Raw genomic sequence first — 69,827 nt, 5'->3', positions numbered from 1 at the left:
TTAAATGACATGGACTAATAAGGGTTAACGTTACATAACCGAGTAGGCTGTGTAGCTCGGTCAGTGTAGTTGCTGAGTGTGCCGTCTCTGTCCAGGTCTTTCCATAGTGATCGGAGATCTCCTGCAACAGATCCCTATTGCAGTGCTCTTTGGGATCTTCCTCTACATGGGTGTGATGTCCCTGAATGGGATCCAGTTAACCGAACGCATCCAGCTGCTCCTCATGCCTCCAAAATACCACCCAGACCACATTTACATACGCAAGGTCAGCACTCGCACGTCCTGCAAAGTGCATCACACCCCTTCACATGCTCTCTACAGAGAATGATGGCCACATGTTTTCTAAGGGGTTTGCCATGTTTGTAATTGACCTTGCTCTTTGCTCAGTAATACACTGAACATTTTGTTAGTAATAAAACTGATCCGCTCTGTAATATAAATTGTATATCTATTTTTATACACAATTTTCCCACTTCAAGGGAAAAAAAATGTAAAAGTTTAATTAAATAGCTAAAAAATTGCTTTGTACTTGGTTGCAAGCATTCAGTCCTTTGATCAGGCAATCAGTGCCTGTCTGCAATCTATGGACATCTACAGACATTGGGTTTGGTTCTGTAGACACTGGGTTTGGTTCCTGGTGTCTTGTGAGTTTTGTCTTTAGTGAGTAAACTTCTTGTAGGAGTGTAACAATTTGATTCTGTTGCTCTTTAGGAAACAATTCGATGCATCATGTAATATCAAATGTAAACACAATGCAAGCCAATGCAATAATTATTTATTCTTACATTCCAAAAGTGAAGTTGAATCGCTGCATTAAAATCATATTTAAATGCAGTACCTTTTCCATGAGAAGCCTATTCATGTTTTATTCTTTTTTTATGCCAAAGTCCAAAGTGCCCCTTGAATTGACCTTTGATCTCTTGTGTGTGGCCCAGGTGCGGACCCTGCGCATGCACCTGTTCACGGCCGTGCAGGTGGTGTGTCTGGCCACCCTGTGGGCTGTCATGTCCACAGCAGCCTCACTAGCCTTTCCCTTCGTCCTCATCCTTACTGTGCCGCTGAAGATGTTCCTCCTCCCGCGCATCTTTACCACACGCGAGATGCAGTGTGTAAGCATGCTGAAGTTCTTACCACCAAAGAACAATCAAACGCGTTTACATACTTCACAGATACTTTTAATGTCAGTCTTTTTGTTTCCATTCACTTCCAAACCAGCCAGGAATCAGGTTACTTACATGACAAACTTCCATCATCTTAATATCCATTGTTTTCTGTAGTGTGGGTAATGTGGGTGTCACTGGAAAACTGCAGGTTGAAGCAAGACTTATTTGGTACTTATAATCCGTGTAATCAGTCATACAAAAATACCAACAGGAACTGGTGGTCATCCACGTCCAAGCTAACTTTCACTGAAAAGGTGTGTTTTGTTTGTTCGTTTGTGAGCAGGGTACTGTTGTTGCATGTTTGGCCTCACGTTGTTTACTGTGCCGCAGCTGGATGCCGATGACACAGAGCCCACCTTTGATGAGAAGGAGGGACAAGATGAGTACACAGAGATGCACATGCCGGTCTGACCTGTGCTGCTGCAACACATCCCCCCTGCTGTCTATCATTCCTTTTATCGCTGGTGATGTATTCATATTTAAGCCATGAATTTTCTATTTTATCGGTATATCTATGGTGATCAATGATCAGTTAACGGTGTGTGTGTTTGTGCTCAGATCAGTAGCTTTGCCCACAGAGGTGTTTGATGTTTGTAGGTTTCCTGTCTTGAAACTGTTTATAATCTCGACACGAAGTTCTTCCACTGTTGAAAGGCTCATATTTACTCTGATCGACAAACTTGAAATCCATGTATGAAATCTCTGTCCCATGTAAATGTTACAAGAAGTCTGGAGCCAGTACTGCGTGTTACTGAGTGGATTTTGCACAGTGTTGCAAATCTGAGCGTTTTTATAGCGGATGATCACATATGTGATCATTAAATGATGAAAGTGGTTTATAAATGGGCCACTTTGACAAAAGCTGAATTCTATTCAGCCGCATGACACGACATTAAAGAAAACCATTTATCACTGTCTGCATCTACCTAGAGGAGTGTTGGCTTGGTAACTCCCCTCCTGTAGTTCTTCACTGGATCTCTTACAACAGCCTTCGTAAAAAAGATTTTAAAAATAGAAAAATTATGCTTGGCTTTCCTTTTTCTGGTTTTTCTGCTTGCTTGCCTTTTCACAAACCGCTATTATGGCTATTAGTTTTCTGAACTACATTATATAATTTGGTCTACCACGGCTACACTGCCATACAGATGCATCAAACTATGACAGCCAGTAGCATGGTCGTCATCCATACTTAATTTAATTTTCATTGAAAACAACACGACCTGGCTATTGGCTACCTGCACATTGAAGGTAAGAGTTGCCAAACTCCAATCTTTTTCTTCATATGTGACTCAGTTTTGGCACTTGTACAGGTGTGACAGAGCTCAGTGGTTAACGTACTTGCCTAGTAATCGGAAGGTTGCTAGTTCAAGCCCCACTATGCCAAGGCCCTTGACCCTGAGTTACCCATGTTGTATTCAGTCATAGCTGTAAGTCCTTTTTGGATAAATGTGTCAGCTAGATGCCATAAATGTAAATATGTAGTATTGAGATCTGCAACATATCCAATTCATGACATGCAGCCGCTGTGGGAACAGTCAGATTGGTTTTCCTGTGACTTTTACATCAATGTATCTCAACATTTGTCATAACTTCACACTTGGCAGGAAAACAATACAACAGACACATCTAGATATTCCTCTCCTGTGAAGTAGCTGCTCTGATTCCACAGAGAGATGTCATTAAAATCTTCAGCCTTTATGCCTCATCACCCTCATTAGAATTTGTAGACAGTCTCATCAATATGAGCGCTAGATTAGTGTCTGATTGTTTAAGTTTCATCTGCATGAGTGTGTCGTGTGAAGCACTGTTCCTTGGTGCACGTGGATTAGCTCAGGTGCAAGATCTATTCAATTTAATGGAAGATATGGGCCAGAGTAGAAATATATTGTGAATGAGCAAAATAAATAAATAAAAATCACATTTTGTTAGTAAATTGGATTTAAGCCACTTTTACCTGCAGTGTGAACACAGCTTTTTAGGAATATCTGTGGAGCAGTGCACTTTTGTTCCATGTTTGGCCTAATGATATATACATACAAAACAAGGAATTGTTGAAATTATGCAAAATGTAAGTCATGACTGTTGTAATGTTATAATTGTTGTTCACATTTAGCATTCCAACAATTAACTACATGAGAATAAGGTAACTTGGTCAGTAGCTTCTATCTCTGTTTAATTGAATGGTTCAGTTTAACATGCCATTTTTGAAATAGCTGTTCCCTTTGAAATGTGCAATTAAGCATGGTAATGTATAATGATGTAAAAATAATTTTATTAATCATGTATTATTGAAGAAATAATTTTATTTTTGTATGATTAGTGTCATCACTGGGAATTTTGTAATTCCCAATACATTATGGAAAAGCACCAAGTTAAACTCCAAAACACTGTTAAAAAGGGTAATGGTATCTCTGTGGTTAAGATACTTGACTTGTAATCAGAAGGTTGCTGGTTTAAACCCCACTACTGCCAAGTTGCCACTGTTGGGTCCCTGAGCAAGACCCTCAAGTTGTACTCACTTTGGATAAAAGTGTCTGTTAAATGTAAATTTCCAAGGAGGTGAGGTTATGTTCAAAATAAGTAGTATTTCTCACATCACTGTTGTTATTATTACTATTGTTTTTAACATAATAGAGACTAATGTTGAAAGACTGAAGTGAAGACCTTTAACCCAGTACCCTGTGGGTCTTTCTGAAATCTGTGGTTTTGGGGCTTTTTTTTGCCCCATCTTTTAACAAAATTGTATTATTTGTAATGCCTCCAAAGACATTTAATTCTATACTTGTAACACTTTATAAATGCTGCAGCATCCACAACATATAGAAACTCATACTCTAATGTGATAGTGTGCTATTCCTGTACAGACTGGGGATTCAGGGTAGCTTGTAACTATCCTCTGTTTTGTTATTTATTGTTTTTCAACGAATCCTCAAAACAGTAACAGTAAACATTAGATAACATTAGTACAATTACTAGTTGCTTTCATTCCTGTCACAGTATTTTTATTTATAGACACAGTCTATATACAGTTTAATCAACTAATACTAATTTACTAAAACAGCATCTGGCCACAGCACACACACTGATTTGGCTGAGAACCTGGCTGGAATATTTATCTTTTTATTTATATATTTTTGAGGGTAATCAAAAAATTCTTAAATAACATGAATTACTTATTTGTAAAATGGTATAAAACATGGGTTTAGAGTAATACAATTATGATGTTGCTTAAATAGTAAATTAATATTGCATTTGCCTATTATACCTGCTAATGACACACTGAACATAAAACAGTACTGTTAAGAGAGTTTTTTGTCATTGATCATGACATTATTAATAAGAGTAAAATAATATATGTTTCTATTCCTTTTTCTTAGAATAGTTACACTGTTTAGTACAGAACATGGATCAGAAATACATTCGTGAATATTCAAACATTGTATTCATTGTTTTGAGTTATTTGGACAATAAAATCACTTTATTCAGGGTTTTTTTTTCAAATTAAAAGTCTCTACACACTATACTATTTTTAAATTGAAATCCTCATATTCCACTGACAGATGGAACTGGCTTTGAAACTAACTGGAATCTGTGCCACTTTCGGTCTCAAACTATCATCAATTTAATTGGATTTACTCCTTATCATGCCATAGACTAATCTGCTCATCCTTTCACCTGAATCATACATTAACTGAAGCAGACTACTTTCACTTTGGAGATCCAAATATCAGACATTTCAGTCAGGTAAACAACTTAGTCACTTGTACTATTAATGAAAAGAGGCAAAGCCATGAAATGTTGATACTGATATAATTTCCTATGGAATAAAAATGTTTATCTAGCTCCCTATCAAACTATTAAAATTTGTTATTATTTTAATGTATAATTTGGTCAAATATTTACTGCTAATCTCAAGTCTTGATGTAAAATAAAATAATTTTTTTTCATATGTTTAAGTTTGTTCTTATGGAAGTTTTAAACAAACACACCGTATCTCAGGCCAATAAATAAATCTAGTCTGATTTGAATAACGCTATAGTTGATTTTTAATAAACCCAAGAGAGATAATATCTCGTTGTCATCATACACGTAAAAATAAGCTTCAGTAAATACAAATTCATCACAATCCTTACATCCACATCAGACGCTAGGGTAGTCCAATCGCCAGAGACACAGACTCTTACTTTATCACTTAGCAGCATTTTAAAAAGAATACAAATAACAAACAGTAAGGTTTAATAATAACTTTTACTTTCTTCCCTTACCTTATTTGATGATGTAAAAAGCCCTATAAAATATTTTGGCAATTTTAGACTAAACACACACTCAAGTCTAAAGCTTCCTTTATTTCCATGCTGGGTAGAAATAAATATATTATTTCAATATATATTATTTAATTATATCAAATATATTAATCTTTATTATTCTAAACTATCCATCACTATCTAAGACTGTTAACCAATTTCCTCATTTTAGTAAACACTCAAATATCTAGAGGTTAGTTCACATCTGATACAAATACCAACTTACAAATACAAAGCACACATATGCACACATATTAAAAAAGAAAAGAAAAATACTAGACAGCTATCTCCATTATTATTATTATTGTTATTATTGTTATTTTATTGTTATTATTATTATGGTGATTATTTTCATTATTATTATTGTTATTATGATAATGATGATGATGATGATGATGATTATGATTATTATTATTAGTAGTAGTAGTATCATTATTATTATTATCTCCATTATTATTATTAGTATTATTATTATTATTATTACTATTGTTATTATTATTGTTATGATGATTATTATTATGGTGATTATTATTATTATTATTGTTGTTGTTGTTGTTACGATGATTATTATTATGGTGATTATTATTATTATTGTGATTAATATTACTATTATTATTATTATTATGGTGATTATTATTATTATTATTATTATGGTGATTATTATGGGGATTATTATTATTATTATTATTATTATTATGGTGATTGTTGTTATTATTATTATTATTATTATTATTATTATTATTATTATTATTATAAACTACAGCGCTCTCGCCAGTGCAGTGCCAACCCGGATTCACGAACGCTCCCCGCCAACAAGAGTATTATACAGTGACCGTCGACAACCATCTCTGCTACCGTGGGAAGAAAGACGAGGACCTCTAGTGGTGATTAGAAGGAGCAGCGAGTAGAGCGATGTGACGGTTATAAAATGATTAACCATAAATACATCCACATATTTTCTCATTTTAGTAAACACTCATATCTACAGGTTAGTCCACATCAAATACAAATACCAACTTATACATACAAACTACACAAATGTGCACACATAAACACAAATCGCATAGAATAAACTAATAAACTTTAACAATGTGTTTCATGTTAGAAAAAATAATTCTTGCATGCAACCCATTTTTAAAACTACTTCTTTCTACTTAATTATTAGGACAACAATGCACCTTATATTATTTTTACTTTAATTTGCCACCCATATGTATGTATTTGTAAATGATTGTGCAAGTACAAAAATATAAAATATAAAGTAGCAAGCCCATTAGAGTTTAATGCAATAAATCAAAAGCGTGAAAATAGTTAATATTTTCCCCATTTTACAGGATCATTAGTATTCTATTTTTGCAGGCGGGCTTACCTATGTAATGTTCATTTTCAGATGTAACAGGGGAAAGAAAATAAGGCGCATGTAGGATCAGGAGGATGAGAATCATCTGAAGAGCTAGCGTTGGTGTCAGAATCATCTGAAGAGCTAGCATTGGTGTCAGGATCATCTGAAGAGCTGGGGTTGGTGTCAGAATCATGTGAAGAGCTACTGTGGGTGTCAGGATCATCTGAAGAGCTGGGGTTGGTGTCAGGATAATCTGAAGAGCTGGGGTTGGTGTCAGGATCATCTGAAGAGCTGGGGTTGGTGTCAGGATAATCTGAAGAGCTGGGGTTGGTGTCAGGATCATCTGAAGAGCTGGGGTTGGTGTCAGAATCATCTGAAGAGCTAGCGTTGGTGTCAGGATCATCTGAAGAGCTGGGGTTGGTGTCAGGATCATCTGAAGAGCTGGAGTTGATGTCAGTATCATCTACAGAGCTGGGGTTGGTGTCAGGATCATCTGAAGAGCTGGGATTAAGTTTCCAGATTAAGGGTCAATAAGTGAAACAAAATATTGTAGTGATTACTGCCGTGTAACTGACATACTAACATTCATTAATTCTGAATTAATGCACAGGTATGACAAACACAAAAATGAGTATTATTTATGGACTGAGTGAATCAAAATAAAATGTGCTTTGTATTCAATTTTGAATGAATCATGCAAGATAGAAATTTATGGTAATAAAAAAATATGAGAAGAGAGTCCAAAGTGTACTTAATTTTAACATGACTTTTAAAACACCTTCACAGAGCAACCAAAGCAGAAAATCTCCATTTCTGAAGAAAGCTCCTCCCAAGTTGAAGAAGGTGGAAATATCTAAATGTGTAAAACTTGTGGAGCTGTAAATCAACAATACATAGTTCAAGTTCAAGTTTGGTTTATTCGTCACATACATAGTCATACACAGTATAACTCGCAGTGAAATGGTGGAGAGTGCTCTGTCCAAACAGGAAGAGAAACAGGGAGAAAAATATATATATGCAGATAAATATATATATTCTATGTATGTACAAAATATATTAACAATGTATGTACAATATATGTATATTATGATTATATACACAATGTACAATGTATATGGTTGGGTATATATGTACACAATCTACAGAATGTACAGATCCATTTTATATAATAACATATCTACAGTTGTTGTGTAACAGGGTAATTGAGTATAAATCTATATATACAGATGTACAGATATACAGTCATGTTACATGGTGGTGGTGGTCCCCACAGTTTATCAGTTTCCCAGATTCAGGGCCCGAATGGCCTGTGGGAAGAAGCTCCTCTTCAGCCTCTCTGTCTTGGTCTTCAGGGAGCGGAAGCGCCTCCCTGACCTCAACAGAGTGAAGAGTCTATTGTTGGGATGGGTGGGGTCCTTCACAATTTTCCTGGTCTTGGTCTGGCACCGCTTGTAGTAGATGGTCTGCAGGTCAGGAAGTTCCGTGTGAGTGATGCGCTCTGCTGAACGCACTACCCTTTGGAGTGCTTGTCTGTCCTACTTGGTGCTATTCCCAAACCAGACTGTGATGTTCCCCGTGAGGATGCTCTCGATAGTGCAGGTGTAGAAGTTCCGCAGTACTTTGGAGGGCAGTCTGAAGTCCCTTAGGCGTCTGAGGTGGTAAAGACATTGACGAGCCTTCTTTGCCAGGGAGTTGGTATGGCGGGACCAGGACAGGTCCTGCGAGATGTGAACTCCAAGGTACCTGAAACTATCTACTCTCTCCACCGTGGTTCCACTGATCCTCACAGGTTGGTAGTGCCGCACCTGCTTCTTGCTGCAATCCACGATCAGATCCTTTGTCTTACTGATGTTTAGGAGGAGATTATTTTCCTGGCACCAGTTTTCCAGGTGTTTAATCTCCTCCAGGTAGGCCCTCTCGTCGTTGTCTGAGATCAGACCCATGACAACAGTGTCGTCAGCAAACCTGACAATGATGTTAGAGCTGGAAGTGGCTGTGCAGTCGTAGGTGTACAGTGAGTAGAGCAGGGGGCTTAGGACACAACCCTGAGGAGCTCCAGTGCTGAGGGTGAGGGTGGATGAGGCGCAGTTGCCCACCCGTACTGATTGTGGTCTGTCTGTTAGGAAGTTGGAGATCTAGTCGCACAGGGATGTATGCAGTCCTAGATCTCCCAACTTAGTAGTGAGTAGGGAGGGGATGATGGTGTTAAATGCTGAACTGTAGTCGACAAATAGCATTTTAACATAATTTCCCCTCCCTTCGTCCAGGTGAGTCAGTGTAGTGTGGAGCAGATGTGCAATTGCATCATCAGTGGAGTGGTTGTGGCGGTATGCAAATTGCAGTGGGTCCATGGAGGCTGGCAGTGAAGATGTGATGAAGTCTCTGACTAGCTTTTCAAAGCACTTCATCACGACTGATGTGAGGGCGACAGGGCGCTAATCGTACACATACACATTACTACTATTAAAAAATCATCTACTAAATATTGCATGTGATTATGCATTATCAGTTAACTTACCAGAAGACTGGCTGAATTGAGCTTGCACTTTTTACAACCAACATTTATTTGCACATTGCATGACTGGCACATCTATTTGGTTGATTCTGAAATGACATTCAGACAGGGAGAGAGGCAGACAGTAGTTAGAAGACTTTGACAGATGGATAGCCAAAAAAAAGCCAAAATGTACAGACAGACAGACAAAAAGAGACAGACAGACAGACAGACAGACAGACAAATATATAGAGATAGCCCAACAGACATACAGACAGGTAGATTAGAAGAGTGGCTCTTAAATGTGCCGTTGGGTTTTTGTCTAGAATAAGAAGTGAGGTAAGGTGGAAAGGTTTCAAAATCTGTGAAGGGAAAAAAGTGATTAAAATATATGTTGAAAGAGCAACATGGCAGCTGACAGTTCTATAATTAATGAATGAATATGTACTGAGATTACAGCAGATTTAACTCAAATTCCTCTCGAACAATACAGGATAACCTCCCAGGGTGATCACTAAACCTGAATGAACGGGAGTAAAAGTCTGCTGTGAATGGCCTGTGTCAGAGGTACATGACCTGTTTGCCATACACTGCATACTAATATGATTACTCTTTTTGGCCATCTATATTTCCTTATCAGTCTGAACAATATATAAACAATATATAAACTATGTCAATATATACACATATTGTATCTGGGCATATGCACACATACATACTTACACACACACACACACACACACACACACACACACACACACACACACACACACACACACACATACACACATGCTGACTGGTCACTTCATTAGTTTTTTTTTAAAATATATATTCTATCAGGTCCAGTAACCATGTAAATGCACTTTGTATGTTTCTAATAATTTGTTAGCACCATTTTCTATCATCAGGTCCAGCACAGTGTCACGATTAGTCCTCCCAGCTTCCATGTTTCTTGTTTTCCGTCTTGTGTATTTTAGTTACATGCCGTAGTTTCGTTTTCTCTGCCCCTCGTTTGATTGCTCACACCTCTACCCTCGTTTCTACCTTGTTAAGTTCATGCATTTAAACCCTGTCTGATGCCCTCTGTTTTTGCTGTTCAGTGTGTTTGGTGGATGTCTGAAAGCTCGTCTGTGTATCAAAGCCTTCGTGCTTCCTAGCCTATGTTATAGTCTGCTTCCTTTGTTTGCCCTCAAGTGTTTGTTTGTTTATAATGTATCCCCGTAATCTCCGTATTGGCTCTACGACTCTGGACTACGACTCTGGAATTGCTCCTAATAAATCTCGCTCTTCTCCGCACATGTCCTTACCGCTCACCGTTACACACAGAGCAAAATCTATTTGCATGGTGGTTCATTCTCAGCACTGCAGTGATAGTGACACGATGGTGTTGTCAGTCCAGCAGTGTCATCAAAATATTTAAAAACTAAAGGCGTACTGGAAACTAATGACACACACTAGCAGGCCACCATGTCATCGTCACTTCTGTGGTGGGACTGTGTGTGCCATGACCATTGAAGAACAGAGTCAAAGGGAGCTAAAAAGTGTGCAATGAAACAAATGGACTACAATCTCTGGAAGTACAACAGCGAACCTGAGTTGATGAACAGCTTTAGAAAATTTTGCAAATACATGAATTCTGCATTAACATGACCTTGTAGTCAGGCTAAAACGCCTGTCGGCATTTGCAGTCAAAATGATTGACTCCAAGACCCTTTTACAACGAGGTTTTAGCTTCACATACTTCTGCAGCTGCAGAGACTGGTAAATCAGAGATGATGTCATTCCAGGGTACTTGGTATCAATATAAGAAATCCGATGGGTGAGAAGGGCCTGAGCATTTTCACCATTCTGCCAAAAGATGCCACACCTGATTTTGCAGACCAGCTGATCTGAGAGAACTGGGGAGTTACTTGGCTTGGTGTCTCCAAAGCATCAATGGCTTCATATGCAGTGCACAGCCAGATTAAACTTTCATTGGATGAGCCCTCACCTGACAAATAAGTTGGCAAGAACCTAAGCAGTTTCATTGGGTCATATGAGGTGACATCCACGGTGTGATTTTCCTTCATGGCAAAATTAGCTTGCTGTACAGTGGAAAGTTGATCTTTTTCTATGCCGGGACACATTCCACGAGTGGACTGCCTCGGTGCGGCAGAGCTGATATTGTCAGACACAGCTTGTGGGAAGTGGCACATATTCATGTGAGCCATATTCATTAAAATCATTTTATGTTGCCTCACTGCAGACACTCAGCATATTTTCAGTAACTCCCACTGCAGTGGTTGCGATAGAAGGGAGCATCTCTTCCAGTTCTTTGTGAATGTTGATGGGCGCCACCCTACAAGGGCTGCTGGAGATCAAGATGCTTCCTGAGGACCTCAAACCTAACAGGCCTGACTCAAGAGCTGGAACAACCACCTCCAGTTTGTTCCTTGGCTCTTGCCATTGTCTGAAAATGAGTAAAATTGTGCACTACAAAGTTTAATATCCAAAAACACAGATGTGAAAACTGAATAGGTAAATATGTGAAGAGTGAGTACTTACTCTTCAGTTAGCACTGCAGAATCAGTCCCAGAGGTTAATGTTGCTCCACCTTCTCTCCCACAGGGAGGCACGTTGAGATCCTGTCTCACTGCCTCCTCCACTCCAGCACAGCAAACAGCTGTATTGAAAGACAGAGACAGAAAGTCCTGAGGCACATAAACAAATGCCACTATAAAAAAAAACTCAATTCTACAAAATTATACTATTATCAATAAATAACTGTGTAACACATCATATATTTGGTAAAATATTACCACACTAAAGCATAACTGAAAACCATTTTATTTTTGCTTTTTTTTGTCTGCTTGCTTTTCATGTTGGGGGCAGACATAGCAGGGATCTCAGCAGGAAGCTGATCTGCTGGGCAAACATCATTAACCTGTAGTAGAGAAAATGAAGAATACAGCAGGCAACTGATTAATCAATTAGCTATAAATTATGTTATGCCAAGACGTTTTGCTTTGTTGTTCACAGTCTGAACCTACTGGGTCCACACTACAGCTGGGGATCCCTTAGGTACTACAGCTCATGAGAAACTTGGACTGGGCCTGTGGAAGAACACACTCAAAAGAAACAAACATACAAACAAACAAACAAACAAGCAAAACAAAACAAAAAACAAAACCCCAAACCCACCCAGTTGCCCCGCCCCATGTCCGAAGGACCACAGTCAATACACATTTTACATTTACTAGAGCAAACTAATCTTGGACAGACTGCATTTGCAAAGTCGGTAACTAGTAAAGTCTTAACAGAAGGGAACAGTTACTCCCTAGAATTTTTACAATCTCATGCATGAACTCGGGTATCCCAATTTTACCAGCAAGCGATATGGAGGGGCATAGGAACCAAATATAGGATGCACATGGACAGTAGAAGTAGCATTGTGGCGTGGTGTAGGAACAACGGTCAACATGGATTGCCTCTTGTTAGACCTACTGGATATTAAGTGGGACAACAGACACCTTTTCCACCTGGGAGACTACATGTGAACGCAGTGCAGGACGCAGAGCTGTTACAGGCATGCGTCTCAGTGGCAACCAGACTTGGTCAATGACAGGACAGGAGACACATGGTGGGGAATTGCAAACACTCACACATCACACCTGAAAAGAAAGAACAGAGCTTGGTGAGCAACTGCATTCTACAAAGAAACTAGGGAAAGTTGTTTTTAATTACACAGAATACCTCTACCCATCACACAAACCAAATGCCCTCCTCTAATGACTTTAGGTGCTAAGGCGATGGGCCCTTGATATTGTCTGCAATTTCTCTCCCTTCCTCTGCGCTGCAGGACACCCATTTTGGCTCCTTCTGGTCTAGCTCAGCTGTGCGCACCTCTGAACCCTGGTGCTTGCTGCTGCTGCTGCTACTCTGCCTTGTACCTCCGGTCTCCGTTCCCCTCCGGACACACGTGTCTGCTCCGATCTTGTCTCTTCTCCATACTAAAAGGAGGAAACTGGTGAAGCTTCACATCAGTGACTGTGTGTCCTTGTTTGATAGTAAGAGGTTGATTTTCTCATATAGGTTTATGTACTGCATAAACTAGTCTGTCTTTCTCTGATAACTTCATAGTTTAGTATACAGGACTCAATCCTGACATATAACCTAACTTGAGGAAATTATTAACTACATTGTTTACCTTTGTGATACATCATCGCATGAATTAACTGCAATTATTTAATACATTTGGTAGCTCTAGGACAAATATAATCACCTGTAGGCTACAACTTGTTATGTTTACAGTTAAGATAATCCGCCACCATTGACATAATTAGCAATGTTTATGAATTAGACCTATATCGAACTGTTTAATATTGATTTCTAATTAAAACCATGCATATTATAATGTCCTTTCTCATCTATGTTAAGAAATGCAGAAGTGGGCTACATTATGCGTAAAACTCATGGTAGTAGGCTAATCTTTTCCGTGATGATAATATAGATATACGGAGACTGGACACCTGACCGACAGGACAGGGGGAATATAAGCGCTTTAGCAAACTAGAGGGAACTAGCAAGTACATATGGCATCTAACAACGCTATCTTTGACACGCCGGCTTAGGTTTGCTTTCTGTTAACAAATATCCCTAACGCTAAAACCCTTTTAGTGATATTGTTGTGTCATTCAATATTAGGCCTATATTTGTCAACATTTGTTATTTAGGCTCATTGTTCACTTTTTTTATTTTTATTTTTTATTATTATTTTTTTTTACCGTCGCCCGTTTTTAATGTCGGTGACCACTGACAGTGCAAACGAATCTCAGCGTTTGTGGATCTCGAACCTAAAGAGCTCACATCCTTCTACTCGCGATCTGTGTTATTGGTTACACATCTGAAATATGACGAGCGTCCGTAAAATAAAGTAAGAGAGAACAGTACGGACACTACAGAGTGTCGCATGTGAAGGCTTACACATAATCATTTTGGATAAATCATTTACAGGTTCTCATTCGCAAATTGTGCAAACCGTAATGAAGCAACTTGTCATTTTATTTTTTTTTTTAAACCTTATTTAGTTTTCATCAGTTCTTTCGTCATGGTCAGTTGAAACAGTCCCTCCGTGTGTCGCTTAGTTCTCTGAAAGCATTAACGAGTCAACGCCGCCTGTGGGCTTAAAACGCGCCAGCCGCCGCTTCTTTTGTAGGGGCGGCAGTGTGACGTCACAATGACGGAACTAGAGAACGGCAGCTGCATGTATAAGCAGGTAGCGCAGTTGTGATTGTCACTCCAAAAACGATAATTGTCTGAGACCTCAAGAAGAAGTCACCTTAACCCAATATATGCCTTTAATATGTTTCCATATGTACTGAGAATGAGTGAGCTCCTCCAGCGGAGTCCTCGTAAACAGGTACGCAGGTGGGATGGGGACACGGCTCTGTTCTGCTGATTTTAAAATGTTAGTAAAGACTCAGTTTAGCAGCCGTGTTAAACGTTTTGTTTGTTTCCTAGGCTTCTCCGGTTATACCTGACTTGGAGGATGAAAAGGTCACTCAGGAAAGTCTTGATGTGAGCAAAGTGGTAAGGGAGGCCCAAGGAACCAGCAAGAAGCTCACGGTGGAGAGAAAAGGGGAAGATTCATGCAGGATGAAGAATGGCCTTGTCGCTCCTGCTGGTTCTGCTGTGACCACGCAACCTGAACCTACCTCCAGAGGAGCTGGTAGAGCAGCTACCCCTTGGTATGAAGTGAACATCCACAAGATCAGAGCAAGACGTGTTACCCCTTTGATGGGGCAACACAGCTACACCACCTCCATCCAAGACATCCCTCGTCCCAGAACTGATTTGGCAAGCGAGACTGAGGACATTGTGGAAAGTGGTGATAAAAAAGAGACAGAGGAGAAAATTGAGCAGAGGACTGGAGAAGAGAAAAGCAAGAGTGAGGTTCAGGCAAAGAAATGTGGAAAAAAGAGCAAGTCGTGGATGAGGTGAGGTTTAGACACGAACTGTCACACACAGCAATTCTCCATTTCAAAAACTCATATAAGGGTTGAAAAGCAAGACTTTTAGTGACAGGAATATCAGTGATGAAACCAGCTGTGTGTTTTTACTCATTAAGATGTGCTGTGCTGTCACTTGCCTTTACAAACACCATTTGTTCTTCTCTCTGTTACAGGATCCGCTGTTTGCTGCCCTTCTGTTCAGGGGGATGTAACAAAAAAACTAAATGAGAAACACTGGAATACCAAGTGAAGTTTTGTGAATTTGTGATGTTTGTCAATATAGGCTATACCACAGAAGATTTCATAATAAAAAAAATTACAATAAAAACCTCACAATGTTTTTTTCCTTATTTATTTTATTATACAGGGAAAATAAGAATATGAGAGATTTCAAATGCAAGAATATGATGATGTTTGTGACTTTGCCTTTTATTCAGATGTTTGACTTTTATGATCTGGAAATCAATAATCACAAGTTTACACAGAAAGCATTCGAACATTTCACAGCATGTACCTTAAAGGACCTCCTTAGTTAGAGAATCTCTACCATGTTCTTATGGGCAATTGCCCAGGGCATCTTCTTGTTCTGTGCAGTAGTCTCCTTGCCACCAAGTTTATCAGTATCCTGACCTTCTATGACAGGACATGGAGGTTCACAACACACAGGCCATTTGAATAACCTTGGACAGCAACACTTGACTTGGAAAGGAAATGTAATTGGATGAAAGTCACATATCGAGGGCTCTGGACCAGAGGGGTAGTTGTGATATTTGAAAAACATTTACAGGAAATCACAAACAAATACCTACATATGCAGTTCTATGGAACAGAAAAACATCTTAAATCAGAAAAAAGTAATTGATTGTTATAATAAAAACATTTAGAATGTATGCATTGATGTAGTGTCAAGTATGATATTTAATATTTTTAATGAAATAAGATCTAAATAACCAACTCTATGTTTACTACATAACAATCATTATGGCCAAAGCTGACTGGCAACTGAAAACACTTGAATGAATGTGAATGAATATATATTTTGTAGTTAAAACATTGTATTTCACTTGAATAAATGAACACATTACATTAACCCCCTTCAAAATGAATTTATTTGGGACTCCTGATTAGTCATCCACATGTAAAGATTTGTAAAACTCCACATACTGTATGAATAATGGCTACTTCCTTTTGTGCACAGTAAGGTTTTTTTTGGTCTTAGCTGATGCCAGGACAACTTTTGTTCATCTCTCCTTCCATAACTGCACGGGACCCACATTTTATTTATTTTTTATGTGTCACTTTAAGCATTCATAAAGCTGAATCAGAAAGTTTACATTTGAACATTCACTGTTCTTCTTTAAAATATCAAAAAGCCATTTAATGTTCTGCCAATGCTCTGTGCATCTCTCATCATTTAAGTTCTGTCTCCTGGTTCTCTGGCAGTAAATGACTGTCCAGATGGTAAAATGGCATGTACTGACTCTAAAATATGACTATAAGGATGAGTGTGGTTAGTGAAGCCATTTTTTGTTCTAATTGTCCTACCATGCTTTAATTAAGACTGCTGTTTAAAGACAGCCTCCAACGCTGTGAGCGTTATTATTATTATTATTATTATTATTATTATTATTATTATTATTATTATTATAAACTACAGCGCTCTCACCAGTGCAGTGCCAGCCCGGATTCACGAACGCTCCCCGCCATCAAGAGTATTATACAGTGACCGTCGACAACCATCTCCGCTACCGTGGGAGGAAAGACGAGGACCTCTAGTGGTGATTAGAAGGAGCAGCGAGTAGGGCGATGTGACGGTTATAAAATGATTAACCATAAATACATCCACATATTTTCTCAATTAAAATCACATGCCGTCACTTCAGTAAGCCAACTAAAAAACCGATAACGACTCAATTTGAAGTTAAAACGCACATAAATTTAAACGGTTATTTAAATAATTAAACGTTTATTTACAACATTAAACAGTACGTGTAAACCTAATTTAATATGGGCAAATTAGAATTTCCAAGTAGAATTCTGCAGTGATAATTACTAATTTAGTACGTACTAGTTAAGGAATATTTCCTCTGCAGTACAGCAGGGACAACCAGAAAGTTTTTAACAAAAATGGTGTGTTTTCTGGTAAGCTTTAGTTTTCAATCTTTTCTCATTTATGATTTGGAGTGAACAAACCCAAGCGCGTGACTGCTCTAAAAAGAAATGGATGTCTCTCCCACTGTGCTTCACAAGGTGCCCTCTTTTAAGAAGAGATCTAACAGGGGACCGTCCCCCTTAGTACGGGCAGGAGGTTTTAGCAAGTTGACTAAGGAAGACACCCCTTTGACAAACACCAGTCTAGAACAGCTACGAGAAAACATAAGCAGACCAGATGCAAAGAGAGGGGAGATACTCTGGAGAAGATGTACATATAAGTCGGTAGCATGAACAGCAAGCAGGGGACCCAGTCCAAGGTCCACAGTGAACTGGCTTCATGTCTTGACATCAAGATGGGCACAATGGAGGTATGCAGCACTCTGAAGGAGGACCAACACCACAAAAACAAAGTGTCCTTTAAAATGGAGGAGGAAAAGAAGATTGGTAATATGCACCTGAGAGTGAAAAATACTGACATAGTGTCTGATGGTAAAAGCAAAAAGGCAGGAAGAAGGTCTCCATGAAAGGAACAGAGAAACTGTGGTCCAGCATCAAGAAGACCATTGTTTCTGCCCTGACTTTTTTAACTGCACCTGCTAGCTGGGCAAATGTCAGTACCGCGTCCACTGGGGTAGGAGTAGGCAGCTATTACCAGGGTTGAAGGGACAATCATCATTTCAATATGGTAGGGTTTTATTTACCTGTGAATTTAATGATATTCAATAAATGCAAACTAATCATTTTATGAAGTATTTAAAGCTATGGAAAAGTACATTGCTGGAATCGCATTTTGATTAAAACTTTTATTCAGTACATCACATTGGACTCTAAAACATTACTGTATGATGCTGATTTATTCAGAAAGCCTGGCCCCCACTTCTTGCTGAATTTTTGATTATCTTTGCTGCCTACTTTTGGGAAGTTTTTCCTACAGTAACCTTAACTCAGATTTGCTTGATGTCAGTAATAAGGGATTTGTGGAGTAGTAAAGTTTTTCTGCTTCAGCTGTTCATAGAACAATTCTTAACCAGTTCATGGACTTTGGATTTGTTATTTTGCTGATCGCTGGAGCCTCTTTTTGGAGTTTCCTCTACTTTTTGAGTTGTGCTGTTTCTTTCCTTGAGTTGTGCTGTTTCTTTCTTTGAGTTGTGCTATTTCTTTCTTTGAGTTGTGCTATTTCTTTGTGCAATTTTCAGGATTGTTTCTTGCCCTCCAAATGTTTCCCCTTTTTCTGGGTCTGCATCCCTTCCAGCTCTGTACTGTCTTTGAATCTCTTTTGCTGTTTATGCCATTGTGATTTCTGAAAATATTGAACATAAAATAACATTTTGGATTATTTTCAGATAGTCTAGAAATGAGTCATCTGCTAAGAAGGGTCAAACATGGTAGACTAGCAACTATAAAAATGTCAGGTCTTCCAAAAATAAATAATTTATTTATGATGATCCCTGTTCAACCTCCCACTAGTTGGTTTAGGTGATTAGATACTGCAATAATTAAATTTTAATGGAAAAATCAGAAACCAAGTATCAAACTTTCTACACTACAAAAAAGCAAAGAACTGGGAGGACTTGAAGCACCTAATTTCTTCACACACTCTCTAGCAAGCCAACTGCAATATGTATATATCTGGACAAATGTAACAAGAAATCTGTAAGGAAATATATATATATATATATGAGATATTATATTTGTCAATCACACAATAAAATGTCATACATGTTTGCTCAGTGCTGTTATATCCACAAAACTGTGGGACTGGTGAACAATGCATATCATAACCAATTACACCCTGGTACCACATTACCACATAGATACACTCCAATTTTGCTTTCAAAATTTTATAAACTCTTTGTCATTATGGGTAAAACTCATATACACACACACTTTGCATACACAGGAGTTCTTCACCATAAATTAATCAGTTATTTATTTACATATTGTCACTACCTATTTATTACCGTTAATTACATTATTTGTCACAACCTATTTATTACTGTTAATTATTTACTCCTTCATAATTACTGCTAATTAATACTATCCACTTATTCATGACTTATTCATATTCAATTGCACAATAGTATGTTGCATATTCACTTTGCATGTATGACTAGTATGTGACAAGTAAACTTTGATTACTGTTTCACTCCCAGTATCCAAATGGGACAAAAATATTGAAATCTTTCCCAGCAATGACTTCTGGACCCAAATTTGTAAAACACCTTTACAATGAAAACTAATGGTAATCTCCAGCTGACTACTGCCATGAGCTATCCTGTGGTATACCCCAGGGCTCGATTTTGGGACTAACACGCTTTAATATAATATCTCGTTTCACCAGTATGCAGAAGACACACACAATGATATATCCCTAGACGCTGACCCACAGGGGTTCCAGTGACTTAATTTTAAACTGTCTAGAAAATATTACATGATGTTGAGTAAGGCAAGGTGTGACTCAAGTGCGTTGCTGAAAATTGTTCATTAGACGGAAGGACAGAAACATAATCCAGGGTCAGGGAAAACATGACAAATGAAAAACAAGACTAAGATAACCAGGAAGGGAAACACAGAGGTAAACTAAAAAAAACACAAAGAGAGATTAAGAATACAGGAATGGTGAACAAAACAGAAGAATGAGCAGGCAGGGCAATAATACATGCAAACCGGATTCAACACAATGGGGAAATGTAAGAAGACCGATGAGAAAGACACAGGGCAAATGGGTATAAGTACACAGGGCAATCAATGCAGATGAGAAACAGGTGAGACGAATCAAGGGCGGGAAAAAAGAAACAGGGAACAAAAGCAATACGCAAACAAACACTGTAAGGAGACCGTCAACATGGGAACTGCAGAGCCAAAGGAGGGGAATTGTGACAGGATGGGTCTGACTTTTTGGTAACTCGGTGACAACAAAATGGAATTTGTTCTTACTGGGAATGGTCGTAAATGCATTGATGCAGTAACTTATCTAGAGTCCCTAAGGCCCAACACCATTAATAATTAAAAACCTAAGCATCATATTTGTCTGTGACCTAAGCTTCAAACGCCATTTTAGCAACTCAAGAAGAGCATTCTTTTATCTTCATAACAGCCATGGTCAAAAGTATCCTCAGAGCAAATGATAATGCAAAACTTCTGCATACATTTTCATACCTGGACCACTGTAATATGCTGCTAACAGGTCTCCCTTAGAAAACTATTTCAAACCAATAGAGGGTTCAGAATGCAGCAGCTAGACTACAAGCATATGCAAAAATGAGAGAACATATTAGACCAAATCCTTAAAGAGTTGCACTGGCTAGCTGTGTCGCTCAGAATTGACTTCTGTTGACTTTTAAGTGTTTACATGGTCTTGTCCCGCTATACTTCAGCAGTATGATGACGATACAAATGTGGCCTTTAGATCAGCGGATGAAAACGTACTGGTGGGGACTACCTGCATGAGAGCACAAAGTCTGCTTTTTGCTGCCATGGCCCCAAACTCTGGAATTCTCTTCCATATGACCTGAGGCCCCATTAATATTTAAATACTTTGAAGAAGAAAGTAAAGATCTTTTTATATTGTAAGGCCTATAAGCAAACCTTTCTGCCTCAACTGTATTTTTAACTTGCTTATTTTTAAAATCTTTTTTAAAATATTCACTTTTAACTATGCAGTTTGTTTTACTTGCTGAGGTGGCATGTATATTTCCATCAAAAAGAAATATTGACTTTTATGGCATTTAGCTGACATTTTTATCAAAAGCAACTGACAATTATGACATAAGCAACTCAGGGTTAAGGGCCTTGCACAGGGAGCCAACACAGACAACTTGAACCACCAACCTTCCAAGCACCTTAACCACTGAGCTAGTACTGCCTTTTATCTTTTGTTTTTTTATTTTTTATTTTAGTTCTTTAAATTAAGCTTTTATTTAAACCAATCATATTTAACTTTTAATTAATTGATTTTGTAACATTTCCTTTTTACTTTTGGCAAAAACCTTCCTGAGGTGATAGTTCTGGGGATGTAATAAGCTTTATTATCCTTCTATCATAGCTGGCTCCACCAGGTGGAGGGAACCCGACATAAAAACTGAAGACAGCAGAAAGTGCAAAGGTAAAGGGTCTTTATTAAATGCATATGACGGCCATGTCTGGTACGTGGCCTCCTCCAGTTCAATAATCATGAAGAGGAAAACAAAAAGCAAAACCAAACAGACTAGAATGAAACAGAAATGCACACAAAGAGCAGCATGGAGCACAATGGTACAATCCAGCTCAACACAAACCCAACCACAACATTAGGGTTTAAGTCCACAGGATATTTGGGAAGACAGTTAGGGTAAGAATGAAGGGTAATAATGAATGAGGCGCAAACGATCGACCTGTTAGAAGGGAACTCAAAGGGATGAAAAGCAATCTTTGCTCACTCCTCAGTGGAGTGGTGGGAGGGAACCGTCACGCCTTCAGTGTGATCTCTATTTTCTGTAAAGCACTTTGTAAACTGTGCTTAAGAAACTGTGATACGATGTTTATTATTATTGTTATTCTTGTTGTTGTTGTTGCTGTTTAAAGCAATGCAACAGCAACAACGACAATCTTAATAATTATAACCAAAATTCTACTTTATTTATACTGTATCCACAGGTTGAAGGATGGTTACCTTCATTTCTAGGTCCATTGAGAACTTCAATCATATTCAGAGACAAAAAGTCATATCTGCTTTATCATACTTCTGCTTATCTGCTGTTGACGGTATATCATACATAGCTTTGACTAGATTGATTTTATTTATATGAATATATTGTATATGAATATATTGTATATATTGGCTGGGATTTCAGTGTGTCTTGTATCACAATACCCTAATTGTCCACTGTGATTATCATCTGTAGTGATACGATTGAGAAGTTAATCAGTTTTTTCATTACTTTGATTGTTTTCCTAGTTTTTTAGCTGTAGTTGTTTAGGGCCTAAATATTTGACATTCATTTGTGGTTTAGTCTAAATTTCATCCTAAATTACATTATTAGGGACCAAAGGCCACTACCCTGTGCATTGTGCAATTCGTTTTCAAAAACAAACCAGAGCCCCTGTAGACTGTGACTGATTTTGATGGATTCACTTAATGTTTAACCTGTTTGCAACATGTTCTTTACTCATAGAAGTTCAGTTTGTGAAAAGATGGCTGAGTGGCTGCATGTTGTGGTTTTCATTGCTGCGGTCTTTCTGAGTTCATCTGAAGGCCTTAATGACTTTGATAAGCTCTCAGATTCCTACAAAAAAGGAGTGGAATTGGCAATAGAACAAGTCAACTCGCATGCAGGTGTCCAACAGCATTTTCTCTTCTTCAAAAGTCTAAAGCAGTCCAGCATTGAGGTATTTTTATTTACATTTTGTTCTTTTATATATGTATATAAAATATCTTTGTGAAACTTCACAGGGGATCTTTTAACACTTTTAAATCAAGTTTTAAATGATATAAAAATAGACCACTTAAAGTTCTTCAGAACCCATTTTCTTTCAGTAAGGGAAAACTATGCGAACTTGTTTATAAGTTTAGAATGTTGTAATGACTAATGAACTGTTTTTGTAGGCAGGATTTGAAGTGAGCTACTTTTACCATCATTTTTACCTCAAAGCTACCAAATGCAGCCGTGGAACTGAGAATGCTAACTCAAAGAAATGTGCTTTCCGAAATGACAGAGTAAGTACTTTTTTTAAGTACTAAAGTTCTGTACATGTTAGTTCCGGTTTTGAATTTTACTTTTGAATCTGCAATATGAGGTCCAATTGCAGGTGTCTGTCTGAGGTGTATTTGATACTCAGGTTAAGATTTCAGGATAAAATAAAAATAGCTGCCGATATTTTCTAATTTGCCCAAGCCTACAGGTAGAGCTGATTTGTGAAATCACCTGGATGGTACAAAAAATGGCAGAATGTTTAGAACCAGTACTCCATCTTTGCTTTGATATTAATGAATTTACCTCATTTTACTGCACATAAGTCCACTACAAAATAAAACCACAATTACTCTTTTTTGGCTATAAACTGTAGACTGTTATGTGTGTAAATACAGTGTTATGCAATATTCTGTTTACACCATGATGTGATTTATATATGTTATGATCAGTGACATAATTAAGAACCTCAAATGCACAATGGTATATAAGGCAGATATAGCAATGTAATAGTTCTCTTGTTTGAACTTGGTTTATACAGCCTCTTATTGACTGTGCCATGTGCTACAAGACCTACCGTGAGAAGATAGAGGAAGAACCCAAACCTTTTGTGCACTGTGTACATAGGCCTGCCCTCACAGAGGTTTGGCTGATGCTTTATCTGTTTTAGTCTGTATTATAAACATCTTTAAATACCAGTGCAAAGGCATTTAAAAATCCTTTAAAAACACTGCATAAATGTTGCAATTCTTGGTTGCTTTTGTTTTGATCTGAAGGAGATGAAGAATACTCGAGTGGAGCACTGTAACAAAATGGGATACGGTAGCGGATCTCCAACACTTCTGGCATCCACAGGATCTGACTGATCCGACTCTCTTACCGATGAAACACAAGATACTTACCTTGTTTCAGTACAAATTGATAGTGAATGAGATGGTAATTAAAATAATTACTTTCCACACTTATAATCATGTGTTAATAATCAATTAATAAAAATTGTTAATAAAGAATAAAGTGTTGAATTTCATTACCCCATAATGGATTAATATACTGATTATGCTTACATTTAAAATTAGAAACAGACTTCTCTTGAGTAAGGCACTTTTTCTATTAAACACCAGGTGGCAGTACATCCATGTCATGTGAGAAAAAGGGCAGGAAGTGGGTTTGTTACGTAATCTTTTGCTTTCATCTCCCAATTTCTGGTAAATGATTTGGAAACAGTACAGCTTGGGGTGCTGTTACACTGGATTGCACAATCTTCTTTAATCCTCGATAGCATTTTAGGTGTAAAAGGACAACCAGCACTAGAGAAATCGATGAGATTGAACAAGGTCAGATTTGAATAATGGTCGTGCAATTGCTTTTTGTGTTATTCTGTGCTGGAGTTTTGCTGAGCTCTACTGAGGGCCAGAATGACTTCAGTAAACTCCCAGATTTGTATAAGACAGGAGTAGAACTGGCATTAAAACAGGTCAACTCACACGCAAGTGTGCAACAACACTTTCTCTTCTTCAAAAGTTTGAGCAAGTCGGATGTTGATGTAAGTTTACAGTTTGTTTTTAGTTAATCCTTGACTGTAAACAGTGGATATACATTGTTCTGTGTTAATGAGTTTGTGTTTTAAACAATGCAGCTACTTTTTGTACACAGTTGCTGAAAACATCAAATGTCTTGGCAGACACTGTTGGAGTCTAAAAATATTTTTAAAAAATAGAAATAGTGAAATTTTAGTTTTGTTATTTATTTCAGGCAGGGTTTGGTGTGATGTATGTCTATCATCACTTCCTCGCCAGAGCCACCAAATGTCTAAGAGGAACTGTGGATGCAGATTACATGAAATGTGCTTTCAGAAATGACAGAGTGAGTTTCTGGTCACCTTCAAAAAAATTGCTATACTGCAATACGCCTTCGAAAAATGTCCTACAGTCGTATAGTAGTTCAGCTTTCATTCATTTTAATTGCAAATGATGCAATGTGCACAATACTTACACAGCTGGGTAATTACCTTATCAAAAAATGGAATATGTCCTTTTGTTAATGTCCAATTTTATTTATTTATTGTTCCACAGCCCCTAATAGACTGTGGAATATGCTACAAAACCTTCGGTGGACAGATTGAAGAAGAGCCAAAACCCTTTATAGACTGTGTCTACAAACCGAAACTCACACAGGTTAGTTCAGCTGTGCAAAGTCAAGCACTGAAAATGCCTTTACCTTTTTATATATTTTTAATTTGTATTGCATTTTTCCATTGAAAGCCTGTCCTGGAAACTCAGTCCTGCTTTAGCACTGAGTACTTCCTCCATGACAGGAACGAATCAAAGATCAAAGTCTGTTAGAAAAAAAAAATCCTTTGAGCTCCCATGCCCACTAACAACTAGTTCAATGCCAGTTTCTTAGCAAACAGTGACATGTTTGGTGGAATCCACAAAATTCAAAATGATAAACTACAACGACAAAGATCTCACAGGTTTAAATAATAATTTTCATTAAAATATATACAGACAGATAAACAGACAGAGAGATTGGCAGCCACAAACAAGAGCTTTGCTGAGAGAAAAGCTGAAAGCATTTTGAGTTTTTTCATATGAACTTGTTTGTCATTTATTGCAGGGAATAAAAACAAGTAGGGTTCAGCACTGCAGCAAAATGAGCTACAGCAGTGGATCTGCCAGCATCCTGCTGGTGAGAGGAAGTCAGTAGATCTCCAGCTGAAGGCCATGCTTTTAACCCACCCTGCTGCATGTTTCACCTTCCTCATATTACTGCTCAGGACAAGGACACGGGTGTCTCAGCGGATAATGGCACTCCACTGAACCACGTTTGACAATGCTAGTGCTGACTTGTAGCTGCCAGGACATGTCAGAACCGGAATGTGAAGCATGATTATAGTTATGAAATGAGATCTGTGTTGGTTAATATCATTAATATTGTCAGTTAAATCAAAGATGAATCTTAAGGCAGTAGTTTAAGTCTAAGATTCTTTACTGAGTATACAGTGAAATTAGTTACATTTTTGCCATTATGCCATTCTTGTTCCCATTTCATTTTATATATTAAAGCAATATAACATTTTTGTATGTGTCATTTATCTCTGGATGAACTGAGAAGAAGATTATCAGTTTGTTTCTAGAAAATTTTTACAAAAAGGTTTTGTACAATACAACATACCTGAATGATTTTAAATACATACAAAACAACAAATGTTTGAGAATTTGTGTTTACTTCTTTTTAGTGTCTTGGTCTTAAATGTATACAGATATAACACTGATTTAGCTGAAATGGGCTTTCCCCTTTCATGTATGTGTGGTATTTCAGCTTTTCTGAGTCATTCCATTTTATATGTCTACCTAGAGTGGAGACAATGTTATGACCAGTGGCTGAAGTCTTGTGATGTTTAAGGCCTGAGTATCATGCGTGATCCCTCCCTGTGCATCGTGGGCATGAACACTACCCTCTAAGTAGAAAAATATCTTCTTCTTGTGTCTTTCACACACCCCACACACATACTTGATTGAACAAGTAATACTTGATTCCCCCCCCCCATTACACCCAGCTATAGAAGCCTGAACTGCTCATATATAGTCACCTCCCCTCATTATTATTCAAATGTTTAAATTCCAGATCACTGTCCTTTCCACCGCACCTCTCCAGCAGCAGCTTTCGATGACGTACATTTGAATGGTGACTTGAGTTTTATATGTTTATCTGTTCTTTCCTTTGAAGTATATGAGAATCTCCATGTGTATTCTTGGGCAGAACCTGTGTGTAACTGAACAGATTTTCCATCAAATTCTTAAATAAATCTAATGTGTGAAACATTTCTTTCTCTCGCGTGAAAAAACAAGTATATGTTTTCTATATTCATACACAATACACGATACATTTTTCTCTCACACTCTATAGCATGCATATTAAATACATCAAAAATATGTTCCTAATCATAAACCTAACCCCTAAGTCTAATCCTAACCATAAACCTAACCCCTAACTCTAACCCTAAACCTAACCATAAACCTAACCCCTAACTCTAACCCTAAACCTAAACCTAACCATAAACCTAACCCCTAACTCTAACGCTAAAGTGCTCATATTCAAGTGCTCATATTTATCATATTCAACAAAGCAAACTATTGAAAATATTCCAGCACTCCCATTCTAAAAAGGGTGCCACTTTCACTAGTAAGCAAAGGGTGTCTTCTGCACATTCTGTCCCGGTAAGTGCATGTACCAAGCTAACTTGTTGCAGTTTGGTGTCAGACCCTACAGAAAAGTGTGTAAGGGGCTGTGGTGGTGGCACTGGGCTATGTCAGGCGGTTGGTGTTGTTGGTGGTGTAGGTGGTGTAGGTGTTGGTGGTGGTGTAGGTGGTGAGGTATGTAACATAGAGAAAACTACATACAGTGCTCTGTTACATACTGAGACATACTTCTTGAAGGTGGGCTGTACTCCCTGTGCTCCCGTATACTGATTACAGCACTCTACTGTTCTTCCTTGCTGTTTGCTTGCTTCCTTGCTATTATCTATTCCTCAGCTCACTGAGTTTGCCAGCTGTCTGCTGCTTTGCCTGCTGCTTCATGGAATTGTGGCAGATCTCACTTCTGACATACAGACGGTATTAACCACGCCGAGCCAGAGACGCCTTGCTCCAGTCTCGTCTTACAGTCAACACGCTGGAGACATGTACTAGTGTCATCCTTGGCCAAAGCTACAGAACAGTCAGACATGGATCAGACAAAGCTCACACATGGGGGAGCTGCCTTAAGACCTGCAGAGAAAACGCAAAACAGCTACTGTGTCCAAACAACATTAGACTATTCCATGGATTTTTGAACAAGCTTGTATCAAACTAAAGTTGTGTTATGTTTAATAAGCGGCAACATTTGGAAGAAAACAAGATATAATAAAATGTAATAAAGCACTGCTCAAATGCCAGCTTAATTCTCTTATATGACCTATCTGTGACCTGTATGGTGTGATCCTAATATTCTAATGATCTTAATTAGTTCGCTGCCCTCAATCCAAGGTATCCAGCATACAATGGCACCAGCAGGGAGAATCAGGCTTGTCTAACATGACATATACATATGATTATGAATTTTGAGAATTAGTACAGTAGACTACCCTGACTGGTTAGCTTTTGCTTTCACTTGCAAGTTTGCTCATGTTCGAAGAGACCATGCAGGTGTGAATACATATTTTTACATTTGCATTTACATGTAAGGCATTTAGCAGACACTCTTATCCAGAGCGACTTACAAATGTGCTTTGTAATTTCTTCATAGAGTACATTCTAGCCAGTGCAGTAGGTTAGAGTCCAAGATACCAGTGATCTAGAATACTGTAGAAATACAGGGATCATTGCTGATGCCTAATAGTACAAAATAGCAGGACTTTAAAGGTATTCAATAAATCTCGATTTAATATTCAATGAACATATTTCAAAGTTTTTATAAATGTTCTTATATGTATATTCAGTTTCAATTTTGAAAATTTTAATTCCAAAATGGTACAGTTGAAAAAACATAATTTAATATAATCTGTAAAACTGTTTTATTTATTACGGAATGCCCATACATACAGAAAAATGTATTTTAATAAATAGTGGTTTCATCACAATTAATTATTTGTATTATTTTAGTTGAAAAGTTAACAAAATAATTACTATGTCTAGTATGAATTGCTCTGGGGATGAAGCTGTTCCTCCGTCTATTAGTGTATGTCTAACAGACAAGCAGGGGGACAAACACTGACCTGGGTGGGTTGAGTCCAATGGTGTAAGTTTAATTTCAACTTTGATAAATAGAGTTATATGTAGAATTACAATCTTAAAAAGTAAAAATGAAAACTATTGGGACAATTACTATACTATATACCAAGTGCCATCCCAACCACTAGTGATCTGCACTGACTAGTGATATGGAACGTAATGAAAGTGGCTGTACAATGTGGAGGGCTAATGGAACTATAGACAATATCAGTACAACAGTGGTATGCAGTATAATTTTACATTATTACATTTACATTATATATGATATACAATAGTAGTAGAATATTCAGTTATTACTGACTTTTGTGTATCAAACATCACAGCAATTGGCTAGGACTGACTCTTGTGTGTCAAACATCACAGTGATTGGCTAGGACTGACTCTTGTGTGTCAAACATCACAGTGATTGGCTAGGACTGACTCTTGTGTGTCAAACATCACAGTGATTAGTAAGTACTGGGAGTCTCCTCCTGTCACCATACAATACATAATGTTCTGTTCTTTAATTGATTTCCTTGTAGGTATGCATGCGTCAAGCATAATGCAAATGTATGCACAAAACAGATGTCATAAGAACTGAAGCTGAAAAATAGCCCCCCAGTAGAAAAAGCTAAAATTTTATACAAAAACTCAAAATCTTTATGGTTGTTGTGATTGTTTAGTCCCCTTAAGACATTGTATTTTAAAATTATATGAAGAAAACACTGATTACTAATTACATGAATGTACAGTAGGTTGTGTGGTGCAATTGAGGTGATGGTGTACAATGGGCTTTAGATACAGTAACGTTCCTAAATTCATTATAATTTAATAATATAATAACTTTATTTACTTATTTTGTGTAATGTTTATTTACATATTGTTGTAACACAACCTCTAAATTTCTTATATTAACTCCTATAGAACAACTGCTAAAGTTTCACTTTATAGACTGTTACTTCAGTGTGAGAAAACTTATGTTACCATCTTGCTAGAAGTTCCACTAGAACTTTTTGCTATTTGCTGTCACTAAATACAACTTGCAAGACAGAAAGTGAGTGGGAAAGTGTATATCACAAAAGATATATTCTGTATGCAGACCTCAATTAAATGACCAAGTCAATATTTGCATAATGTCTTTTTCCATCTCATAAAATGTCAGTAAAATATTAATATTTATTGATGGGAAACATATTGTACAACATTCTTGCATATTGTAAATCCTAATGCAGCATATTCATCCTCAACTTTCATACTCATTCATACTTACTAATAGATGATTAAATAGTGGCTGGGTACGAATACTACAGGCCTGACTTGAACCCAAGACTTGAACCCAGGAGGTCCAGGAGGAGCAATAATGACAGGGGAGTGAAACCTAAGATGTGATAAACTTGAAGTTTGAAGTTTGATAACCTAAGATGTGATGAAGTTTGATTGTTCTCCTTTCATTATCACACACACACATACACATTATATATATATATATATATATATATATATATATATATATATATATATATATATATATATATATATATATATATATATATATATATCCAGAACATTTTGGACAAAGGTCCTTCATCAGTTGTGCAAGCAGTTTGCACTTTGATTTTTAATATCCCTACATCTCTTGCTACATATATAAATCCGACTGTAGTTACTCAACTAATCAAATTTATATATGTATATATCAGATTAATCAGTTAGTTAATCAGTTAGGTTATCTAGTTACTATAGTATACAATGTGTACCATATTAGTAGTCTGCAGTATCAGTGTTATATCACTGTATCAGGCGTTGGCCTGAAGTATATAGCACTGATACTTCCAGTGAAAAAAATCTGATACTGAAACTGATAGTTCCAATGAAAATTAGTTGTGAGAAAGTTTCACCATGTGCAACCAGTTTAATGGATTGAAGAACAGAACCCAGTGACATCAGTACAAGCAAATCTAGAGGAGGCACATTGTAGCTTATCGCCCCATAAGAAGTTAACAAGATTTACTGAACCTGAAGTAACTGAGTATGAACATTCTAATAGCAGCACAGCTAGTCACACCACACATAAACTACAGCCTCCTTCATAATTGTAACCATGTACAGAATGTACAAAACCTTAGCCAACTCAAGGTCATTGATGGTTGTTGTGGTAGCCACAAAGGCACAGGACAAGCCACACCTAGCAACACTGGCATGAAACAAACAACGTCTACCCATGCCCAAACTGGGGCGGATTTATGATTTAGCAGGATCACATACGGGCCACTCAACACAAAAGGAGGAAGTACATATAGTATATTCATGAGTAATTCTTACAAACAAGGGTAACAAGAGCATATGCGGAAGAAGACAATAACAATAATGCAACCATGTGGTGGGCCATACCACGTGGTCTATGGGGTGGGGGAGCATGCTGTTACAACTATTTTATTGCAAAATCAAGAACTAAACTGCAAATGTAGTCAAATGAATTCAAAGTAGTCAAATGAATTAATGTTCACATGGTTTTATAGAAGCATATTTTCATATCCTTAATCCCACATAAAGCATGACATTCTAGATAAGATTTCATAACTCAAAACTAAATGCCTGAATGTTAATTTTATAGCAATGTTATAGCAGTTTATAGCAAAGGTATACAGCTTGACACAGTAAAAGCACAGTACCATCTGTCTCTATTAATACCATCTGTCTCTACCAATGACGTCAAATAAAAGGAACATAAGTGAAACTAATGTGAAAAAATACTTCAGGCCTACGCTTTGGTGCTAAAAGATACAGTGTTGCAGTGCTAGAACTACTGGACATCATGTACAACTGAATAAGAGAAGTGCTCCTTAAAGCTCCCTCAACAACAGCAAGCATGGTGTATAAGACGTCCCCCTGCTTGCAGGTAAAAGAGAAGGACACATGGAACAGTTCTTTTCAATACTATTTATTTATTAAGCATGTGTGTCAGTTGAACAGAAAAATAACACAGATCTATTATCAAGCACATATGTAAACAAAACGTTCAGCAGAACCAGGAGACATGAAACTCACACAGAGTCAGGGGAAGCTGAAACTGACACCTCAGAACTGGCAGAATCAGAGTCCTGCATGTCAGCTCACATTATTGCCGATGAATTCTTGGAGTCAGCATCACCCCAAGATAGTCACCCGTACTTTTAAGGTTGCAAATTACCAGTTTAGAATTTTTTCTTTCCCCCATGTGCCTAATGCTGAAGGCAGGGAAAACCACACTCTGGAAGTTCATTGACAGCGTGTATAGTTTCATCCCTGTGAGAGCATCATAGAAATTCACTTTAGCCATATCACAGTCCACGAGCACACCCAGCCTCTGTACGCTGGCCTCAGAGATGGTGCTGACGTCATTGTGGTGCACTCCTGTCAGATTTCCTTCATTTGATTCCAGCAACCAGGATCTGTCGTCTCTGCCCAGAGTGGTATGTCCAACTCCATTTTTAACCCAGTCATTTTCTGCGACACCAACTGACCAGTTCTGGCAGCCACCTACATCCACCTCCCAGTAATGCTTTCCTGTGCTGAAGGACTCAGATGCCAGGATGTTGGCTGATGCTGCTCTGCAATCCTTTGATTGCTTGGTGAAGGAGCCTCTAAGAGAAACCTGGGTTTTGTCCTCCGAGATTGTCAGGTCTTTGTGTTTTTTATCCGGATCAAAGGTGATGGCCTCTGAGACTGTGGACAAGAAAGATTTTTATTTTTTTGAAATTCAATATAGAACTGATGTCATAATTACAGTTTTGCATGGAGTACATTTCTCCATCATTTGGGTTTGATTCTAATGAATAAATAATGAATCTGTATCTCCTACTCACATTCCCATGGTTGAGGCAGAAGCGTTTTGTTCTTCTGGACAATCTTTGTGATGGACTTTTCCAGAGTGCTCATCCTCATGCCATCAACCTTCATCCTTCTCTCCACATTTGAATAAAAATGGTTTATAGTCTCAAGGCTAACAAGAACAGAAACGTGTGTTTAGAATTACAATATAAACTTAATATGATTAATAGGCGTGATTTGAATCAAAAACACAATATGATTTGTATAAAGGAAGCATGTAAAGATGTATTTATAAAGTGAATGTATATGTAATCATTTCTGCTAATTGTGAATTTAGTATGTACCTTAACAACTGCACCTCGGTTTCCGCCTGTAAAGAAAGGGGATTACGATTTGAGCTTTCACTTTCTTGCCTACCCAAAACCAACAGAGACCTTCAAACAGTCATCACTGTAATACTGCATCCCATAAAAATAAAAAGACAGTAAAATATAAATGGACTGTAAATACCAGTAGTTGTAACTAGTCGCTGCTAGCTGTAGGATTATCAAAGGCATAATCATGTGATAAATTTGATTGTTAGGGAAATTATCAAAGGGATTATCCTGTGCAAGACCCTTGTTTCTGTGTCCCTACCCTGAATATGTTGGTCCAGTCCAGCCATGAATGATTAAGATCTTACCAACAGAACCACCAGATTGTAGCTGTCCTGTCTTCTATCTAGCTCTTCAATGTTCTTTCGAATGCTCTCAAATCTCTGACGATAACTGTCTGCATCCTCAGCAAGTTGGATAAGACCCTCTTTCAGAGAGTCTCTCTCAGCCTTCAGTAACAGGAAAGCTTGCTGTTGGTTCTCATCCAACAGTGTGTGGAGCTCGCTGTACTGGGCAGTCATGACGTCTTTAACATTCTTATATGTGTTCTGTGAGATTGGTAGAAAAATAGCTATATTTTTGACGCAAAACAAAATCCTCAGTTTGAAACAGTTAGTTCTCAAGGAGTAGATTAAGGGAGATTAGTGTGATGAAAATGATAAAGTACTAGCGGGGTATTTTACCTCACACTGCTTCTTTGCCCTGGAGACCATTTGTTGTATATTTACAGATTTATTGGCTTTGTTTGTCAGGTGCTTCAAATTGGATTCCAGTCCATCCTAAATATATATACATATATATACATACATATATTGCTACTGTCTCATCTGAATATGATTGAAGGGGTGATAGAAATATAGAACTATATTTAATAGTTATTTCATATTTTACCTTAAGTAAAAATACAAGAATTAAAGGCATTTTAAAATTTTTCCTGCATTTTTCCTTGTTTCGGACAACATTATGTATCGGGATTAAGGGTACAGATACTCACAATTCGTTTCTGCACAACATCTTGTAGTTTTGAGTATGAGTGATTTCTGTGTTTCCCCTCTACAAGGCATCCATTTGTAAGAATTTGTTTACATTTATCGCAAAAAAGGACAGGCGAGCTGACGTCGTGCGCGAGACCGCTGCTGGAGGCGCGTGTGGCGAGGTTGACGGAGGACTCGCCCGTGGAGGTGACAGAGGAGATATGATTGCTGATGGTGTCCCTGCTGCTGCCACTGATGAAGGATGAGAAGTAAAAGGAGTCAGAAGAGTGCGATGAAGGTGGACGCGGTGGGTTGCTCATGATGACAGCCGAGGGGGTAGCTGTGCCAGCTAGGAGCGAGGTGCTTTCGCTTTGGCGTTCTTTCTCTTTTTTTTAAGGCTTCTTTAGCCGGCAGTCGTGCAAACAAAGCCAATACCTGCCCATCCCTAAGAAGGAATTAAGCAGCTGCTCCTCATAGTTTGCAGCTGGTTTAAGCAGTTGAATGGTTTCATCCCATTTATGTAGAATTTTGTTTTATTTTCTTTTAAAATGTTTTTTTTTTTTCATTTTTCCACATTCATTATTAACATCTCTGTTTTACACTAATGAATAAATAATTAAGTTACTGGCAAAGATAGTTGAGTTGTTTTCTTTGCTCAGTTCAATTAATGTCTTTCCACATTTGGAGTTAAGAACACCTGGGTTGGGGTTGAAACCCTCAAGCCCCTTTTATCAGCAAATTCTCTTCATTCATTCAGTTTCAGCAAAGTCGAGATGGTAGAGAGATAACTTTTTTCTTCTAGTAAACTAGTTAACTTTAGGCACATTTAAGCCTAAATCTAAACTGTCTACATATTTGGAACTATAAATTTCAATAGATACTCAGTACCCAGAGGTATTAATTCTATATGCTTGTAATATGTAATCCTTGTTCTTTTTACATGAAAAATGCATACTTCTAGTAAGTGTGTATACAAGGACCAGAAAGGTCCATAAAAGGTTGAGATTTTTTTTTCAGAGTCATGTTCATTTGCACTTACATTTACAGCATTTACAAAAGTGCTTTGTCATTTACTCACAGAATGTATCCTAGTCAGTATAGTAGGTTAGAGTTCAAGACACCATTGAACTAGAACACTGCTGAAATACAGGGCTCAGTGCTGATGCCTAGAAGTGCAAAACATATAAGTTCTATATCAGACAACAATAAGTGCAATAAACAATACCCTACTAGAGTATTCAGTTACTCAACATAGGTGCCGAATCAGTGGTCATTTAAATATTCCACAAAGAGATTCAGTCTGCATTTGAAGACTGCAAGAGACTCTGTTGTTCAGACAGTCAGAAGTTTGTTCCAGCATCTGGGAGCCTGGACAGAGAATGCTTGTCTCGATGCTTGTCTTCCATGAGACTTGGAGCATGGTGTCTCAAGCTGAGCCGTACTTGAAAGCACTCAAGGTATCGCACTTTGACCATTGACATCATGTATGCATGGAGTTGGTCCATTTTTGGCTATGTAGGTGAGCATCAAGATTCAATCAATCAATCTGATGCATGCAGCTACTGGAAGCCAGTGAAGGCGATGCAGCAGCAGAGTGACGTGTGAGCTACATTGAAATAAAGTACTTTTTTACTTGTAAATTATAACATCGTAATTATAGAATTGCATAAAATAAAGTGGTAGGTCTTGGTGGTAATTTGTGTCCATATGTAAAATATCTATTTTAGGATTAACCTAAAATCTGGGCTTCCCGATTAAGAAACGTTGAGAACCAGACCAAACCAGAACTTCGCCCTGCCTCTTCTGTAATGAATTTGCGTCGGTGTTAATTCCTATGAATGAGGAGGTATTAATACCTATGAATAAGGAGGTGTCTCTCCCTTATAAATAACGCCCAACCGTTGCGTACAGCAGAGAAAAGATTCATCTTAAACGCAGAGGTCGAACAACTTAGAAGCGTTTTTTGTTTTGTTTTTTAATCCAGATCTGTGTACTAGAATGAGTTTGCACGCTTCACTTACGTCCAACAAGTCGCGAATATTCTCTAGCGAATGCGACGCTTGCACACATGTAAACGAGATAAGACTGTACTGTGTAAACTGCAATGAAACGGTGTGCGATAGCTGCTTAATTAACGGCAGTCACCGGAATCACAGATATCTAACTTTGCAGGATGCTGTCAAAAATCAGTTGGTAAGTAACACGTGCCACGTTATTATTTTGTACTTTTGAGCTACTCTTTTTAAACGAAATAGTAGAATGTGTAAATCATTCAAGTTAAACGTGTTATATTGGTTTTATTATTGTTGTTGTGGTGGTTTTTATAATATAAATTCTTCATCATGACAGGAAAAAATTAAAGACCAGTCAAAGAAGGTGAAAACTAACGTGAAGAAATTTCATGATATTAACGAAATTGTTTTGAGAGCTGAAAAGGAAGTACAGGTAACAAAGTTGAATTAAAACAAGAACCAGTAGAAAACTCACAATACAAATAATATTTATCTATAAATAAATTTGAACTGAGAATATTAGACCAGTTCTTTCACTTAAAATACATTAATGTAATTCTTATAGTCAGATAGGTCTGACTATCAGAAAAATCATTATTAAACACACAACTACTGTGTCTGTTATGTATGTATGTTATGTAATGTATTTACAATTGGTCTTGCAGCTAATGTATGATAAAACAAAAAAAAACATAACAGCCCAGTACAGTGAGCTCCAGACACTGTTGGAGCAGAATCATGAGCAAGCTTTCCTGTTACTGGAAGCTGAGAGAGGATCTGTGGAATATACTCTGTCTCGGCTTGCTGAGGATGGAGACTGTTATCAGCAGTACTCAATGGACATGCAGGAGAACATAAAGACGCTCAGGATGAAAGAGAAGACTGAAAGCCCTACCAGTTTGCTGGTAAAATGCTGCTTTATCTTTCACATTTAAAAATTATGAGCTCATATTAATTACATTATTAGACTACATTATTAGATTACATTAGACGGTCATCTGCAATTTGCAAATAGCTTATGCCAGTAGTACAAAGCCAAGCCTAAGAAGATATTTTCTCTTCCTTGTCTCCACAGGAGGAAATCAATGCACTGGAAATGAGGTGAGAGCAGATCTTATTTACACACAGGTGCAATACAGTTGGGCCGATGAAAAACGTTGAATCGTGTTCCCTTCTCACACCAGCCTGGAGACCATGGAGGAATATTATTTCACTCTGAACGAGAAGTTGAACTCTCATGGCGTAAGGTTGAAGGCTATGCAGGATTCTGTCCAAAAACTATTCAAGAAGAATGAAAAGATACTGCCGCGGCCATGGGAATGTGAGTTGCAAAGCCAATATTTTACACGTTATTTATAATATATACAATATAAGGTTTTTAAAATTAAAACTTGCTTGTGCTTTAGACATATATGTATAATCATGATAGGGTTTGGGAATAACATTTATCTTGGTGCATATATTATTTATCAAGTTGTAATCACTTTAAACATTGTTTACTTTTTAAATGGCACATTTATTGAGAGCAGTGTGCATTTTTGTTAGTGTGTATTTTATATCTTGTTAAATTATTTTTGTTTTTATTTTACTGTATACTTGTTTTAGCTGTTTTAGCTTTTATTATTGCTTATAAAAGGCCCTACTGTAAATGAGATTTTAGTCATAGTGGGCTTACTCCCTTTGTAAATAAATAAATAAAAATTAATTAATATCTTTATTCCTTCTCTGAAACAGTCTCAAAGGCCATCACCTTTGATCCAGATGAAAAACACAAAGACCTGACAATCTCGGAGGACAAAACCCAGGTTTTTCTTAGAGGCTCCTCCACCAAGCACTCAAAGGATCGCAGAGCAGCATCAGCCAACATCCTGGCATCTCAGTCCTTCACCACAGGAAAGCATTACTGGGAGGTGGATGTAGGTGGCAGCCAGAACTGGTCAGTTGGTGTCGCAGTGCACAATAAGATTAAAAATGGAGTTGATTATTATCTGGGCAACAACAAAAGATCCTGGGTACTGGAATCAGATGAAGGAGATTTGAGGGCGCATCACGACAATTACGTCAGCATTGTTAAGGAGGCCAGCGTGCAGAGGCTGGGTGTGTTTGTGGACTGTGATAAGGGTAGAGTGAGGTTCTATGATGTCAGTACAGGCAACATTTTACACACGTTCATTATCCGGTTCAAGGGGGCGGTGTGCCCTGCCTTCAGCCTCAGGGACCAGGCCTATAGCACTGCACAGCTGCATATCTGTAGGCTGACTCCCAGAGATGTGCATTATGCCAGTCGGGAAGGGTCAATAGACTCCGGGACTTATGACATGAATGATGTGGGACATAGAGGATCTACAGATACAAGTCTATAGGAAGTTGAAATATTTAGCAATGTTTATGATTGCAAAGCTTTTTAAAATGTAAACATAAACAGTGAACATATTAGTTATTTAATTTTATTTATTTAAAATGTAAACGCACAAGCCTCTTCTATAACGATGCAAGTACATATATTTAAACAGTTTCTGCAGCATTAGATTAACTCTAAACAAGCAAATACACCAGCTGTCTCATTTTGTTCAATGATCAACCCATCATGTCTGTGGATCTGTGTTCAAAAGTGTTTGAAGGGGATTTTTGGATCAGCATTTTTGCTTTGAAAAAGAAAAGCTAATAAATAAAACACGTACTGATAATGTTGTTATTTTTTCACTCTAGTGGATTTTTAGTGTGCAGGTTCTTTTTAGGTCCAATTCTATTTTACAGATCATTGACATTAAGAACAAATCAGCATAACACCACAATCCAATGTGCAAGAAAAAAAAACAAAAAACCAGTGTATTTTATTCTAATGACCATTATTCAAAACACCAAGGAGCCACTGAACTTGGTGGCATGGTGACACCCTCTCTGGGGAATACCGCAGCGACGACCACCTCTGGGCAAGGCATGAAAAAAAACAACCAGAAGTTATCGCTGGTATTGTTCCCCTGTTTCCACTATATTTCACAATAAAAGCTGTCAGTTTATTCCTTTTATGTCTTTGTTTAATTTCTTTGCCCTTTTCACACCACTTACCATTAGCATTAGCTGTTGTTACTAATCACTCATTTAATGTTACAGAGTCCACCAATACAACTTCCATTCTGTTAGGGCTTGAAGTCTAGACTGCTTTGCAACATGCCCTTCTAGTCTAACAGTCTGAAGCAGGAGCCAGACGAGGACTGACTGGCCACAGCTGAGGTGGGGTTTGGGGGTGGCCAGGACCGTGGGCAGCGAAGCAGAAGTGGCCAGTAGTGCAGGAGAAGAGAAGGTCAGCAGAACGTCCTCGGGTTCAGAAGGGGCCAGAGAGATGCCTCAGGTTCAGGAGATAGGCTGGCTGATGAGATGACCGCGGCCGTGGCTGGGCGCCTGAGCGAGCAGGATTGTGCAGTCCTTGAAGAGCGGTGTGGAACCTGTATGTGAGATGAGCTGCAGTCCAGCTCAGTAGAGGAGTGATCTGTAGATCACTCTGAGGGAGGCTCTGAGGGAGTAGATGGACCAGGATCCGGCCTGCCCTAAATAGGTTCACTGGGGCGGCCATATTTCCCAAATTCAGTCACCTAGACTGTTTAAATCCCTTCCCAGGAGAATATCCATTTTGTCCATAAAGAGCTATGCTAACTGAAGTTTTGCCAAACACTCATCTGCCATATTGACAGGTGTGCTTAATTACATGGAAGTGTCCTCAGCTTGGAAGTAGTGATCATCAGGTTCCTCGCTTTGTTTGTCTGGTGTATGCTCCACTTGATTTACCAGTTCCTTTTTAGGTTTTCTGAAATGACATTTTTTCTGTTCCATGGTTTTGTTTAAAACTTATAGACCTTATGTATTTTGCACTTCTAGGCAGTAGCATCGATCCCTGTATTTCTATAGTACTCTAGATCACCGGTATATTGGACTCTAACCTACTGTACTGGCTAGGATGAATTCTGTGAGTAAATGACAAAGCACTTTTGTATGTCGCTCTGGATAAGAGATAAATGCTGTAAATGTAAATGTAAAACTGGCCTTTTTTGTTGTTGTTTTGTTTAGGTTTTGAGGATCCTTACACCTGCATTCCTGTGCTTGATGGCCACAGTGATAGCACAGTTTGTTTAGCCCAGGTTGTTTTAATTCACTGCATACTTTATGTACTTGAGCAGATGCACTTCGCAATTGTGCTGCCTTGGCTGCCAAATCCATAGATGTGCTCACTTCTATCCACCTCACTAACCTTAATCTGCACTGTCAGAAAACGCTTCTGAATCGTCTCACTGCGCAAGCCACACACTAACCTGTCTCTTTTGTCATTTAAGAGTTTGTCTAAACTCATAGTGTTCTGACCGTTGTTTCAAAACTGTAAAAGAAAGTTGATTTGTCTTTGTGGAATCTGCATCTTTTGGCATGATAAGAGACAGTGAAGAGTGATGCTCTTTCAGCGTAGTTACAATAGTGTCATAAGAGCAGTCAGCAACTTTATCAGGTTGTATGTTTTGTCACCCTTTATGCTGAGGAAAATTAGGACTACAACATCAACTGCTATTTTGCTGGCGAGCAATGTACTCAAAAGATTCTGTATATGAGCGCCACTGCTCCACAGACTCACCTCACGGGTCTATCCATCGCGACCAGCCACCCACAGGCTACACAAAACGCTACTGCAGGCTAGTGAGGATTTCATGAAGAGGCCATTTACTCACATTAAGACTACAATACCCAACCAGACATAACAATGGTGCGGCTGGAAATAAGATACAGGGGGAAGATGCATTCACAAATTCACAAGTCTAGACTTCTGTGAGCAGGAGACGATCTCTGTACTCTTTGTGGCCCATGTTGGTGGCTTCTCTTACAGATTAAATCAAATTTACCTCATATCCGAGGTCATCAAATGCAGTGTCAGTCTTATGGTTATACTGCTAAGTGGTTTCTTTCTTTTTTTTGTAATTTAATCCTGTTCACATCCATGCCATAATTATACATCTGCCACATGTTCTATAGTTAATCCAAAAAGCTTGAGGACAGCAAAAATAATACTCACTGTCTAGTTACCTGTCTGGTTAATAGCTTTGTGACTGTCACTCTTGACTTTTTAGCAGACTACTGAGGGACAAAGGTGTAAATGAAAATCCAGTTCCCTTGTTAAATTTGTTCTGAAACTCAATCCTGAAAGAAAAAGATAGGGTATAGTATAGACTAGGTAATACAATATAGAAGAATACAGTATGTATCACAACACAGTGTGGTTCTGCGCTATATAGCAAAACATTGCAGGATTTCATAGTGTATAGCACTGTGCCACAGTATATCATGGTTTATAACAGATTTTCCTCCTATATTCGCATGTTCTGTTCATGTTGCTATAGCTGTGGTGGTGTTCAGGGGCGGCACTAGAAATATACGGATAGGGGGACGATGCCCTCCAGAGTTACAAAAATGAAAATGAACCACCCATTAACACCTGCCCTAAATGCTGCACTGTTTAACGCAAAAGTCGTTTTTAGTTTGCTTTTAAAGTAATGTTACATTAGCATTTGTTCATCAATCATCAAGGTTCCGCTGTCAATTTCATTTTGGACATGTCTAATAGACATCCAGATTGTGTCATTTCATTACTTTTATGTTGAAGGTGCTGTCTTCAGCAGAGTGATCGGCAATGGTGTCACTGATTATTCAAACATGAAATCTTTCAGACTCAAATTGCATTTCCACAGCTGCTGTACGGCAGCAGCACCTCTCCCAGGTCCCAAGGTCCTATTGTCCCCTTTTTCAATATAATGTAAATTTGGGGACACGGTGGCACTGTCAAATAAGACAAAACAAATGAGAACTATTGAACTATTGCATTCTTAATTTTGGGGAGGGACGTCTTAAAGAACATTTAAGGCCTAACAGTGGCCCTCGTTGTGATCCTGTTCACCATGACGGATGGGCAACCTCCAGTGAATTTAGTTAAATATCCTCCCATAGGAACTGAGAAAAGGCTGATATCCCCTGAGGGATTGAGAGAAGACTGTGTTGCTATAAAGATTCATGGAAACCTCATAACTATCACACTTTTAACTGTGCACTTTGGTTTTAAGTGTAGCTGCACTTTTACTTCATTGATGGGCAGAAACACAGTCTTAAATTATCTTTAAATTATCATTATTCCAAATCATTTAAATTGTATTTATTTTAAATTGTTCATTTAAATTGTTCCATTACTGTTTCTTAATTTTTCACCATATTCTATAAATCATTTATTTTTTATTTGATTTTAATGTCTCAATTTTTCAAGGTATTGTTTAAATCATTTTCTTTTCTATTTATCTTCTTTTCAATTTTGGTAAATACATTTCTAACATAATACATTTCAGGATGTAATAAGCTTTATTATTCTATGCATTCTATTCTGGGTAAATCACTTTGCAAACTGTGTTCAAACAAACCATACAATAACTGCAAAACTTGAGAAGTGGTAAGAGTCAATGAATTGTTTTAAATTGTTGTGTTTGATTTCTGTTCTGGCATCATGGTGATGAGGTAATACAAAGTGTTTACAGGAAAAAGGTTTAAATATTGAATTAGAAATATTAGAAGCATAAAACATAAAGAATTAAAGAGATTCTGTTTCCTTATAAAATGATCTTTGTACAGAGCAGGGGCCTCTGTGGGCTTCTGCAAAGGATTCTGGGTATGTTTGTGCAGACCTCTGTGTAAGGCACATCATCTCTCCACCATGTACAGGGTGGTACAGCAAACCTATCTTGCAGATGTAAGATGAAGTGATTTTTTTTTTTTTTATAAGCCTTCTCTTGGAATGTAACACTACCAAGCTCCAACTGGTAAATGCATTGAATATCAATTTGCATATATTGAATGTATGGTTTGGACATAATGGTGGAGATTTCAAACATTAGTCTCCTTTATAATTGTAACCATGTACAGAATGTACAAAACCTTAGCCAACTCAAGGTCATTAATGGTTGTTGTGTTAGCCACAAAGGCACAGCACAAGCCACACTTAGCAACACTGGCATGAAACAAACAACGTCTACCCATACCCAAACTGGGGCGGATTTATGATTTATCAGGATCACATAAGGGCCACTCAACACAAAAAGAGGAAGTACATATAGTATATTCATGAGTAATTCTTACAAACAAGGGTAACAAGAGCATATGCGGAAGAAGACAATAACAATAATGCAACCATGTGGTGGGCCATACCACGTGGTCTATGGGGTGGGGGAGCATGCTGTTACAACTATTTTATTGCAAAATCAAGAACTAAACTGCAAATGTAGTCAAATGAATTCAAAGTAGTCAAATGAATTAATGTTCACATGGTTTTATAGAAGCATATTTTCATATCCTTAATCCCACATAAAGCATGACATTCTAGATAAGATTTCATAACTCAAAACTAAATGCCTGAATGTTAATTTTATAGCAATGTTATAGCAGTTTATAGCAAAGGTATACAGCTTGACACAGTAAAAGCACAGTACCATCTGTCTCTATTAATACCATCTGTCTCTACCAATGACGTCAAATAAAAGGAACATAAGTGAAACTAATGTGAAAAAATACTTCAGGCCTACGCTTTGGTGCTAAAAGATACAGTGTTGCAGTGCTAGAACTACTGGACATCATGTACAACTGAATAAGAGAAGTGCTCCTTAAAGCTCCCTCAACAACAGCAAGCATGGTGTATAAGACGTCCCCCTGCTTGCAGGTAAAAGAGAAGGACACATGGAACAGTTCTTTTCAATATTATTTATTTATTAAGCATGTGTGTCAGTTGAACAGAAAAATAACACAGATCTATTATCAAGCACATATGTAAACAAAACGTTCAGCAGAACCAGGAGACATGAAACTCACACAGAGTCAGGGGAAGCTGAAACTGACACCTCAGAACTGGCAGAATCAGAGTCCTGCATGTCAGCTCACATTATTGCCGATGAATTCTTGGAGTCAGCATCACCCCAAGATAGTCACCCGTACTTTTAAGGTTGCAAATTACCAGTTTAGAATTTTTTCTTTCCCCCATGTGCCTAATGCTGAAGGCAGGGACAACCACACTCTGGAAGTTCATTGACAGCGTGTGTAGTTTCATCCCTGTGAGAGCATCATAGAAATTCACTTTAGCCATATCACAGTCCACGAGCACACCCAGCCTCTGTACGCTGGCCTCAGAGATGGTGCTGACGTCATTGTGGTGCACTCCTGTCAGATTTCCTTCATTTGATTCCAGCAACCAGGATCTGTCGTCTCTGCCCAGAGTGGTATGTCCAACTCCATTTTTAACCCAGCCATTTTCTGCGACACCAACTGACCAGTTCTGGCAGCCACCTACATCCACCTCCCAGTAATGCTTTCCTGTGCTGAAGGACTCAGATGCCAGGATGTTGGCTGATGCTGCTCTGCAATCCTTTGATTGCTTGGTGAAGGAGCCTCTAAGAGAAACCTGGGTTTTGTCCTCCGAGATTGTCAGGTCTTTGTGTTTTTTATCCGGATCAAAGGTGATGGCCTCTGAGACTGTGGACAAGAAAGATTTTTATTTTTTTGAAATTCAATATAGAACTGATGTCATAATTACAGTTTTGCATGGAGTACATTTCTCCATCATTTGGGTTTGATTCTAATGAATAAATAATGAATCTGTATCTCCTACTCACATTCCCATGGTTGAGGCAGAAGCGTTTTGTTCTTCTGGACAATCTTTGTGATGGACTTTTCCAGAGTGCTCATCCTCATGCCATCAACCTTCATCCTTCTCTCCACATTTGAATAAAAATGGTTTATAGTCTCAAGGCTAACAAGAACAGAAACGTGTGTTTAGAATTACAATATAAACTTAATATGATTAATAGGCGTGATTTGAATCAAAAACACAATATGATTTGTATAAAGGAAGCATGTAAAGATGTATTTATAAAGTGAATGTATATGAAATCATTTCTGCTAATTGTGAATTTAGTATGTACCTTAACAACTGCACCTCGGTTTCCGCCTGTAAAGAAAGGGGATTACGATTTGAGCTTTCACTTTCTTGCCTACCCAAAACCAACAGAGACCTTCAAACAGTCATCACTGTAATACTGCATCCCATAAAAATAAAAAGACAGTAAAATATAAATGGACTGTAAATACCAGTAGTTGTAACTAGTCGCTGCTAGCTGTAGGATTATCAAAGGCATAATCATGTGATAAATTTGATTGTTAAGGAAATTATCAAAGGGATTATCCTGTGCAAGACCCTTGTTTCTGTGTCCCTACCCTGAATATGTTGGTCCAGTCCAGCCATGAATGATTAAGATCTTACCAACAGAACCACCAGATTGTAGCTGTCCTGTCTTCTATCTAGCTCTTCAATGTTCTTTCGAATGCTCTCAAATCTCTGACGATAACTGTCTGCATCCTCAGCAAGTTGGATAAGACCCTCTTTCAGAGAGTCTCTCTCAGCCTTCAGTAACAGGAAAGCTTGCTGTTGGTTCTCATCCAACAGTGTGTGGAGCTCGCTGTACTGGGCAGTCATGACGTCTTTAACATTCTTATATGTGTTCTGTGAGATTGGTAGAAAAATAGCTATATTTTTGACGCAAAACAAAATCCTCAGTTTGAAACAGTTAGTTCTCAAGGAGTAGATTAAGGGAGATTAGTGTGATGAAAATGATAAAGTACTAGCGGGGTATTTTACCTCACACTGCTTCTTTGCCCTGGAGACCATTTGTTGTATATTTACAGATTTATTGGCTTTGTTTGTCAGGTGCTTCAAATTGGATTCCAGTCCATCCTAAATATATATACATATATATACATACATATATTGCTACTGTCTCATCTGAATATGATTGAAGGGGTGATAGAAATATAGAACTATATTTAATAGTTATTTCATATTTTACCTTAAGTAAAAATACAAGAATTAAAGGCATTTTAAAATTTTTCCTGCATTTTTCCTTGTTTCGGACAACATTATGTATCGGGATTAAGGGTACAGATACTCACAATTCGTTTCTGCACAACATCTTGTAGTTTTGAGTATGAGTGATTTCTGTGTTTCCCCTCTACAAGGCATCCATTTGTAAGAATTTGTTTACATTTATCGCAAAAAAGGACAGGCGAGCTGACGTCGTGCGCGAGACCGCTGCTGGAGGCGCGTGTGGCGAGGTTGACGGAGGACTCGCCCGTGGAGGTGACAGAGGAGATATGATTGCTGATGGTGTCCCTGCTGCTGCCACTGATGAAGGATGAGAAGTAAAAGGAGTCAGAAGAGTGCGATGAAGGTGGACGCGGTGGGTTGCTCATGATGACAGCCGAGGGGGTAGCTGTGCCAGCTAGGAGCGAGGTGCTTTCGCTTTGGCGTTCTTTCTCTTTTTTTTAAGGCTTCTTTACCCGGCAGTCGTGCAAACAAAGCCAATACCTGCCCATCCCTAAGAAGGAATTAAGCAGCTGCTCCTCATAGTTTGCAGCTGGTTTAAGCAGTTGAATGGTTTCATCCCATTTATGTAGAATTTTGTTTTATTTTCTTTTAAAATGTTTTTTTTTTTTCATTTTTCCACATTCATTATTAACATCTCTGTTTTACACTAATGAATAAATAATTAAGTTACTGGCAAAGATAGTTGAGTTGTTTTCTTTGCTCAGTTCAATTAATGTCTTTCCACATTTGGAGTTAAGAACACCTGTGTTGGGGTTGAAACCCTCACGCCCCTTTTATCAGCAAATTCTCTTCATTCATTCAGTTTCAGCAAAGTCGAGATGGTAGAGAGATAACTTTTTTCTTCCAGTAAACTAGTTAACTTTAGGCACATTTAAGCCTAAATCTAAACTGTCTACATATTTGGAACAATAAATTTCAATAGATACTCAGTACCCAGCGGTATTAATTCTATATGCTTGTAATATGTAATCCTTGTTTTTTTTACATGGAAAATGCATACTTCTAGTAAGTGTGCATACAAGGACCAGAAAGGTCCATAAAAGGTTGAGATTTTTTTTTCAGGGTCATGTTCATTTGCACTTACATTTACAGCATTTACAAAAGTGCTTTGTCATTTACTCACAGAATGTATCCTAGTCAGTACAGTAGGTTAGAGTTCAAGACACCACTGAACTAGAACACTGCTGAAATACAGGGCTCAGTGCTGATGCCTAGAAGTGCAAAACATATAAGTTCTATATCAGACAACAATAAGTGCAATAAACAATACCCTACTAGAGTATTCAGTTACTCAACATAGGTGCCGAATCAGTGGTCATTTAAATATTCCACAAAGAGATTCAGTCTGCATTTGAAGACTGCAAGAGACTCTGTTGTTCAGACAGTCAGAAGTTTGTTCCAGCATCTGAGAGCCTGGACAGAGAATGCTTGTCTCGATGCTTGAATTCCATGAGACTTGGAGCATGGTGTTTCAAGCTGAGCCGTACTTGAAAGCACTCAAAGTATCGCACTTTGACCATTGACATCATGTATACATGGAGTTGGTCCATTTTTGGCTATGTAGGTGAGCATCAAGGTTCAATCAATCAATCTGATGCATGCAGCTACTGGAAGCCAGTGAAGGCGATGCAGCAGCAGAGTGACGTGTGAGCTACATTGAAATAAAGTACTTTTTTACTTGTAAATTAAAACATCGCAATTATAGAATTGCATAAAATAAAGTGGTAGGTCTTGGTGGTAATTTGTGTCCATATTTAAAATATCTATTTTAGGATTAACCTAAAATCTGGGCTTCCCGATTAAGAAACGTTGAGAACCAGACCAAACCAGAACTTCGCCCTGCCTCTTCTGTAATGAATTTGCGTCGCTGTTAATTCCTGTGAATGAGGAGGTATTAATACCTATGAATAAGGAGGTGTCTCTCCCTTATAAATAACGCCCAACCGTTGCGTACAGCAGAGAAAAGATTCATCTTAAACGCAGAGGTCGAACAACTTAGAAGCGTTTTTTGTTTTGTTTTTTTAATCCAGATCTGTGTACTAGAATGAGTTTGCACGCTTCACTTACGTCCAACAAGTCGCGAATATTCTCTAGCGAATGCGACGCTTGCACACATGTAAACGAGATAAGACTGTACTGTGTAAACTGCAATGAAACGGTGTGCGATAGCTGCTTAATTAACGGCAGTCACCGGAATCACAGATATCTAACTTTGCAGGATGCTGTCAAAAATCAGTTGGTAAGTAACACGTGCCACGTTATTATTTTGTACTTTTGAGCTACTCTTTTTAAACGAAATAGTAGAATGTGTAAATCATTCAAGTTAAACGTGTTATTTTGTTTTTATTATTGTTGTTGTGGTGGTTTTTATAATATAAATTCTTCATCATGACAGGAAAAAATTAAAGACCAGTCAAAGAAGGTGAAAACTAACGTGAAGAAATTTCATGATATTAACGAAATTGTTTTAAGAGCTGAAAAGGAAGTACAGGTAACAAAGTTGAATTAAAACAAGAACCAGTAGAAAACTCACAATACAAATAATATTTATCTATAAATAAATTTGAACTGAGAATATTAGACCAGTTCTTTCACTTAAAGTACATTAATGTAATTCTTATAGTCAAATAGGTCTGACTATCAGAAAAATCATTATTAAACACACAACTACTGTGTCTGTTATGTATGTATATTATGTAATGTATTTACAATTGGTCTTGCAGCTAATGTATGATAAAACAAAAAAAAAACATAACAGCCCAGTACAGTGAGCTCCAGACACTGTTGGAGCAGAATCATGAGCAAGCTTTCCTGTTACTGGAAGCTGAGAGAGGATCTGTGGAATATACTCTGTCTCGGCTTGCTGAGGATGGAGACTGTTATCAACAGTACTCAATGGACATGCAGGAGAACATAAAGACGCTCAGGATGAAAGAGAAGACTGAAAGCCCTACCAGTTTGCTGGTAAAATGCTGCTTTATCTTTCACATTTAAAAATTATGAGCTCATATTAATTACATTATTAGACTACATTATTAGATTACATTAGACGGTCATCTGCAATTTGCAAATAGCTTATGCCAGTAGTACAAAGCCAAGCCTAAGAAGATATTTTCTCTTCCTTGTCTCCACAGGAGGAAATCAATGCACTGGAAATGAGGTGAGAGCAGATCTTATTTACACACAGGTGCAATACAGTTGGGCCGATGAAAAACGCTGAATCGTGTTCCCTTCTCACACCAGCCTGGAGACCATGGAGGAGTATTATTTCACTCTGAACGAGAAGTTGAACTCTCATGGCGTAAGGTTGAAGGCTATGCAGGATTCTGTCCAAAAACTATTCAAGAAGAATGAAAAGATACTGCCACGGCCATGGGAATGTGAGTTGCAAAGCCAATATTTTACACATTATTTACAATATATACAATAAAAGGTTTTTAAAATTAAAACTTGTTTGTGCTTTACACATATATGTATAATCATGATAGGGTTTGGGAATAACATTTATTTTGGTGCATATATTCTTTATCAAGTTGTAATCACTTTAAACATTGTTTACTTTTTAAATGGCACATTTATTGAGAGCAGTGTGCATTTTTGTTAGTGTGTATTTTATATCTTGTTAAATTATTTTTGTTTTTATTTTACTGTATACTTGTTTTAGCTGTTTTAGCTTTTATTATTGCTTATAAAAGGCCCTACTGTAAATGAGATTTTAGTCATAGTGGGCTTACTCCCTTTGTAAATAAATAAATAAAAATTAATTAATATCTTTATTCCTTCTCTGAAACAGTCTCAAAGGCCATCACCTTTGATCCAGATGAAAAACACAAAGACCTGACAATCTCGGAGGACAAAACCCAGGTTTTTCTTAGAGGCTCCTCCACCAAGCACTCAAAGGATCGCAGAGCAGCATCAGCCAACATCCTGGCATCTCAGTCCTTCACCACAGGAAAGCATTACTGGGAGGTGGATGTAGGTGGCAGCCAGAACTGGTCAGTTGGTGTCGCAGTGCACAATAAGATTAAAAATGGAGTTGATTATTATCTGGGCAACAACAAAAGATCCTGGGTACTGGAATCAGATGAAGGAGATTTGAGGGCGCGTCACGACAATAACGTCAGCATTGTTAAGGAGGCCAGCGTGCAGAGGCTGGGTGTGTTTGTGGACTGTGATAAGGGTAGAGTGAGGTTCTATGATGTCAGTACAGGCAACGTTTTACACACGTTCATTATCCGGTTCAAGGGGGCGGTGTGCCCTGCCTTCAGCCTCAGGGACCAGGCCTATAGCACTGCACAGCTGCATATCTGTAGGCTGACTCCCAGAGATGTGCATTATGCCAGTCGGGAAGGGTCAATAGACTCCGGGACTTATGACATGAATGATGTGGGACATAGAGGATCTACAGATACAAGTCTATAGGAAGATGAAATATTTAGCAATGTTTATGATTGCAAAGCTTTTTTAAATGTAAACATAAACAGTGAACATATTAGTTATTTAATTTTATTTATTTAAAATGTAAACGCACATAGCCTCTTCTATAACGATGCAAGTACATATATTTAAACAGTTTCTGCAGCATTAGATTAACTCTAAACAAGCAAATACACCAGCTGTCTCATTTTGTTCAATGATCAACCCATCATGTCTGTGGATCTGTGTTCAAAAGTGTTTGAAGGGGATTTTTGGATCAGCATTTTTGCTTTGAAAAAGAAAAGCTAATAAATAAAACACATACTGATAATGTTGTTATTTTTTCACTGTAGTGGATTTTTAGTGTGCAGGTTCTTTTTAGGTCCAATTCTATTTTACAGATCATTGACATTAAGAACAAATCAGCATAACACCACAATCCAATGTACAAGAAAAAAAAAAAAAAAACAGTGTATTTTATTCTAATGACCATTATTCAAAACACCAAGGAGCCACTGAACTTGGTGGCATGGTGACACCCTCTCTGGGGAATACCGCAGCGACGACCACCTCTGGGCAAGGCATGAAAAAAAACAACCAGAAGTTATCGCTGGTATTGTTCCCCTGTTTCCACTATATTTCACAATAAAAGCTGTCAGTTTATTCCTTTTATGTCTTTGTTTAATTTCTTTGCCCTTTTCACACCACTTACCATTAGCATTAGCTGTTGTTACTAATCACTCATTTAATGTTACAGAGTCCACCAATACAACTTCCATTCTGTTAGGGCTTGAAGTCTAGACTGCTTTGCAACATGCCCTTCTAGTCTAACAGTCTGAAGCAGGAGCCAGACGAGGACTGACTGGCCACAGCTGAGGTGGGGTTTGGGGGTGGCCAGGACCGTGGGCAGCGAAGCAGAAGTGGCCAGTAGTGCAGGAGAAGAGAAGGTCAGCAGAACGTCCTCGGGTTCAGAAGGGGCCAGAGAGATGCCTCAGGTTCAGGAGATAGGCTGGCTGATGAGATGACCGCGGCCGTGGCTGGGCGCCTGAGCGAGCAGGATTGTGCAGTCCTTGAAGAGCGGTGTGGAACCTGTATGTGAGATGAGCTGCAGTCCAGCTCAGTAGAGGAGTGATCTGTAGATCACTCTGAGGGAGGCTCTGAGGGAGTAGATGGACCAGGATCCGGCCTGCCCTAAATAGGTTCACTGGGGCGGCCATATTTCCCAAATTCAGTCACCTAGACTGTTTAAATCCCTTCCCAGGAGAATATCCATTTTGTCCATAAAGAGCTATGCTAACTGAAGTTTTGCCAAACACTCATCTGCCATATTGACAGGTGTGCTTAATTACATGGAAGTGTCCTCAGCTTGGAAGTAGTGATCATCAGGTTCCTCGCTTTGTTTGTCTGGTGTATGCTCCACTTGATTTACCAGTTCCTTTTTAGGTTTTCTGAAATGACATTTTTTCTGTTCCATGGTTTTGTTTAAAACTTATAGACCTTATGTATTTTGCACTTCTAGGCAGTAGCATCGATCCCTGTATTTCTATAGTACTCTAGATCACCGGTATATTGGACTCTAACCTACTGTACTGGCTAGGATGAATTCTGTGAGTAAATGACAAAGCACTTTTGTATGTCGCTCTGGATAAGAGATAAATGCTGTAAATGTAAATGTAAAACTGGCCTTTTTTGTTGTTGTTTTGTTTAGGTTTTGAGGATCCTTACACCTGCATTCCTGTGCTTGATGGCCACAGTGATAGCACAGTTTGTTTAGCCCAGGTTGTTTTAATTCACTGCATACTTTATGTACTTGAGCAGATGCACTTCGCAATTGTGCTGCCTTGGCTGCCAAATCCATAGATGTGCTCACTTCTATCCACCTCACTAACCTTAATCTGCACTGTCAGAAAACGCTTCTGAATCGTCTCACTGCGCAAGCCACACACTAACCTGTCTCTTTTGTCATTTAAGAGTTTGTCTAAACTCATAGTGTTCTGACCGTTGTTTCAAAACTGTAAAAGAAAGTTGATTTGTCTTTGTGGAATCTGCATCTTTTGGCGTGATAAGAGACAGTGAAGAGTGATGCTCTTTCAGCGTAGTTACAATAGTGTCATAAGAGCAGTCAGCAACTTTATCAGGTTGTATGTTTTGTCACCCTTTATGCTGAGGAAAATTAGGACTACAACATCAACTGCTATTTTGCTGGCGAGCAATGTACTCAAAAGATTCTGTATATGAGCGCCACTGCTCCACAGACTCACCTCACGGGTCTATCCATCGCGACCAGCCACCCACAGGCTACACAAAACGCTACTGCAGGCTAGTGAGGATTTCATGAAGAGGCCATTTACTCACATTAAGACTACAATACCCAACCAGACATAACAATGGTGCGGCTGGAAATAAGATACAGGGGGAAGATGCATTCACAAATTCACAAGTCTAGACTTCTGTGAGCAGGAGACGATCTCTGTACTCTTTGTGGCCCATGTTGGTGGCTTCTCTTACAGATTAAATCAAATTTACCTCATATCCGAGGTCATCAAATGCAGTGTCAGTCTTATGGTTATACTGCTAAGTGGTTTCTTTCTTTTTTTTGTAATTTAATCCTGTTCACATCCATGCCATAATTATACATCTGCCACATGTTCTATAGTTAATCCAAAAAGCTTGAGGACAGCAAAAATAATACTCACTGTCTAGTTACCTGTCTGGTTAATAGCTTTGTGACTGTCACTCTTGACTTTTTAGCAGACTACTGAGGGACAAAGGTGTAAATGAAAATCCAGTTCCCTTGTTAAATTTGTTCTGAAACTCAATCCTGAAAGAAAAAGATAGGGTATAGTATAGACTAGGTAATACAATATAGAAGAATACAGTATGTATCACAACACAGTGTGGTTCTGCGCTATATAGCAAAACATTGCAGGATTTCATAGTGTATAGCACTGTGCCACAATATATCATGGTTTATAACAGATTTTCCTCCTATATTCGCATGTTCTGTTCATGTTGCTATAGCTGTGGTTGTGTTCAGGGGCGGCACTAGAAATATACGGATAGGGGGACGATGCCCTCCAGAGTTACAAAAATGAAAATGAACCACCCATTAACACCTGCCCTAAATGCTGCACTGTTTAACGCAAAAGTCGTTTTTAGTTTGCTTTTAAAGTAATGTTACATTAGCATTTGTTCATCAATCATCAAGGTTCCGCTGTCAATTTCATTTTGGACATGTCTAATAGACATCCAGATTGTGTCATTTCATTACTTTTATGTTGAAGGTGCTGTCTTCAGCAGAGTGATCGGCAATGGTGTCACTGATTATTCAAACATGAAATCTTTCAGACTCAAATTGCATTTCCACAGCTGCTGTACGGCAGCAGCACCTCTCCCAGGTCCCAAGGTCCTATTGTCCCCTTTTTCAATATAATGTAAATTTGGGGACACGGTGGCACTGTCAAATAAGACAAAACAAATGAGAACTATTGAACTATTGCATTCTTAATTTTGGGGAGGGACGTCTTAAAGAACATTTAAGGCCTAACAGTGGCCCTCGTTGTGATCCTGTTCACCATGACGGATGGGCAACCTCCAGTGAATTTAGTTAAATATCCTCCCATAGGAACTGAGAAAAGGCTGATATCCTCTGAGGGATTGAGAGAAGACTGTGTTGCTATAAAGATTCATGGAAACCTCATAACTATCACACTTTTAACTGTGCACTTTGGTTTTAAGTGTAGCTGCACTTTTACTTCATTGATGGGCAGAAACACAGTCTTAAATTATCTTTAAATTATCATTATTCCAAATCATTTAAATTGTATTTATTTTAAATTGTTCATTTAAATTGTTCCATTACTGTTTCTTAATTTTTCACCATATTCTATAAATCATTTATTTTTTATTTGATTTTAATGTCTCAATTTTTCAAGGTATTGTTTAAATCATTTTCTTTTCTATTTATCTTCTTTTCAATTTTGGTAAATACATTTCTAACATAATACATTTCAGGATGTAATAAGCTTTATTATTCTATGCATTCTATTCTGGGTAAATCACTTTGCAAACTGTGTTCAAACAAACCATACAATAACTGCAAAACTTGAGAAGTGGTAAGAGTCAATGAATTGTTTTAAATTGTTGTGTTTGATTTCTGTTCTGGCATCATGGTGATGAGGTAATACAAAGTGTTTACAGGAAAAAGGTTTAAATATTGAATTAGAAATATTAGAAGCATAAAACATAAAGAATTAAAGAGATTCTGTTTCCTTATAAAATGATCTTTGTACAGAGCAGGGGCCTCTGTGGGCTTCTGCAAAGGATTCTGGGTATGTTTGTGCAGACCTCTGTGTAAGGCACATCATCTCTCCACCATGTACAGGGTGGTACAGCAAACCTATCTTGCAGATGTAAGATGAAGTGATTTTTTTTTTTTTTATAAGCCTTCTCTTGGAATGTAACACTACCAAGCTCCAACTGGTAAATGCATTGAATATCAATTTGCATATATTGAATGTATGGTTTGGACATAATGGTGGAGATTTCAAACATTAGTCTCCTTTATAATTGTAACCATGTACAGAATGTACAAAACCTTAGCCAACTCAAGGTCATTAATGGTTGTTGTGTTAGCCACAAAGGCACAGGACAAGCCACACTTAGCAACACTGGCATGAAACAAACAACGTCTACCCATACCCAAACTGGGGCGGATTTATGATTTATCAGGATCACATAAGGGCCACTCAACACAAAAAGAGGAAGTACATATAGTATATTCATGAGTAATTCTTACAAACAAGGGTAACAAGAGCATATGCGGAAGAAGACAATAACAATAATGCAACCATGTGGTGGGCCATACCACGTGGTCTATGGGGTGGGGGAGCATGCTGTTACAACTATTTTATTGCAAAATCAAGAACTAAACTGCAAATGTAGTCAAATGAATTCAAAGTAGTCAAATGAATTAATGTTCACATGGTTTTATAGAAGCATATTTTCATATCCTTAATCCCACATAAAGCATGACATTCTAGATAAGATTTCATAACTCAAAACTAAATGCCTGAATGTTAATTTTATAGCAATGTTATAGCAGTTTATAGCAAAGGTATACAGCTTGACACAGTAAAAGCACAGTACCATCTGTCTCTATTAATACCATCTGTCTCTACCAATGACGTCAAATAAAAGGAACATAAGTGAAACTAATGTGAAAAAATACTTCAGGCCTACGCTTTGGTGCTAAAAGATACAGTGTTGCAGTGCTAGAACTACTGGACATCATGTACAACTGAATAAGAGAAGTGCTCCTTAAAGCTCCCTCAACAACAGCAAGCATGGTGTATAAGACGTCCCCCTGCTTGCAGGTAAAAGAGAAGGACACATGGAACAGTTCTTTTCAATATTATTTATTTATTAAGCATGTGTGTCAGTTGAACAGAAAAATAACACAGATCTATTATCAAGCACATATGTAAACAAAACGTTCAGCAGAACCAGGAGACATGAAACTCACACAGAGTCAGGGGAAGCTGAAACTGACACCTCAGAACTGGCAGAATCAGAGTCCTGCATGTCAGCTCACATTATTGCCGATGAATTCTTGGAGTCAGCATCACCCCAAGATAGTCACCCGTACTTTTAAGGTTGCAAATTACCAGTTTAGAATTTTTTCTTTCCCCCATGTGCCTAATGCTGAAGGCAGGGACAACCACACTCTGGAAGTTCATTGACAGCGTGTGTAGTTTCATCCCTGTGAGAGCATCATAGAAATTCACTTTAGCCATATCACAGTCCACGAGCACACCCAGCCTCTGTACGCTGGCCTCAGAGATGGTGCTGACGTCATTGTGGTGCACTCCTGTCAGATTTCCTTCATTTGATTCCAGCAACCAGGATCTGTCGTCTCTGCCCAGAGTGGTATGTCCAACTCCATTTTTAACCCAGCCATTTTCTGCGACACCAACTGACCAGTTCTGGCAGCCACCTACATCCACCTCCCAGTAATGCTTTCCTGTGCTGAAGGACTCAGATGCCAGGATGTTGGCTGATGCTGCTCTGCAATCCTTTGATTGCTTGGTGAAGGAGCCTCTAAGAGAAACCTGGGTTTTGTCCTCCGAGATTGTCAGGTCTTTGTGTTTTTTATCCGGATCAAAGGTGATGGCCTCTGAGACTGTGGACAAGAAAGATTTTTATTTTTTTGAAATTCAATATAGAACTGATGTCATAATTACAGTTTTGCATGGAGTACATTTCTCCATCATTTGGGTTTGATTCTAATGAATAAATAATGAATCTGTATCTCCTACTCACATTCCCATGGTTGAGGCAGAAGCGTTTTGTTCTTCTGGACAATCTTTGTGATGGACTTTTCCAGAGTGCTCATCCTCATGCCATCAACCTTCATCCTTCTCTCCACATTTGAATAAAAATGGTTTATAGTCTCAAGGCTAACAAGAACAGAAACGTGTGTTTAGAATTACAATATAAACTTAATATGATTAATAGGCGTGATTTGAATCAAAAACACAATATGATTTGTATAAAGGAAGCATGTAAAGATGTATTTATAAAGTGAATGTATATGAAATCATTTCTGCTAATTGTGAATTTAGTATGTACCTTAACAACTGCACCTCGGTTTCCGCCTGTAAAGAAAGGGGATTACGATTTGAGCTTTCACTTTCTTGCCTACCCAAAACCAACAGAGACCTTCAAACAGTCATCACTGTAATACTGCATCCCATAAAAATAAAAAGACAGTAAAATATAAATGGACTGTAAATACCAGTAGTTGTAACTAGTCGCTGCTAGCTGTAGGATTATCAAAGGCATAATCATGTGATAAATTTGATTGTTAAGGAAATTATCAAAGGGATTATCCTGTGCAAGACCCTTGTTTCTGTGTCCCTACCCTGAATATGTTGGTCCAGTCCAGCCATGAATGATTAAGATCTTACCAACAGAACCACCAGATTGTAGCTGTCCTGTCTTCTATCTAGCTCTTCAATGTTCTTTCGAATGCTCTCAAATCTCTGACGATAACTGTCTGCATCCTCAGCAAGTTGGATAAGACCCTCTTTCAGAGAGTCTCTCTCAGCCTTCAGTAACAGGAAAGCTTGCTGTTGGTTCTCATCCAACAGTGTGTGGAGCTCGCTGTACTGGGCAGTCATGACGTCTTTAACATTCTTATATGTGTTCTGTGAGATTGGTAGAAAAATAGCTATATTTTTGACGCAAAACAAAATCCTCAGTTTGAAACAGTTAGTTCTCAAGGAGTAGATTAAGGGAGATTAGTGTGATGAAAATGATAAAGTACTAGCGGGGTATTTTACCTCACACTGCTTCTTTGCCCTGGAGACCATTTGTTGTATATTTACAGATTTATTGGCTTTGTTTGTCAGGTGCTTCAAATTGGATTCCAGTCCATCCTAAATATATATACATATATATACATACATATATTGCTACTGTCTCATCTGAATATGATTGAAGGGGTGATAGAAATATAGAACTATATTTAATAGTTATTTCATATTTTACCTTAAGTAAAAATACAAGAATTAAAGGCATTTTAAAATTTTTCCTGCATTTTTCCTTGTTTCGGACAACATTATGTATCGGGATTAAGGGTACAGATACTCACAATTCGTTTCTGCACAACATCTTGTAGTTTTGAGTATGAGTGATTTCTGTGTTTCCCCTCTACAAGGCATCCATTTGTAAGAATTTGTTTACATTTATCGCAAAAAAGGACAGGCGAGCTGACGTCGTGCGCGAGACCGCTGCTGGAGGCGCGTGTGGCGAGGTTGACGGAGGACTCGCCCGTGGAGGTGACAGAGGAGATATGATTGCTGATGGTGTCCCTGCTGCTGCCACTGATGAAGGATGAGAAGTAAAAGGAGTCAGAAGAGTGCGATGAAGGTGGACGCGGTGGGTTGCTCATGATGACAGCCGAGGGGGTAGCTGTGCCAGCTAGGAGCGAGGTGCTTTCGCTTTGGCGTTCTTTCTCTTTTTTTTAAGGCTTCTTTACCCGGCAGTCGTGCAAACAAAGCCAATACCTGCCCATCCCTAAGAAGGAATTAAGCAGCTGCTCCTCATAGTTTGCAGCTGGTTTAAGCAGTTGAATGGTTTCATCCCATTTATGTAGAATTTTGTTTTATTTTCTTTTAAAATGTTTTTTTTTTTTCATTTTTCCACATTCATTATTAACATCTCTGTTTTACACTAATGAATAAATAATTAAGTTACTGGCAAAGATAGTTGAGTTGTTTTCTTTGCTCAGTTCAATTAATGTCTTTCCACATTTGGAGTTAAGAACACCTGTGTTGGGGTTGAAACCCTCACGCCCCTTTTATCAGCAAATTCTCTTCATTCATTCAGTTTCAGCAAAGTCGAGATGGTAGAGAGATAACTTTTTTCTTCCAGTAAACTAGTTAACTTTAGGCACATTTAAGCCTAAATCTAAACTGTCTACATATTTGGAACAATAAATTTCAATAGATACTCAGTACCCAGCGGTATTAATTCTATATGCTTGTAATATGTAATCCTTGTTTTTTTTACATGGAAAATGCATACTTCTAGTAAGTGTGCATACAAGGACCAGAAAGGTCCATAAAAGGTTGAGATTTTTTTTTCAGGGTCATGTTCATTTGCACTTACATTTACAGCATTTACAAAAGTGCTTTGTCATTTACTCACAGAATGTATCCTAGTCAGTACAGTAGGTTAGAGTTCAAGACACCACTGAACTAGAACACTGCTGAAATACAGGGCTCAGTGCTGATGCCTAGAAGTGCAAAACATATAAGTTCTATATCAGACAACAATAAGTGCAATAAACAATACCCTACTAGAGTATTCAGTTACTCAACATAGGTGCCGAATCAGTGGTCATTTAAATATTCCACAAAGAGATTCAGTCTGCATTTGAAGACTGCAAGAGACTCTGTTGTTCAGACAGTCAGAAGTTTGTTCCAGCATCTGAGAGCCTGGACAGAGAATGCTTGTCTCGATGCTTGAATTCCATGAGACTTGGAGCATGGTGTTTCAAGCTGAGCCGTACTTGAAAGCACTCAAAGTATCGCACTTTGACCATTGACATCATGTATACATGGAGTTGGTCCATTTTTGGCTATGTAGGTGAGCATCAAGGTTCAATCAATCAATCTGATGCATGCAGCTACTGGAAGCCAGTGAAGGCGATGCAGCAGCAGAGTGACGTGTGAGCTACATTGAAATAAAGTACTTTTTTACTTGTAAATTAAAACATCGCAATTATAGAATTGCATAAAATAAAGTGGTAGGTCTTGGTGGTAATTTGTGTCCATATTTAAAATATCTATTTTAGGATTAACCTAAAATCTGGGCTTCCCGATTAAGAAACGTTGAGAACCAGACCAAACCAGAACTTCGCCCTGTCTCTTCTGTAATGAATTTGCGTCGCTGTTAATTCCTGTGAATGAGGAGGTATTAATACCTATGAATAAGGAGGTGTCTCTCCCTTATAAATAACGCCCAACCGTTGCGTACAGCAGAGAAAAGATTCATCTTAAACGCAGAGGTCGAACAACTTAGAAGCGTTTTTTGTTTTGTTTTTTTAATCCAGATCTGTGTACTAGAATGAGTTTGCACGCTTCACTTACGTCCAACAAGTCGCGAATATTCTCTAGCGAATGCGACGCTTGCACACATGTAAACGAGATAAGACTGTACTGTGTAAACTGCAATGAAACGGTGTGCGATAGCTGCTTAATTAACGGCAGTCACCGGAATCACAGATATCTAACTTTGCAGGATGCTGTCAAAAATCAGTTGGTAAGTAACACGTGCCACGTTATTATTTTGTACTTTTGAGCTACTCTTTTTAAACGAAATAGTAGAATGTGTAAATCATTCAAGTTAAACGTGTTATTTTGTTTTTATTATTGTTGTTGTGGTGGTTTTTATAATATAAATTCTTCATCATGACAGGAAAAAATTAAAGACCAGTCAAAGAAGGTGAAAACTAACGTGAAGAAATTTCATGATATTAACGAAATTGTTTTAAGAGCTGAAAAGGAAGTACAGGTAACAAAGTTGAATTAAAACAAGAACCAGTAGAAAACTCACAATACAAATAATATTTATCTATAAATAAATTTGAACTGAGAATATTAGACCAGTTCTTTCACTTAAAGTACATTAATGTAATTCTTATAGTCAAATAGGTCTGACTATCAGAAAAATCATTATTAAACACACAACTACTGTGTCTGTTATGTATGTATATTATGTAATGTATTTACAATTGGTCTTGCAGCTAATGTATGATAAAACAAAAAAAAACATAACAGCCCAGTACAGTGAGCTCCAGACACTGTTGGAGCAGAATCATGAGCAAGCTTTCCTGTTACTGGAAGCTGAGAGAGGATCTGTGGAATATACTCTGTCTCGGCTTGCTGAGGATGGAGACTGTTATCAACAGTACTCAATGGACATGCAGGAGAACATAAAGACGCTCAGGATGAAAGAGAAGACTGAAAGCCCTACCAGTTTGCTGGTAAAATGCTGCTTTATCTTTCACATTTAAAAATTATGAGCTCATATTAATTACATTATTAGACTACATTATTAGATTACATTAGACGGTCATCTGCAATTTGCAAATAGCTTATGCCAGTAGTACAAAGCCAAACCTAAGAAGATATTTTCTCTTCCTTGTCTCCACAGGAGGAAATCAATGCACTGGAAATGAGGTGAGAGCAGATCTTATTTACACACAGGTGCAATACAGTTGGGCCGATGAAAAACGTTGAATCGTGTTCCCTTCTCACACCAGCCTGGAGACCATGGAGGAATATTATTTCACTCTGAACGAGAAGTTGAACTCTCATGGCGTAAGGTTGAAGGCTATGCAGGATTCTGTCCAAAAACTATTCAAGAAGAATGAAAAGATACTGCCGCGGCCATGGGAATGTGAGTTGCAAAGCCAATATTTTACACGTTATTTACAATATATACAATATAAGGTTTTTAAAATTAAAACTTGCTTGTGCTTTAGACATATATGTATAATCATGATAGGGTTTGGGAATAACATTTATCTTGGTGCATATATTATTTATCAAGTTGTAATCACTTTAAACATTGTTTACTTTTTAAATGGCACATTTATTGAGAGCAGTGTGCATTTTTGTTAGTGTGTATTTTATATCTTGTTAAATTATTTTTGTTTTTATTTTACTGTATACTTGTTTTAGCTGTTTTAGCTTTTATTATTGCTTATAAAAGGCCCTACTGTAAATGAGATTTTAGTCATAGTGGGCTTACTCCCTTTGTAAATAAATAAATAAAAATTAATTAATATCTTTATTCCTTCTCTGAAACAGTCTCAAAGGCCATCACCTTTGATCCAGATGAAAAACACAAAGACCTGACAATCTCGGAGGACAAAACCCAGGTTTTTCTTAGAGGCTCCTCCACCAAGCACTCAAAGGATCGCAGAGCAGCATCAGCCAACATCCTGGCATCTCAGTCCTTCACCACAGGAAAGCATTACTGGGAGGTGGATGTAGGTGGCAGCCAGAACTGGTCAGTTGGTGTCGCAGTGCACAATAAGATTAAAAATGGAGTTGATTATTATCTGGGCAACAACAAAAGATCCTGGGTACTGGAATCAGATGAAGGAGATTTGAGGGCGCGTCACGACAATAACGTCAGTATTGTTAAGGAGGCCAGCGTGCAGAGGCTGGGTGTGTTTGTGGACTGTGATAAGGGTAGAGTGAGGTTCTATGATGTCAGTACAGGCAACGTTTTACACACGTTCATTATCCGGTTCAAGGGGGCGGTGTGCCCTGCCTTCAGCCTCAGGGACCAGGCCTATAGCACTGCACAGCTGCATATCTGTAGGCTGACTCCCAGAGATGTGCATTATGCCAGTCGGGAAGGGTCAATAGACTCCGGGACTTATGACATGAATGATGTGGGACATAGAGGATCTACAGATACAAGTCTATAGGAAGTTGAAATATTTAGCAATGTTTATGATTGCAAAGCTTTTTAAAATGTAAACATAAACAGTGAACATATAAGTTATTTAATTTTATTTATTTAAAATGTAAACGCACAAGCCTCTTCTATAACGATGCAAGTACATATATTTAAACAGTTTCTGCAGCATTAGATTAACTCTAAACAAGCAAATACACCAGCTGTCTCATTTTGTTCAATGATCAACCCATCATGTCTGTGGATCTGTGTTCAAAAGTGTTTGAAGGGGATTTTTGGATCAGCATTTTTGCTTTGAAAAAGAAAAGCTAATAAATAAAACACGTACTGATAATGTTGTTATTTTTTCACTCTAGTGGATTTTTAGTGTGCAGGTTCTTTTTAGGTCCAATTCTATTTTACAGATCATTGACATTAAGAACAAATCAGCATAACACCACAATCCAATGTGCAAGAAAAAAAAAAACAAAAAAACAGTGTATTTTATTCTAATGACCATTATTCAAAACACCAAGGAGCCACTGAACTTGGTGGCATGGTGACACCCTCTCTGGGGAATACCGCAGCGACGGCCACCTCTGGGCAAGGCATGAAAAAAAAACAACCAGAAGTTATCGCTGGTATTGTTCCCCTGTTTCCACTATATTTCACAATAAAAGCTGTCAGTTTATTCCTTTTATGTCTTTGTTTAATTTCTTTGCCCTTTTCACACCACTTACCATTAGCATTAGCTGTTGTTACTAATCACTCATTTAATGTTACAGAGTCCACCAATACAACTTCCATTCTGTTAGGGCTTGAAGTCTAGACTGCTTTGCAACTTGCCCTTCTAGTCTAACAGTCTGAAGCAGGAGCCAGACGAGGACTGACTGGCCACAGCTGAGGTGGGGTTTGGGGGTGGCCAGGACCGTGGGCAGCGAAGCAGAAGTGGCCAGTAGTGCAGGAGAAGAGAAGGTCAGCAGAACGTCCTCGGGTTCAGAAGGGGCCAGAGAGATGCCTCAGGTTCAGGAGATAGGCTGGCTGATGAGATGACCGCGGCAGTGGCTGGGCGCCTGAGCGAGCAGGATTGTGCAGTCCTTGAAGAGCGGTGTGGAACCTGTATGTGAGATGAGCTGCAGTCCAGCTCAGTAGAGGAGTGATCTGTAGATCACTCTGAGGGAGGCTCTGAGGGAGTAGATGGACCAGGATCCGGCCTGCCCTAAATAGGTTCACTGGGGCGGCCATATTTCCCAAATTCAGTCACCTAGACTGTTTAAATCCCTTCCCAGGAGAATATCCATTTTGTCCATAAAGAGCTATGCTAACTGAAGTTTTGCCAAACACTCATCTGCCATATTGACAGGTGTGCTTAATTACATGGAAGTGTCCTCAGCTTGGAAGTAGTGATCATCAGGTTCCTCGCTTTGTTTGTCTGGTGTATGCTCCACTTGATTTACCAGTTCCTTTTTAGGTTTTCTGAAATGACATTTTTTCTGTTCCATGGTTTTGTTTAAAACTTATAGACCTTATGTATTTTGCACTTCTAGGCAGTAGCATCGATCCCTGTATTTCTATAGTACTCTAGATCACCGGTATATTGGACTCTAACCTACTGTACTGGCTAGGATGAATTCTGTGAGTAAATGACAAAGCACTTTTGTATGTCGCTCTGGATAAGAGATAAATGCTGTAAATGTAAATGTAAAACTGGCCTTTTTTGTTGTTGTTTTGTTTAGGTTTTGAGGATCCTTACACCTGCATTCCTGTGCTTGATGGCCACAGTGATAGCACAGTTTGTTTAGCCCAGGTTGTTTTAATTCACTGCATACTTTATGTACTTGAGCAGATGCACGTCGCAATTGTGCTTCCTTGGCTGCCAAATCCATAGATGTGCTCACTTCTATCCACCTCACTAACCTTAATCTGCACTGTCAGAAAACGCTTCTGAATCGTCTCACTGCGCAAGCCACACACTAACCTGTCTCTTTTGTCATTTAAGAGTTTGTCTAAACTCATAGTGTTCTGACCGTTGTTTCAAAACTGTAAAAGAAAGTTGATTTGTCTTTGTGGAATCTGCATCTTTTGGCGTGATAAGAGACAGTGAAGAGTGATGCTCTTTCAGCGTAGTTACAATAGTGTCATAAGAGCAGTCAGCAACTTTATCAGGTTGTATGTTTTGTCACCCTTTATGCTGAGGAAAATTAGGACTACAACATCAACTGCTATTTTGCTGGCGAGCAATGTACTCAAAAGATTCTGTATATGAGCGCCACTGCTCCACAGACTCACCTCACGGGTCTATCCATCGCGACCAGCCACCCACAGGCTACACAAAACGCTACTGCAGGCTAGTGAGGATTTCATGAAGAGGCCATTTACTCACATTAAGACTACAATACCCAACCAGACATAACAATGGTGCGGCTGGAAATAAGATACAGGGGGAAGATGCATTCACAAGTTCACAAGTCTAGACTTCTGTGAGCAGGAGACGATCTCTGTACTCTTTGTGGCCCATGTTGGTGGCTTCTCTTACAGATTAAATCAAATTTACCTCATATCCGAGGTCATCAAATGCAGTGTCAGTCTTATGGTTATACTGCTAAGTGGTTTCTTTCTTTTTTTTGTAATTTAATCCTGTTCACATCCATGCCATAATTATACATCTGCCACATGTTCTATAGTTAATCCAAAAAGCTTGAGGACAGCAAAAATAATACTCACTGTCTAGTTACCTGTCTGGTTAATAGCTTTGTGACTGTCACTCTTGACTTTTTAGCAGACTACTGAGGGACAAAGGTGTAAATGAAAATCCAGTTCCCTTGTTAAACTTGTTCTGAAACTCAATCCTGAAAGAAAAAGATAGGGTATAGTATAGACTAGGTAATACAATATAGAAGAATACAGTATGTATCACAACACAGTGTGGTTCTGCGCTATATAGCAAAACATTGCAGGATTTCATAGTGTATAGCACTGTGCCACAGTATATCATGGTTTATAACAGATTTTCCTCCTATATTCGCATGTTCTGTTCATGTTGCTATAGCTGTGGTTGTGTTCAGGGGCGGCACTAGAAATATACGGATAGGGGGACGATGCCCTCCAGAGTTACAAAAATGAAAATGAACCACCCATTAACACCTGCCCTAAATGCTGCACTGTTTAATGCAAAAGTCGTTTTTAGTTTGCTTTTAAAGTAATGTTACATTAGCATTTGTTCATCAATCATCAAGGTTCCGCTGTCAATTTCATTTTGGACATGTCTAATAGACATCCAGATTGTGTCATTTCATTACTTTTATGTTGAAGGTGCTGTCTTCAGCAGAGTGATCGGCAATGGTGTCACTGATTATTCAAACATGAAATCTTTCAGACTCAAATTGCATTTCCACAGCTGCTGTACGGCAGCAGCACCTCTCCCAGGTCCCAAGGTCCTATTGTCCCCTTTTTCAATATAATGTAAATTTGGGGACACGGTGGCACTGTCAAATAAGACAAAACAAATGAGAACTATTGAACTATTGCATTCTTAATTTTGGGGAGGGACGTCTTAAAGAACATTTAAGGCCTAACAGTGGCCCTCATTGTGATCCTGTTCACCATGACGGATGGGCAACCTCCAGTGAATTTAGTTAAATATCCTCCCATAGGAACTGAGAAAAGGCTGATATCCTCTGAGGGATTGAGAGAAGACTGTGTTGCTATAAAGATTCATGGAAACCTCATAACTATCACACTTTTAACTGTGCACTTTGGTTTTAAGTGTAGCTGCACTTTTACTTCATTGATGGGCAGAAACACAGTCTTAAATTATCTTTAAATTATCATTATTCCAAATCATTTAAATTGTATTTATTTTAAATTGTTCATTTAAATTGTTCCATTACTGTTTCTTAATTTTTCACCATATTCTATAAATCATTTATTTTTTATTTGATTTTAATGTCTCAATTTTTCAAGGTATTGTTTAAATAATTTTCTTTTCTATTTATCTTCTTTTCAATTTTGGTAAATACATTTCTAACATAATACATTTCAGGATGTAATAAGCTTTATTATTCTATGCATTTGCAAACTGTGTTCAAACAAACCATACAATAACTGCAAAACTTGAGAAGTGGTAAGAGTCAATAAATTGTTTTAAATTGTTGTGTTTGATTTCTGTTCTGGCATCATGGTGATGAGGTAATACAAAGTGTTTACAGGAAAATGGTTTAAATATTGAATTAGAAATATTAGAAGCATAAAACATAAAGAATTAAAGAGATTCTGTATCCTTATAAAATGATCTTTGTACAGAGCAGGGGCCTCTGTGGGCTTCTGCAAAGGATTCTGGGTATGTTTGTGCAGACCTCTGTGTAAGGCACATCATCTCTCCACCATGTACAGGGTGGTACAGCAAACCTATCTTGCAGATGTAAGATGAAGTGTTTTGGTTTTTTTTAAATAAGCCTTCTCTTGGAATGTAACATTACCAAGCTCCAACTAGTAAATGCATTGAATATCAATTTGCATATATTGACTAATGTATGGTTTGGACATAATGGTGGAGATTTCAAACACTAGTATGAAAAGAAAGTGGGGCAATTACATTATCACTTCTGAAAAAAAAATCTGTGTTATCTGTGTGATTGTCAGACATTCGCTGGAGGATGCTCAATAATCCTTATTAATGTTGACCTGCAATAAAGACTGGGATCAGCTATACTCTTCAATTAATTCTCTAGTCTGCATTTTTATTCTTGAAATAGAAAATATTATGCCAGCATAAAGAAATATTTAGGAACAGTGACGTGAGAAACTTTCTAGGAACGAAACCTCACTCAACCTCTGGTTGTTTTTCTTTGATGATCAGCACGTCTGCACTAAGAGCTTTGCTTACAAGACTTGTGCTTACTAGTGTAGGCTTAATGCAGAAAAGGAGAAAGGCCCTCCACAGTCAGTAAAACAATAGAGGCAAAGATCAGTGCAAGCAGCAGAGAGGCTGCGAATGGAGGGAGACAGATACCTGCCTGCAGCAGTATCCCCACAGCATCTCTGAGGGCTCCGTAGGTGCAGACAAACACTCAGATTGGCAGGTGCAAACACACACACTCAGTTCTGTGGGTATGGTCACACACAGTTTAGCAGGTGCAAACACACAAAGGCAGAGAGAGCTTTGTAGGTACAGACACAACTAATGCAGTGCTGCAGGTCCAAACAGAAACACATCTCTGCAGATACACACACACACACACACACACACACACACACCAGTTCAGGTCTAGATACATACACACACACACCAGTTCTGCAGGTGCAGACACAAACTCAGCTTTATAGGTACACAAACACATTTAACCAGCTGTACAGGAGCAGACACTCACAGGTGCATCCACACACAGTCCTGCAGTTACAAACACACACATAACTTGGCTGATACACATAGCTCTGTGCTAACTCACTAGCTCCATGGGAATAAACAGAACGCTAAATGTATTTTAGAGATATATATCCTGAAACAACAGCAGCTCTTGTGACAATAAAATTGTTCTGCATACCACTACAGAATTCATAAGAAAAAAATTCTATTGAAACTCTTTTATAATGATACATTATAGAAGTCCCTCAGGCAATCTGAGATTGACATGCTACAAATGGTCAGAAGAGAGTGATTTACTACATGAGCAAAAAATTCCTTGTTCCTAGTATTACTGATTAAAACAAACAGGGTGAATTACTGCCATGCCTTATCACTTGCACTGTTGCAGGGACCTGAGGCAAATCCAGACAGATTACCAGTGTTCTGTACCCTTATGCTGTAATTGCTAGTGCTTTTTTGATACATTTATGTACTATTATTTTATTTATATTATTGTATTGGTATTTTATCTTCTCTATTTATATTTTCTTCTGTTTATATTTTATTTTAGATTTTGCATTTTATTTGTTACGTCAAGCAATTCATAAAGTTGTTTTGTGAAGGTGCTATAATTCTAACCTGTATTACTATAATTATTATCCTAATCATCATCATCATCTTTCTGCTTTTCCCGGTGAGTGTCACAGTCAGAGGCGGAGCCAGAAGTAGGAAATATTTGGGGCTTAGCGAAAATCTATTATTCTAATTTGTTTTTGTTGTTGTTGTTTTGTTTTGTTTTTTAACTTGACCTGATCAGTCAAAGTTATTATATTACTATGTATCATTTAATATAACAAAGTTAGTACCTATGTTATCTTAAAAAAGGATAACATTGTCATATATCAAATTTATCACACTTATACTGGTAAAGTATCCTAAAATATCTTCACACCCGTAAAATGTTATTCCCTCCAGGCTCCTTTCAAAAAGTGTTCTTATGTCCATAGTTAGCTAGCCAAGTACTAGCAAGCTTGCTCACTGAGGTCACAGACTGAATGAAACCCACTTGACAATTTTAAGGTAGGCTTAAATATGGCGATATTTAGCCAGTAATAGAATTTTGCTTCACTTATTTGCTGGTACAATCAGAAAGACTGTGGGAAAATGACACAAAGCTGACTTATTTTAAAAAATAAAGATTAGATGCCTTTGAGAAAACATTTAGAAGCCATGCCGTCGCTCCACCTATGACCACAATGGTAGCAGGCTGAAAAGATCAGCCTAGGCTTTCTATTCCCTGTGAGAGATCCTTCCTTTGAGACTCCCAGAAGTTCCCAGACCAATGGATGTAAGGCCACAATAGCAGGGACACCACCTTGAGTGGCGATATTTTGTACTGAAGTCCCTTCTGTGTGTGGGTGCAAGGCCAACTATATTTACTCCATATCTTTCCAGCTCATATTCCAACTCAGGCTCTTTCCCTACCAAAGAAGTAACATTTGACACTCCCAGAGTCAATTTTCCTTGCCAAGGTCTAGATCATCTGAGATTGAGTAACTCATGCCCATCAACTGACCGGCATTGCCCTGACCCCCACCCTGCATATTCCAGGTGGTGAACCCACATGATCATTCCACGTCACCTCTCCGCTTAGATCTGTTCAACAAGGGTGACCCTGCTGGAAGTATTAAACTTCCAGTGACATAGTGCTGAGGTTCACTGAAGTATGCATGCCTATTTACAAAGGCAAGGCTGTGACCCTCAAACAGTTATTATTATTATTATTATTAGTAGTAGTAGTAGTAGTAGTAGTAGTAGTATAATTATTATTGTTATAATTATTATTATAATAATTATTATTAGTAGTAGTAGTAGTATTAGTAGTAGTAGTAGTATAATTATTATTGTTATAATTATTATTATTATAATTATTATTATAATTATTATTATTATTATTATTATCATCATCAAGTCAATTAAATATTTGAAAATATCAGTAAAACCATCAGGTTTCTGTCATGGTTGGTCATCCAGAAGGAAGGACACGCCCACTCCTGCTAGGGCTTGCACTACATACCTGCCTCATTCCCAATCCCCTGCCTACTA

At 38.1% G+C, this 69,827-nt stretch overlaps 7 protein-coding genes and 1 long non-coding RNA gene across 11 annotated transcripts; 5 read left to right on the top strand and 3 right to left on the bottom strand.

Annotated features, from left to right (window-relative positions):
* Nucleotides 1-22,598: 22,598 nt before the first annotated feature.
* Nucleotides 22,599-24,130, top strand: LOC145659260 (uncharacterized). The gene is made up of 4 exons (XM_081720670.1): nt 22,599-22,814; nt 23,032-23,142; nt 23,658-23,759; nt 23,893-24,130. Exons 1-4 carry the CDS (start codon nt 22,620-22,622, stop codon nt 23,980-23,982), a joined length of 498 nt encoding a protein of 165 aa, XP_081576796.1. The 5' UTR covers nt 22,599-22,619; the 3' UTR covers nt 23,983-24,130.
* A 168-nt stretch (nt 24,131-24,298) lies between these two features.
* LOC145659261 (uncharacterized) lies at nt 24,299-26,323 on the top strand. Its single transcript, XM_081720679.1, has 4 exons — nt 24,299-24,659; nt 24,869-24,979; nt 25,189-25,290; nt 25,733-26,323. Exons 1-4 carry the CDS (start codon nt 24,465-24,467, stop codon nt 25,820-25,822), a joined length of 498 nt encoding a protein of 165 aa, XP_081576805.1. The 5' UTR covers nt 24,299-24,464; the 3' UTR covers nt 25,823-26,323.
* Nucleotides 26,324-31,810: 5,487 nt separating this feature from the next.
* On the bottom strand, nt 31,811-34,610 carry LOC113586080 (E3 ubiquitin-protein ligase TRIM7-like). 2 transcript variants are annotated; one of them, XM_035526569.2, is made up of 6 exons: nt 34,045-34,609; nt 33,734-33,829; nt 33,359-33,598; nt 33,021-33,046; nt 32,712-32,848; nt 31,811-32,571 (listed from the first exon to the last, which is right to left on the bottom strand). In XM_035526569.2, the coding sequence occupies exons 1-6, from the start codon at nt 34,342-34,344 to the stop codon at nt 31,985-31,987; spliced, it is 1,386 nt and encodes a 461-aa protein (XP_035382462.2). In that variant the 5' UTR covers nt 34,345-34,609; the 3' UTR covers nt 31,811-31,984. The 2 variants fall into 2 exon arrangements, with proteins under 2 accessions (XP_035382462.2, XP_081551658.1); XM_081695532.1 differs by lacking the exon at nt 33,734-33,829 and having other exon boundaries at nt 34,045-34,610.
* A 1,353-nt stretch (nt 34,611-35,963) lies between these two features.
* Nucleotides 35,964-39,056, top strand: LOC145648512 (tripartite motif-containing protein 75-like). The gene is made up of 6 exons (XM_081695520.1): nt 35,964-36,217; nt 36,374-36,469; nt 36,702-36,941; nt 37,112-37,137; nt 37,221-37,357; nt 37,771-39,056. Exons 1-6 carry the CDS (start codon nt 36,023-36,025, stop codon nt 38,397-38,399), a joined length of 1,323 nt encoding a protein of 440 aa, XP_081551646.1. The 5' UTR covers nt 35,964-36,022; the 3' UTR covers nt 38,400-39,056.
* Nucleotides 39,057-43,804: 4,748 nt separating this feature from the next.
* Nucleotides 43,805-46,410, bottom strand: LOC118241475 (E3 ubiquitin-protein ligase TRIM39-like). Of its 2 annotated transcripts, XM_035526579.2 has the most exons (6): nt 46,048-46,410; nt 45,737-45,832; nt 45,362-45,601; nt 45,024-45,049; nt 44,715-44,851; nt 43,805-44,574 (listed from the first exon to the last, which is right to left on the bottom strand). In XM_035526579.2, the coding sequence occupies exons 1-6, from the start codon at nt 46,345-46,347 to the stop codon at nt 43,988-43,990; spliced, it is 1,386 nt and encodes a 461-aa protein (XP_035382472.2). In that variant the 5' UTR covers nt 46,348-46,410; the 3' UTR covers nt 43,805-43,987. The 2 variants fall into 2 exon arrangements, with proteins under 2 accessions (XP_035382472.2, XP_081551641.1); XM_081695515.1 differs by lacking the exon at nt 45,737-45,832.
* A 1,597-nt stretch (nt 46,411-48,007) lies between these two features.
* LOC118241430 (uncharacterized) lies at nt 48,008-48,893 on the top strand. The gene is made up of 3 exons (XR_014116436.1): nt 48,008-48,221; nt 48,378-48,473; nt 48,706-48,893. It is a non-coding gene; the product is annotated as an uncharacterized LOC118241430 (long non-coding RNA).
* Nucleotides 48,894-55,809: 6,916 nt separating this feature from the next.
* Nucleotides 55,810-58,415, bottom strand: LOC118241477 (E3 ubiquitin-protein ligase TRIM39-like). 2 transcript variants are annotated; one of them, XM_035526582.2, is made up of 6 exons: nt 58,053-58,415; nt 57,742-57,837; nt 57,367-57,606; nt 57,029-57,054; nt 56,720-56,856; nt 55,810-56,579 (listed from the first exon to the last, which is right to left on the bottom strand). In XM_035526582.2, the coding sequence occupies exons 1-6, from the start codon at nt 58,350-58,352 to the stop codon at nt 55,993-55,995; spliced, it is 1,386 nt and encodes a 461-aa protein (XP_035382475.2). In that variant the 5' UTR covers nt 58,353-58,415; the 3' UTR covers nt 55,810-55,992. The 2 variants fall into 2 exon arrangements, with proteins under 2 accessions (XP_035382475.2, XP_081551621.1); XM_081695495.1 differs by lacking the exon at nt 57,742-57,837.
* A 2,417-nt stretch (nt 58,416-60,832) lies between these two features.
* LOC145647736 (butyrophilin subfamily 1 member A1-like) lies at nt 60,833-63,034 on the top strand. Its single transcript, XM_081695481.1, has 4 exons — nt 60,833-60,950; nt 61,121-61,146; nt 61,230-61,366; nt 61,780-63,034. The coding sequence occupies exons 1-4, from the start codon at nt 60,882-60,884 to the stop codon at nt 62,406-62,408; spliced, it is 861 nt and encodes a 286-aa protein (XP_081551607.1). The 5' UTR covers nt 60,833-60,881; the 3' UTR covers nt 62,409-63,034.
* The last annotated feature ends 6,793 nt before the right edge of the window (nt 63,035-69,827 follow it).

This window comes from Electrophorus electricus, chromosome 1, assembly GCF_041902795.1.
Source record: "Electrophorus electricus isolate QZ-2024a chromosome 1, ASM4190279v1, whole genome shotgun sequence".
Lineage (NCBI taxonomy): Eukaryota > Metazoa > Chordata > Actinopteri > Gymnotiformes > Gymnotidae > Electrophorus > Electrophorus electricus.
This window is presented reverse-complemented; position numbering and strand designations above follow the sequence as displayed.

What these genes read in the sequence shown, in the direction of transcription:
- LOC145659260 (XM_081720670.1), top strand. Translation starts at nt 22,620, where the DNA reads ATGGCTGAGTGGCTGCATGTTGTGGTTTTCATTGCTGCGGTCTTTCTG. An exon ending in TAAAGCAGTCCAGCATTGAG is followed by an intron (nt 22,815 to 23,031) that starts GTATTTTTATTT and finishes CTGTTTTTGTAG; the next exon opens with GCAGGATTTGAAGTGAGCTA. An exon ending in ATAGGCCTGCCCTCACAGAG is followed by an intron (nt 23,760 to 23,892) that starts GTTTGGCTGATG and finishes TTTGATCTGAAG; the next exon opens with GAGATGAAGAATACTCGAGT.
- LOC145659261 (XM_081720679.1), top strand. Translation starts at nt 24,465, where the DNA reads ATGGTCGTGCAATTGCTTTTTGTGTTATTCTGTGCTGGAGTTTTGCTG. An exon ending in TGAGCAAGTCGGATGTTGAT is followed by an intron (nt 24,660 to 24,868) that starts GTAAGTTTACAG and finishes TATTTATTTCAG; the next exon opens with GCAGGGTTTGGTGTGATGTA. An exon ending in GTGCTTTCAGAAATGACAGA is followed by an intron (nt 24,980 to 25,188) that starts GTGAGTTTCTGG and finishes ATTGTTCCACAG; the next exon opens with CCCCTAATAGACTGTGGAAT.
- LOC113586080 (XM_035526569.2), bottom strand. Translation starts at nt 34,344, where the DNA reads ATGAGCAACCCACCGCGTCCACCTTCATCGCACTCTTCTGACTCCTTT. An exon ending in ATGTTGTGCAGAAACGAATT is followed by an intron (nt 33,830 to 34,044) that starts GTGAGTATCTGT and finishes ATATATATTTAG; the next exon opens with GATGGACTGGAATCCAATTT. An exon ending in ACCGAGGTGCAGTTGTTAAG is followed by an intron (nt 32,849 to 33,020) that starts GTACATACTAAA and finishes TGTTCTTGTTAG; the next exon opens with CCTTGAGACTATAAACCATT.
- LOC145648512 (XM_081695520.1), top strand. Translation starts at nt 36,023, where the DNA reads ATGAGTTTGCACGCTTCACTTACGTCCAACAAGTCGCGAATATTCTCT. An exon ending in ATGCTGTCAAAAATCAGTTG is followed by an intron (nt 36,218 to 36,373) that starts GTAAGTAACACG and finishes TCATCATGACAG; the next exon opens with GAAAAAATTAAAGACCAGTC. An exon ending in ATCAATGCACTGGAAATGAG is followed by an intron (nt 37,138 to 37,220) that starts GTGAGAGCAGAT and finishes TTCTCACACCAG; the next exon opens with CCTGGAGACCATGGAGGAAT.
- LOC118241475 (XM_035526579.2), bottom strand. Translation starts at nt 46,347, where the DNA reads ATGAGCAACCCACCGCGTCCACCTTCATCGCACTCTTCTGACTCCTTT. An exon ending in ACCGAGGTGCAGTTGTTAAG is followed by an intron (nt 44,852 to 45,023) that starts GTACATACTAAA and finishes TGTTCTTGTTAG; the next exon opens with CCTTGAGACTATAAACCATT. An exon ending in TCTGCCTCAACCATGGGAAT is followed by an intron (nt 44,575 to 44,714) that starts GTGAGTAGGAGA and finishes TCTTGTCCACAG; the next exon opens with TCTCAGAGGCCATCACCTTT.
- LOC118241477 (XM_035526582.2), bottom strand. Translation starts at nt 58,352, where the DNA reads ATGAGCAACCCACCGCGTCCACCTTCATCGCACTCTTCTGACTCCTTT. An exon ending in ATGTTGTGCAGAAACGAATT is followed by an intron (nt 57,838 to 58,052) that starts GTGAGTATCTGT and finishes ATATATATTTAG; the next exon opens with GATGGACTGGAATCCAATTT. An exon ending in GGGCAAAGAAGCAGTGTGAG is followed by an intron (nt 57,607 to 57,741) that starts GTAAAATACCCC and finishes CCAATCTCACAG; the next exon opens with AACACATATAAGAATGTTAA.
- LOC145647736 (XM_081695481.1), top strand. Translation starts at nt 60,882, where the DNA reads ATGGACATGCAGGAGAACATAAAGACGCTCAGGATGAAAGAGAAGACT. An exon ending in AAAGCCCTACCAGTTTGCTG is followed by an intron (nt 60,951 to 61,120) that starts GTAAAATGCTGC and finishes TTGTCTCCACAG; the next exon opens with GAGGAAATCAATGCACTGGA. An exon ending in ACTGCCGCGGCCATGGGAAT is followed by an intron (nt 61,367 to 61,779) that starts GTGAGTTGCAAA and finishes TCTCTGAAACAG; the next exon opens with TCTCAAAGGCCATCACCTTT.